At 44.3% G+C, this 57,832-nt stretch overlaps 2 protein-coding genes across 3 annotated transcripts; both read left to right on the top strand.

Moving 5' to 3' along the window:
* Positions 1–5,377: 5,377 nt before the first annotated feature.
* GALNTL5 (polypeptide N-acetylgalactosaminyltransferase like 5) lies at positions 5,378–16,622 on the top strand. The gene is made up of 8 exons (XM_016196993.2): positions 5,378–5,648; positions 6,701–6,821; positions 8,120–8,286; positions 9,317–9,439; positions 10,746–10,995; positions 12,858–12,975; positions 15,481–15,630; positions 16,446–16,622. Exons 1-8 carry the CDS (start codon positions 5,387–5,389, stop codon positions 16,620–16,622), a joined length of 1,368 nt encoding a protein of 455 aa, XP_016052479.2. The 5' UTR covers positions 5,378–5,386.
* Positions 16,623–20,163: 3,541 nt separating this feature from the next.
* GALNT11 (polypeptide N-acetylgalactosaminyltransferase 11) lies at positions 20,164–57,477 on the top strand. Of its 2 annotated transcripts, XM_087820910.1 has the most exons (13): positions 20,167–20,251; positions 31,545–31,771; positions 40,271–40,603; positions 42,920–43,043; positions 44,313–44,479; positions 44,769–44,894; positions 47,009–47,258; positions 49,930–50,047; positions 51,108–51,260; positions 53,623–53,841; positions 55,127–55,231; positions 56,535–56,672; positions 56,856–57,477. In XM_087820910.1, the coding sequence occupies exons 3-13, from the start codon at positions 40,309–40,311 to the stop codon at positions 56,985–56,987; spliced, it is 1,827 nt and encodes a 608-aa protein (XP_087677036.1). In that variant the 5' UTR covers positions 20,167–20,251; positions 31,545–31,771; positions 40,271–40,308; the 3' UTR covers positions 56,988–57,477. The 2 variants fall into 2 exon arrangements, with proteins under 2 accessions (XP_087677037.1, XP_087677036.1); XM_087820911.1 differs by lacking the exon at positions 44,769–44,894 and having other exon boundaries at positions 20,164–20,251.
* Positions 57,478–57,832: the final 355 nt, after the last annotated feature.

The following is a 57,832-nucleotide window of genomic DNA, read 5'->3' as shown; positions in this document are numbered from 1 at the left end:
AGAGGGAAACGTCGATGATCGAACCTGCAACCGACGTACATGCCCCTGGTCAGAATCGAACCCAGGACCCTTCAGACCGAGGGCTGATGCTCCAGCCACTGAGCCAAACCGGCCGGTGCACTTCGTGAACTCTCAGCTCCTTTGTCCCCTCTTCCTTCCTTTTGTTCCCTTTTCCCCTTAAAACATATTCACGTTTGCCACCGACTTCTTTGTCTTCAGTGTTATCATCATTTGGGAATTTGTTTAGGGTCTGCTGGCCCCCGCATGTCAGGCACAGCATCACGGAGCACAGAGACGGACAAGGCCGGGGCCCTGCCCTCCAAGAGCTGACAGCCCCCCAAAGTGCTTGGGAGGGTTTGCAATAATTGGCAGATTTACCCCCACATGCTTTCGCCTGCCTTCTTTGCACCCCCATTTCCCATTTCCGCTTCTCAGCCCCTGGTCTGAGCATCACTTTTTCCCCTCGGGAGATGCAGGACGGGAAAGAAGATGATTTTCCTGGCTCTGGATTTGAAGTGTCTCCTGTCTTAACAGAAGGTAATTTTGTATCTTTGGTGCCTGTGTCTTTCTTTTCCTTCCTGACCTGAGAATAAAGCTCAGGGCCACTTTGTTTCTCTGTGTAACCGTTTAATTAGAATTGGCTAAAATGAAACACGCCCACTCATTGGAGAGAAAACTTGCACTGCGTCAGCCTCCTAATGCCCTTTTCGCCACAGGGAAAGTCCCAGAAGCTTCCCGGGAATTGGCCTGCGTTGCTGCGGGCGCACCTTGCCCTCTCCCCCACCTGGCCGCCCTCCCTGAGTCCCGTCTTCCTCCCCCTGCCCGCTAACTGCCTCCTGTTGTGACTTTGTTCTATCTCTTTTATTTTGTTACAAAACCCTTTCTGGGTTGATTCTGACAGCGACACCCCCCCCCCTCCTGGCCTGGGCCGTAGCCACTCAATATGTGTTTTATCGGCGGCCTCCTGCACTGCCCCCTACTGGGGATCGAGCCCGAAGCCTGGGCATGTGCCCTAACCGGGCATTGAACTGGCAACCTTTTGGTGCACCAGTCGATGCCCAAACAACTGAGCCACAGTGGCCTGGGCCGCCCTGGTAACTCCTAAGCAACTCCTGGGTTGCACCTACATCTTCTGTGTCCTTTTATCCAAAAATTGTGCCTACTCACTTTTTTCTCCTTACTTTTCTGAGGACATGGCGTACGTACCACAAAATGCACACACTCTCCATGAACAGCCCAGTGAAAGTTTGTATATGACTTTCATGAAGCTGTCGCCCAGATCAGGAAAATGCAGACCATTTTGAAAGGCTCACCCTTTTTTTTTTTTTTTATGTTTTTATTGATTTCAGAGAGAGGAAGGGAGAGGGAGAGAGAGAGAGAAACATCAGTGATGAGAGAGTCATTGATCGGCTGCCTCCTGCACGCCCCTGACTGGGGATCAAGCCCACAACCTGGGCATGTGCCCTGAGCAGGAATCAAACTGTGACCCCCTGGTTCATAGGTTGATGCTCAACCACTGAGCCACACCGGCCCAGCTGAAAGGCTCACTCTTGCCGTGTCTCAAGAACAAGCACCCACTCCACCCCCACTCCAGATCTATTTTGCCTCTTCTTGAGCTTCAAAGAAGCAGAACTATAAACTCCTGTGTCTGGCGCCCGTGGCTCAGTATGATGTCCGCAGGATCCTTCCGTGTCGTTGCACGTGGCCGCGGTGCAGGTGTGTGTCCCTGTTTTGCGTTTCATTGTAGGAATGACCACAATTTACCCATGTTGCTACTGATGACATTTGGGTTGTTTCCAGCTGAGGGCTCTTATGAATAAAAGGTTTCTTTTGAATATGAATCTTACTCTAAAGGGAAGGACCTTCCCTTCGAGCTTTTCCAAAGGAGGCCCGGAGTTATGCTTAGAGGTCATTTTTGTCCGTCCCGTGGGGGCACAGAGGCCTCCGAAGGCCCGGCCCTCCCGCCGCCTCTCACAGACTTGGAGGCAGATGCCTGGTCCCAGCAGAGCACCCGGCAGCCTCCCGAACTGGGGGAGGCTCGGATCTGCTCGGACATGTTAAGAAAGAGGGCATTTCACAAGCATTTGTCTGAACGCATCTGCGAACCTCCAAATGTTGAGTAAAAAATGAAAAGGCGGCCAAGGAATCCGTCGATTCACCTTTATGTCGATCGCGGGGAGTGCTGAAAACTTGTTTTTCTTAAGTTGATTTCAAAAGAACTAACGCTGGCCGGGTAGCTCAGCTGGTTGGAGCTTGGTCCAGATGCCCCAAGGTTGGGGGTTTGACCCTCGGTCAGGACACGTACAAGACTCAGCCGAGGAGCACATCCTTAAATGGAACAGCAAATCGATGTTTCGATCTCCCCCCCAACACACCTTTCCTCTCTCTCTCAAATAATTTTAAAAAAATGAAAAAGTGTTAAAAATGTAGAGAAGGCTAGGATTTCCATTTTCCCATTTCCTCAGCGGGTGGGGGGGGGGCGGTGAGGAATCTAAGACTTTCTCCAAGGACCCTTCGCACTCAGCAAGTCCTGGATTCCACCTTCTGGTCCGAGCTCCCAGGCAGGGCCCCAGGGGCTGGGACACCCTGTGTGATGTCACGGGGCCTTTGTGAGACCCGACGGCCCAGCCCAGGCAAGTGCTGGCTCAGAACCCAGGCACCGCAGAGTCAGCCATTCAGAAAATAATTCCACATTTCAGACCATCCAGCGCACGTTCCTGCCTCGTTCCGCCTATGATTCAGCTTAGGAAACACATCGGTTACCAAGCAGCCAGAGAAGCGGCCTCCGAGGTAGGTGAGTGAGCTGGGAGCCGCACCGGGCTATCGGTGGAAACCGCTCATTCAGTCGCTGAATCTCTCCAAGACCCTGGCTCTGGGCTTGAGGGCTTAGGAAGATCTGATTTTTTAAATTTATTTATTTATTTATTTATTTTTAATTTTTAAAAATTTTTTTTTAGATGTGATTTTTTTTTAAAGGCGTCATCGCCACCCTAGAGAGGCGGACCGGGTGTTCACAGCGACCTGAGTTCTTGAAAACCAGGGCCAGTTTTCATGATATACTCACCCCTTTGTGCTGCTTAAGATTTATACTAAATGAAGGTGTTATTTACTTCAAAGAAATTAAATAGGAAAAAAAAAAAAGCTCTTCGTGGTGTCAGAAAGCCAGAGGTCTTGTGTGGAGATCAGTATTAAGATTGTCCGAGGCAAGTGAGGGGTTACAAATGCTGAGGCTTTACAGAAAAATGAGTCGTGACGTCATCTAAAACGTGACCGTGTTGTCCTGACTCTAAAGACTCACATTTTTTGTTTTTTTTTAAATCCTCACTGGAGGATATTTTATTCATTGGTTGCTTCCACCTTGAGCCCTGCGGGGGGGGGGGGGGGGGGGGGGGGGGGGGGGGGGGCCGGGGATGGAGCCTGCAAGGGAGGTAAGTGCCTTCGGCGGGAATCAAACCCAGGACCCGTCAGTCCTCGGGCCTGCGCTCTAACCACGGAGCCGAACCTGCCAGGGCTAGAGGCCCGGATTTTAAAACAAACTCATTGACTGTATCCAGACTTAGCTTAGGGTTTTGGGTGGGTGCGTGTGCAAGCGTGCATGCACGTGCGTGTTAAAACGCTTTTTTTTAAAAAAAAAATGCATTTAAAATTTTGTTTGCTATACATACACTTTATCGCTGAAATATGTTTTACAAATTCTGTATTTTCCCAGCATGTGAAGTCCACATATTTTAGAGAAGAAAATAGTTGAGCATGATTTTCTTCTGAGGAAACCACGTTGAAAAGCTGATCCCAGACCTCCTGGATCTGTCGTTTTGGTAGGAGAGGTTTTCTGTGTGTGTTGGGAGTGGGGGTGGGGTGCGAAGGGGGGGGGGGGCGATGACATATTCCAGACAAATGCAACCTTGGAGTATCAGGACGGCGCTCTGACCGACTGAACGACCTGGACAGGGCTCAGACTTTTTTTTTAAAAAAAAAAGCATTAGGAGAGCTCATTTTCCTTCCCTGTACCCCGCGCCCCCCAATTTGCATGCACAGAGTTTCCCCATCCTTTGCTGTGTATGGTGTTGCCATAAACAATTGCACTGCTTCTCATGTTTTCCAAACGTGTATGGGAAGCAGGACAGGGTACTATCTGTTCACTGGGGCAACATTGTTTGCTGAGGTTTTACAATGTTAACACATGGAGCTGGTTCGTTTCTGGTATTTTTTTTAAAAACATATTTTTATTGACTTCAGAGAGAGGAAGGGAAAGGGAGAGAGAGAGAGAAACATTAATGATGAGAGAGTTATTGATCGGCTACCTCCCGCACGCCCCCCCTGGGGATCGAGCCCGCAACCCGGGACTGTGCCCTGACCGGGAATCGAACTCCGATCGCCTGGATCCTAGGTCAATGCTCAACCGCTGAGCCACGCCAGCCGGGCTCATTTCCAATATTGATGGAACCGCCTCCCTTGATCAGTTGTCGGGCGGGGAGGAACATAAGCTGTGCCCCGTTTCTATTCCAAACGTGATTTCAATAAACGTGCTGGTACACGTCTCATGAGAGCCTCCTCAAGGAATATTCCTCGGGATATATTCCGTGCATATAAATTCAACGTAATTAGACGCTGCCAAAACAGTTGTACCATTTCACAGTCCCGTCAGTGGTGGGCCACGGTTTTCATTGCCCATCCCCCCCCGCCCCCCCCCCCAGCGTGCAATATTGTATGTTTATGTTTTTAACAGTCCGATTGGTGGTAAATCAGATTTTAAAAATAGTATGCCCCAAGATGGATTATAGATGGGTATATATAATCCCATATATACACTAAGAGGGTATATAAGGGATGAGTAACCCTTCTCTCACATTATTTCTATTAGCTACATGCTCAGGAGTATGGACCAGTGACTTTAAATGATATTATACGGCCTGGCTGGAGTGGCTCTGTGGCTGAGCATTGTCCTGTGCACCAGGAGGTTGTGGGTTCGATTCCCAGGCAGGGCACAGGCCTGGGTTTCAGGCTCGATCCCTAGCAGGGGGCGTGCAGGAGGCGGCCGATCGATGTTTCTAACTCTCTCTCTTCCTCTCTCTCTCTAAAAACCAATAAAAACATATTATTAAAAATTTAAATGATACTGTATGTTTTATAAGCATGCTATACATTTGGTTGTTACTGAATCTTATGAATATCAGTTTCAAGTGTTGTTGGTAACAGAAAAAGGATACTATTGTATCCAACTGCATGATCAGCACTGAGAGCAAGATGAGTGCTTTAAGACACTGAAAATAGCATTTCCGCCAAGGAGGTGGCCACTGCACACCACCGGGCTGTCTAATGTAGCTTCTCTCAAATCCTTCTTATTTAGGAAATTAAAACATGGACCTTCAAAAATGCTAGGCTTACGATGGGAAATGTCACAATCCAGCGTTTGCTCTACGGGACCTTGACATTCGGGGTCTTGTTGGCTCTGTTATATGTACCTTTATACCACTACCAAGTGAGCAGCGTGGGGAAGGAAACCCAGAAGCCTGCATCCATTTGGTACCTTGAAACAAGGCTGCAACGGCAGATTATCCACGGCTCAGGGAACGTACCAGGAGAACGCGTAATATTTGAAAGACCTGACAGATATGGAACTGAAAAGCTGAATCTACATTTAAAATTAGGTAAGTATTTTCATTTTTCTCTGTTAGCCATTTTCAGGGGAAAATATGCCATGTAGAGGGTGTCCCCAAAAAAGTACACACACTTTTTTTTTGTTTTTTAAGCCTCACGGAAAATATTTTTTCCATTGATTTTCAGAGAGGATGAAAGGGAAAGAGAGAGAGGGAGAAACGTCGATGTGAGAGAAACACATGGATTGGGTGCCTCCCCCGCCCACCCTGAATGAGGCCAGGGGTGGGGCCTGTGACCGACATACGTGCCCTGGGCAGGAATCGAACCTGGGACCCTCCAGGTCGCTGGGCAAAGCTCCAACTGAGCAACTGGCCAGGGCTGTATTGGCTCTTTTACAGCTGATAACCCACTTAATTTTCACTCCTTTCCGGATTTAAATGATTTGAAATAATGGGTGAAGCCAGACTAAGCGTTGAACAAAAAAAAACTTATCCTAAAGTGCCACTAGATTTTTTTTTTTTTTTAAATGGGGATACTTAAAAGATAAAGTTTATGGTACAAAACCCGGCAACAGTCGACAAATTGAGGGTCCACAAATACCGCACAAAATGATCCTTGATGTTTGCGGTTCCATCGCTTCGCGTTCTCAGCAGTGCCTGGACCAGACTGGTCATTGGTTTGAAAACAGACGTTGACCAAAAAAGAAAAAAAAATTCATTTCTGCAGATTCTTTTAAATTTTGAAAATGAGCTGTATGTCAATAAACGCTGACTTTATAACCATTCAAAGTGCGTATACATTTTGGGGGGACACCCTGTATTTACTATTTGGAAGAGCGAGAGAGTGTCCTTTTCAGGGCAACTCACTTTTTAAAGTATGAAATGTTTTTATATACTCTATACGGAAAATAATAAAACAGGTGTGGTATGTATTTAGCACTTGAATTTTACAATTTAAAAATATAGTTTGTTATACTTGTTTCAGACAGCTTTCTGTTTTTCACAAAAATAAATTGTAATAGGTACAGTTAAAAACATCACCCCTGTATCAAAGTGATGGTAGTAAGCCAGTACTTAGTGAGCCTAATTACCTTTTCTTGCAGGTAAAAACTTTAACTATACAGACCCAGAACTTCTTTTAGGATTTCTCACGTATGGATTTAATACCGTTCTCAGTAAAAGGTTGGGCATCAAGAGAGATGTGCCAGATTCCAGGAATAAAATGTACGTTTCTCTCTTTTTCTTGTTTTGTTTGGATTGAGATATAATTGACATATAACATTATATTAGTTTCAGGTGTACAACATAATGAATTGATATTAGCATGTATTGTAAAATAATCACAATAAATCTAGTTAACACTGGTCACCATACATAGTTACAAAACATCTTTTTTTTCTTGTGATGAGAACATTTAAGATCTTCTCTCCTGGCAGCTCTTAAACATGCAACATACAGTGTTATTAACTATAGTCACCAAGCTGTGCATTACATCCCAGGACTTAGTTATTTTATAACTGAAAGTTTGTATGTTTCGAGCCCCCCCCCCCCATTTCATCTCCCCTCTGCCTCTGGCAACCACCAATCTGTTTTCTGTATCTAGGAGCTCTGGGGTTTTTTTGGGGGGGGGCAGGGGTATGGAAATTGCTACTGTTGCCCGGCCGGGCTTGGCTCAGCGGTTGAGCGTCGACCTGGGATCCAGGTGATCAGGGTTCGATTCCCGGTCAGGGCACATGCCCGGGTTGCGGGCTGCAGCCGATCAATGACTCTCTTGTCGTTGATGTTTCTCTCTCTCTCCCTCTCTTTTCCTCTCTCTGAAATCAATAAAGATATAAAAATAAATTAATTAATTAAATTAAATTTAAAAAAAGGAAATTGCTACTGTTTTTGTTTTTGTTCTTTTAGATTCCACAAGTCAGTGAGATCATACAGATTTGTCAAAGACAAATAAGTCATAGATACAACATGTCTTATTGTACTGAGCATAATGCCCTCAAGGTCCCTCCACACTGCAAATGGCAAGATTTCCTTCTTTGTATGTTTCCATTTTTTTTATTTATTTTTTATTAATCCTCACCTGAGGATATTTTTTTTCCCATTGATTTTTTTAGAGATAGTGGAGCGGAGGGAGGAGGGGGAGAGAGACACGTCAATTGGTTGCCTCTAGCACAGGCCATGACCAGAGCCAGGGATTGAACCTGAACCTGACACCCAGGTTGCTGCCCTTGACCGGGAATCGAACTCGTGACCCTTCGGTCCTCGGGCCAACACTCTAACCACTGAGCCAAACCAGCCAGGCTGATTCCATTTTTTTAATGGAACTTTATATATATATATATTAATTGACCACATATTTACTGGCTTATTTCTGGCCTCTCTCTTCTGTTCCATTGATCTACACGTCTGTTTTTATGCCAGTACCATGCCGTTTTGGTTACCGTAGCTTTGTAACATAGTTTGAAACCAGGGATCTGAGATCCCAAAACATGAATCATTTCTCCCCCTCTTATTTGTGCCTGCAGGTGTCTTAAGAAACAATACCCAACCAAACTGCCCACTGCCAGCGTCGTCATTTGTTTCCACAACGAAGAATTTAATGCCTTGCTTCGGACTGTGTCCAGTGTCATCAGCCTCACACCACACAAAATCCTCGAAGAAATTATTTTGGTAGATGACATGAGCGACTTTGGTAAGACGGGACACTGATAACCTGCCCAACCTCCTTGGGAGGCCGAGCTATCTCTGGTCGCGTGTGAGTTGTTTTACACAGAGACCAGCTTTGGGTGGCGTGGACGCAGGCACCGAGCTGGGTGCCATTGCCACGCTGATGGGGGTGCAGGCGCTGGTCCCTGTCCTCCCGGTTTTGGGCAGACGGGGTGGCTAGTGCTTCCACGGGGGAAACGTGGGGGCGCCACCTGGCCCTTAGAGATCACTGGCGACGTTCAGCAAGAAGGGACATCCTTACACCGAGGTCTGAAGGGCGGGTTGGAGTTGTCTAGACGGAGAGGAAGATTCCAGAGGAAATAAGCATCGAAGAGGCCCAGGGGCGAGAGAAAACATGGGGAGCTTGGGCCACTTCTGTGGTTTCTGTAGTTTACCTGTGAGCACAGAGTCGCGGGGAAGAGCGGACGTAAAAGCAGATCTAAGAAGGCAACCGCTCGTGCAGGGCATCGCCTGGGTTTTATCTGTAGAAAATGGGGAGCTCTCACAGGCATAAAGCAGGGGAGAGACACGATGCCGATTATTCCATGAAAGAAAACTAATTGCGCAGGGGTTTAAAGGATTGTGATACGCCCGGCCGGCCTGGCTCAGCGGCTGAGCAGCGGCCTAGGATCCAGGAGGTCAAGGTTCGATGCCCGGTCGGGGCACAGGCCCAGGTTGGGGGCTCGATCCCCAGCAGGGGGCATGCAGGAGGCGGCCGATCAATGACTCTCATCATTGATGTTTCTCTCTCTCTCCCCGCTCTCTTCCTCTCTTGGAAATCAATAAAAACATTTAAAATAGAGGTATTTCACTAGAAACAGAGGAATATTTCCGGTTGGTTTCTGTGCTGAGACAGTCTCCCTCACATAGACGAATTTTTCCCTTCACCTGAGAACCTCCCCGGATTATTAGCATGGTTTTTAGGAATCCAGCAAAACTGCGCTCAACTGTTCTAATGTCCGCAGCATATCGTTTATACATTGTCGAGCTTTGGATTTTTTTTCTCCCCCCCTCAGATGATCTGAAAGACAAACTAGACCATCACCTGGAAATCTTCCGGGGGAAGATAAAAGTCATAAGAAACAAAAAGAGACAGGGGCTGATTCGAGCCAGGCTGATCGGGGCGGCGCGAGCTTCAGGTAGGAGCGTTTCCCGGGGACGCCCCCCAGCGTCGTCACAGACGCCTCCTGCCTCCCAGGTGCCGCCTCCCAGGGGCCCTCCAGGCCTCCACGGGCCTGAACAGACACAACTGGACCTGTGTCTGAGCTGGACAAGAATTTAATTTTCTTTTGATTCTAAAACGTCACTGCTTCAGAATGTCGGTTTGTTGTTTCGAATGGAAGATCATATTTTGTTGTTGTTACTCTTTACCCGAGGATATATTTTCCATTGATTTTTAGAGAGAGTGGGAGAGCGAGAGAGAGAGAAACATCAATGTGAGAGAGACACATCCATTGGTTGCCTACGATCACCAAAAAAATTAATAAATAAAGGTCGCACCGACGGTTCTCGTATGTATATCTTCCTGCACAGGTGTGCTTGTGCTAATGGGATAAATTGCTAAAAGTAGAAATCCTGGCCAAAAGGGAATTCTTATTTTAAATGGTGATGGGTGCTGCCAAATTGTCCTCAAAAAGGCTGCACCAATGAAGGAGATCAATCCAGGGTGCAAGCGGGCCCTTCCCCTAGGGACTCGCCTGCCCTGGGTATTTCCAAGCACGTGCTCTCTCCTTCGGGGGTGCCGGTTGTTCCCCATGTTCTCTAAGCAGACTAGATCCCCGTTAAAGCTTGAACTCAAAAGCAAAACTAACGATGCCTCTTTGCATCCCGAAGTAAACTCCAGAGAAGGTATCCTCACAGTAAACGCTTGCTCAATTGAGTTGATCGGTCAAAAGCAAGCTAAAAACAAATTCTTTTTAATTTAAAATATGTTTTTATTGATTTCAGAGAGGAAGGGAGAGGGAGAGAAAGGTAGAAACATCCATGATGAGAGTCATTGATCGGCTGCCTCTTGCACGGCCCCCGGCTGGGGATCGAGCCCACAACCCGGGCCTGGGCCCTGACCGGGAGTCGAACCCTGACCACGAGTCGAACCCTGACCACCTGGTTCATAGGCCGATGCTCAACCGCTGAGCCCCACCAGCCGGGCTAAAGTATTTTTTAATTGCCGGCTAGCTCAGTTTTACCTGCTTCTTTAGGGTCTTTGCCAAACCTACTCTCTAACCTGCAATTCACTGGCTCCTTCTGTGTCTCCATAGCGCACGGTGTCCCACATTTTTAAGCTCAAAATAATGTATGTGTCTCTCCGCCCCCCCCCCCCGGGGGACTGAAGGCACCTTGAGAGCCAGACGCATGGCAAATGCTCCACAAATCGACTGCGTTGGGCTTTGACTTGGGCCGTCAGGTGTGTCGTCCACACGGACGAGCCCGTGCTTGCCTCCCCAGGGGACGTCTTGGTGTTCCTGGACAGCCACTGCGAGGTGAACAAAAAGTGGCTGCAGCCCCTGCTGTCTGCCATCGCCAAGGACCGCAGAACGGTGGCGTGTCCCATGCTGGACACCATCGACCGCGTGACGCTGAAATACCAACCCTCCCCCATGGTGAGAGGCATTTTCAACTGGAATCTACAATTTAAATGGGACAACGTTTTCTCTTACGAGATGGAAGGCCCAGAAGGCCCCACGGCGCCCATCCGGTGAGATGTCTTACTGTGGGGAAATCACCTGGGCGCCTTGGTACTTGGGGGAAGAAGTCTTCAGAGATTATTTCTTCCACTTGGGGGGCTTAATGCTATATTGTTATTTATCTTGTTTCTGAAAGTTACTCATTTTGTTTCTAAAAGTCTATGTAATGGCCCATCCGGAGTGGCTCAGGGGTTAAATGTCAACCTGTGAACCAGGAGGTGAAGGTTCGATTCCCGGTCAGGGCACAGGCCCGGGTTCCGGGTTCGATCCCCAGTCGGGGGCGAGCAGGAGGCAGCCGATCAATGACTCTCATCATGGATGTTTCTACCTCTCTCTCCCTCTCCCTTCCTCTCTCTGAAATAAAAAAAATAAAATAAAAATAAAGAAAAAGAAAAGTCTACATAATAGTAGATTTGGGTAGGTTTTGAGTTCCTCCCACCAAACATTCTTCAGCTTGTGGACTTGGTTCTCGGGAGGCAGTTGTACAGGCTGATCAATGGGCGAGATGCCAGCGCTGTGGATAGAAAAAGTAGGCGTCTGCCGCATTCGTTTCTAAAATATTTATCCAGGGGCTTCCATCTGTAACTTTATAGGTTGAGGTGAGCATGATTGTTCTGGGTTATTGGTCTGGGAAACTGTATGCGTGTGATTTCAATTTGAATATTGTGACTTTTAAGGGCAGGTGAGGTTGTTTCCGAAGAGACGTCTTCCAGGTCCCTTTCCCCATTTACTGATAACTTTTGACACCAAGCTCACTTTTCTTCTTTTTTTAATTTTTTTTTTTTAATTGATTTGAGAGAGAGGAAAAGAGAGGGAGAGATAGACACATTAATGATGAGAGTCATTGATCGGCTGCCTCCTGCACGCTCCCTGCTGGGGATTGAGCCCACAACCAGGGCACGTGCCCCGACCGGGAATCGAACCCTGACCTCCTGGTTCACAGGTCAACGCTCAACCACTGAGCCACGCCGGCCAGGCTGTTGACTCACTCATTTATCCCTAACACCTTATAGATGCTTAATAGATAGTTGATTGTACCAACGAATGAATGAACAAACAGGTAATTACTGTCAAACAATTTACTTTGGGCTCTGCTATTGAGGGACACGCACAAAAAATGCTTTGCCACGTGATGGTTTTTCCTCTAAGTAAATATGACTGTTCACTTAATGCCCTTAATAAGGGGGAATCTCTGAATTCTAGGACCCAATTCAGTCATCATCCCTGCAGGAAACGCACTCTAAAGATAATTTTCCCTCTGACCAAGACAACACTTAGAATACAGGGCGGGGCAATAGTAGGCTTACAGCTGTGAGTATATTCTTGTATTATTATTTATTAATTACTGTATTATTATTTATTATTTTAATCTGCACCCGAGGAGATTTTTTTCCATTGCTTTTCAGAAATAGTGGAAGGGGGAGAGAGAGAGAGAAACATCGATGTGAGAGACACATCGATTGGTTGCCTCCTGCAGGTGCCCGGAGCCTGCCACCCAGGTGCCCTTGGCTGGAACTGAACCTGGGACCCTTCAGTCCGAGGGCCGAGGCTCTAACCGCTGAGCCAGGCCAGCCAGGGCAATTATTATATTATTTTCTATACGAACAACTGTAAACCTACTTTTACCCCGCCCTGCGTATTGCTCGCATAATTTGGGAAGAGCTAAGCAAGCGTTATTGCCTACTTTTTGGTAGTTACGGTTTTAACTTAGTATATTTCACGTACTTAAATATTAAGATAATTTTGACTTAGTTAATATGGTTGTTTTCTAGTTTTTAACTGTGTCATCATTACTATTGGATATAATTTTGGCAAAAAAGCCCATCATTATGGAGTCTGTAGAATCAACCTACTATTTCTGTGTCCTTTCCAGGTCCCCTGCGATGTCCGGAGGGATTTTTGCTATCCATCGGCATTATTTTTACGAGATTGGACAGTACGACAAGGAAATGAACTACTGGGGGGGAGAAAACGTGGAGCTTTCACTAAGGGTAATTCACATTTTGTGGGTTTTTTGTGGGTTTTTTAAAAACAGTTCCCTTTGTACACACAAAGCGAAATCGACCTTTAAGTCATGTCACCTGCTGTGGCAATTACGCTATTTTTCTCCGTGAGTGTCTGGTACCATTCCGGTGTCCCACGAAAAACAACGATTTATGGGACTCCTTGCAAAAAAAAATGGAAGACATTTCATAAAATATCAGGTTTTCCCACCGTGTTATCTCCGATGTGCAGCCTATCACATTAGCAGGCCGTTTTCTCTATTGGGGAACCTCTATTTAATTCTGCTGACCGTCTCGGTAGTTGTAGTGTGTTGGAAATCGCACCGGATTAGGCGGGTAGGGGGACCTGGATGCCACTAAATATGTAAGAGCTTCCTTGGGTCTTAGCTTCTCCATCTGCAAAACGGGAGGACTCAGGAGAGGATGCTGGAGTTGTCTCCTCGCCCGTAAATCCCGGGATACTTGCTGCGACGCGGATGAAACGTGGGAACGTTGCGGGAAGTGGACGGAGCCAGGCACAGGGCCGCTCAAAGCGTCTATGAGCCCGTCCGCATGAAACACCCAGAACAAGCGGATCCATGAAAGCAGAAAGTAGATTCATGGTGGCCAGGGGCTGGAGGGGCAAAAGCGACCGCCAGCGGGTGCCCGGTGTCCTCATGGGGGGGTGCAAATGTGCTGGAATTAATGGCGGTGGTGGCACAGTCTTGAGGAAAGACTGAAAATCCCTAAATTCTATGCTTTAAAAGAGTGATTTCTTGAGGTATGTGAATTCTATCTAAGTTACTAAAAACAGATTTTTTTAAAAAAAAAAAAATGTTTTTATTGAATTTTTAGAGAGAGAGGCGGGGAGAGGGAGAGAGAGAGAGAAACACCATGAGAGAGAAACATCATCAATTGGCTGCCTCCTGCTGGGGACTGGGGCACGTGCCCAGACTGGGAATCAAAACTGGTGACCCCTTGGTTCAGGGGTGGACACTCACCCAGTGAGCAACACCAGCCAGGCAAAAATAGATTCAGCTTTTAAGAAATCCTGTGAGAGCCCGGCCGGGCGTGGCTCAGCGGTGGAGCGTCGACCTGGGATCCAGGTGATCGGGGTTCGATTCCCGGTCAGGGCACATGCCCGGGGTTACGGGCTCGATCAATGACTCTCTCATCATTGATGTTTCTGTCTCTCTCTTCCCCTCTCCTTTCCTCTCCCTGAAATCAATAAAGATATATTAAAATAAATAAAAATAGAATTAAAAAAAAAAGAAATCCTGCGATAGTGAATCTTAGAATGAGTGCCAGCGGCACCTCTGTAAGATCCCTGGCAAGTCATTAACTTTTCTAGTCTCAGTTTCCTCACCTGTTAAGTAGGAATAAATACAAATGCCACTCTCAGGATTTTGTGAGACTGAAAGAAATAATTGGGGTAAGAATGAAGTACAAGGTAGATATTCCCCGAGAGTCCAACGAAAATATAAGGTCCTATTCGAATGTTTATCATGTTTATCATAGGTATTTGCTTTTTACTAAACTAGTAGATTTTCATAATAGATTTTTGTAATAGATTTTTGCACACAAATCTAGGCTGTCAGCTCACTACTGTCCCTCTTAACACTCTCTTTCCTCACTTTTGTCTGTCTCACTTGTCTCTTTGCCCAACCAAGAAAGTTAGTGTCGAGAAAACGGCTCAGTTGGTGAATTTATGGGAGCCGATTAATAAGTGACAGCCGTTACTGTCCGAGTGTAAATTTTACCATCTGTTCCGTGTACTCTAAGAAGTCATGACTCCGCAGAGCTCACACTTGGAGTCTCGTGTTATCTTAGCGTGTGTTAAATTGTTTACTATATTTCTTTTCTGTTTTCCTTTTTCTGACTTTTTTTTTTTAAATCCTCCCCTGAGGATATTTTTTCCATTGCTTTTCAGAGAAAGAGAGAGAGAAACATCGACGTGAGAGAGACGCACGGATTGGCTGTGTCTCCCATACGAGCCCCGGCTGGGGCTGGGGCTGGGGCTGGGGCCTGCAACCCGGGTGCTCACCCTTGACGGGGACTCGAACCCGTGACCCTTTGGGTTCGAGGGCCGATGCTCTAACCACTGAGCCATGCTGGCCAGGGCTTATATGTGACTATTTTAAGACAAATTTTTCATGCCACTTCTCACGCACAATCAGCCTCAGAACTGGTCACGCAGGAGAGAGGAGAGATCACCTAGCATGCGGGCACCGGCGGGGGGCCAGGGTCCCCGAGCCGGGGTCCTGTGCTCCCCACGCACCGGCCCTGTGTCACTGGGCACGCGGCTTAGCCAGTCCAGGCGTTCATTCCTCCATCTGTAAAATGGGGACGCTCGCGGTATCCACACCGTAGGGCTGCTCTGAGGGTTGAATGAAACACGAAACTAATCACCGCGAGCTAGTGCTACGTTTGTATAAAAAAAAAAATTAAAAACCCAGCGGTCGCCTGCTACAGGCCAACGCACGCGAACATGTCGTCTGTCTTCCCTGTGCCTAGATCTGGATGTGCGGGGGCCAGCTCTTCATGATGCCCTGCTCTCGGGTCGGACACATCAACAAACGGAGCACCAGGAACACAACTGAAAGCGTCCGAGCCCTGGTGCACAACAGCCTCAGGGTCGTGCACGTCTGGCTGGACGAATACAAGGTAGGGCGCGTGTCTGGCCTGCGGGGGGGCGCACAGCGGGCCTTGCTCCCCGAGGCCGCTGCCACCCTTGCGGACAGCGAGGGGTGCTCTTCCCTGTTTTCCTCGAGACTTTTTCATTTCTAGGGAAACTCACGTTGCTCGGAAGCGAATCGACCAACACACGTTTCTTGTTTTGTTTTGTTTTGTTTTTGCTTAGGTCTGTTGCCCCCCACCCTAAGGACTGTCCCTCCGAAGCCAACACCTCTCCCTGCTCCCATCCCCACAGGCAACCTTTATTTTTATTTTTTTATTTTTTTAAAAATATATCTTTATTGATTTCAGAGAGAGGAAAGGAGAGGGAGAGACAGAGATAGAAACATCAATGATGAAAGTCATTGATCGGCTAGCCAGCAACCCAGGCATGTGCCCTGACCGGGAATCGAACCCCGATCGCCTGGATCCTAGGGCGATGCTCAACCGCTGAGCCACGCCCGGCCGGGCTATTTTTTATTTATTTATTTATATTAAAATATATATCTTTTATTGATTTCAGAGAGAGGAAGGGAGAGGGAGAGAGAGAGAGAAACATCGATGATGAGAGTCATTGATCGGCTGCCTCCTGCACGCCCCTGAATGGGGATGGAGCCTGCAACCTGGGCATGTGTCCCGACCGGGAATCGAATCTTGACCTCCTGGTTCATGGGTCAACGCTCAACCACTGAGCCACGCCAGCCGGGCAGGAGATCTTCTTTTGTTTTGTTTTTAAGTTCATATGATGTCATGATTTGATGACCGGAGACTGGTTTGGTTTAACGACACTCTCTGTTTCCATTCAGGAGCAGTATTTTTTAGGAAGACCTGGTCTGAAATCCATTCCCTATGGAAACATAAGCGAGCGCGTTGAGTTAAGGAAGCGACTGGGTTGCAAGTCATTCCAGTGGTATCTGGATACAGTCTTCCCGGAACTGGAGATGTCCAATAACAGGAAACCAAGGCCAAATCATTTTCACTAAGAAGAAGTTAAAAAGTCCCCCAAATCCTTCAACACAGTGACGAACCCGAGCGTGGCCCACATGGCATCGTGTGAAATGCAATGGGAAATACAACCAGAATGGTCTAGGACAGGACTGCCTTTCCTTTCCTCTTTCAGTGACGGCCTTTAATACTTTGCTCCTCATCTGCTACTAAATTTCTGGGGAGGCCGAGACCTTGAACATTAGAAGTGTATGCTGGTCACACAGCTAAGACTCTATCATATAATTATCTCCAATTGTTAGTGAAGCTCACCTAGTCCCAGTAGACCACAGGGGCTGCCCCACTCTTGGAGCCTTTGCTAACTCTATTCCTACCCCAGACAGGTGACCCGGCTCAGTCGTCTTTTCAGAAGACGTTCACAGAGAGCCTTGGTTGGTAATACCCACTGTGGTGCGACCTAGTGGAACTCCTAATTGAGAGGAAGGGAGAGATGAGAGAGAGAAACATCAACGGCGAGAGTCGCTGATCGGCTGCCTCCAGCACCCGCAGCCTGGGCACGGGCCCTGACAGGGAATCGACCTGCGATCTCCTGGTGCAGAGGCCAAAGCTCAGCTGCTGAGCCACGCCAGCCGGGCTCGAACTCCTTTCTCGCTGCCAACGTCGATTCCGGCATTGACGTCTTGCTTAGTTGGGTTCCTGGGTTTCTGATGTCTGCTCCACTTGCCTGGGTGTCCCGGTCCAGCTCCTGTTTGTTCCCATCTGCCTTTCTGTCGCTTGGAGACGCTCCCTCTCCCCCGCTTCTGATTTTGCCTTTTTCACGCCTGCCCCTCCTAAGGCTCTGGCCTACGGCTCTCCCAAGGCTCCTTAGGTTGGGAGCCCCGCTGACAACCTCTGTTCCGACGGACTCGGGAACTGTTCAGCTGGGATCGGGGAGGAGGCGGCTGTGTTCCAAACCCATCCTGGGTGAACACACGCCCCCATGTCTAAAGTACTTCATTCGGGTTCAAGGGATGTCTTGAACCCCGGTGCAGATGGCTAGAAAAAGTGAAATATATAGGGTGACTCCCAAAAATGTATACACAATCTGAATGATCTGAAAAGAAAGCAACATCAGTTGAACTGTCAGAAAAAAAGTGTGTATACATTTTTTGGGGGGGATGCCCTGCATTTAATTCACAAAGACAAAGAGAATGAAAAAAATAAGTGAAGGAATACATTGAAAGGAGTACGTAAGAGTGGGGGGAAGACTTAGGACAGGATTGCTAAACAGAGCCTAGGCTGGAGAAGACATGAGCTGGTTTTTACAACAAGAAACAACGGGACTCATCTATTATGCTCATTCAATCAACCAATGAGGGGTCATCCCAGGCCAGGTGTCATCCTAGGTGCTAGGGTGCCAACACCCCTGTTCACGGAGCTTGTGTTCTTTGAGATAATACGTATGCAATGTAAAGAAAAAAGAATCAGTTTACAATCTCTTTATACCTTTGTGTTGAGTTAAATATAAAATCTTTTGCAAGACAGACATGGGGAAAAAAACCTGTGCTCATATATTATAGGTGGCCAGGGTAACTTGATAGAGCCTTTTATTTTATTTTATTTTATTTTATATTTTAAATTCTCACCTGAGAATATTTTTCCCCATTAGCTTTTCAGACAGAGTAAAAGGGGGAGAGAGAGAGAGAGAAACATCGATGTGAGAGAGACACGTCAATTGGTTGCCGGGGATCGAGCCTGCAAGGGAGGTAAGTGCCCTTGGCCAGAATCGAACCTGGGCCCCTTCAGTCAGCACGCCGACGCTCTAACCACTGAGCCAAACCGGCCGGGGCACTTGACTGAACCTTTAAAAGGTCAATGTAGCAGCACAAAATAAGCGTGTTATCATTATATTCTTGGCCCATATTTAGACCTTAACCTGCTTCTAGAAAGTAATAAAAGATTGATTATAATGAACCCATGAATCTTATTAAAATTAGAGTAAAACACAAAATAGAAATTCTGTAGCAGAAGGAAAAAAGAATTATAGTAGAAATACAGAGCATCTTCTTGAAGTAACACCTTTTCTCTAGTTTTAAAATTTGAGGATTTTTTTTTTAAGTAAACCTAAAGAAGGGTGTTGTAAATATCAGCTTTGCGGGGGGGAAAAAGAGACAGGATTGCTCTTTTTCTTAGAGCCCTGGGCCTAATATTAAGTCAGCTTTGGAATAATTTAATTCAGTCTAGATAGCATGGGTAAGTCTTAGAAAGGATAAAGCATGTTGCTTACACAACCACCCCTTGAATACTGTTTCAGTCGACTCTCGAATTGAAAACAAATCAGAATCAACATCCCACTATCTGGTGTGACTGGAAGAAAATCTGCACTTGCCTGTAGGTGGCAATTTCTGGTTTTCTTGTGGAAATTTAAAAATCTTCTGCAGCTAGTAGAGTACCTGCTAGCCTGCTCAAGGCTTTTCGCAAAGCACCGTTTTCGGTACGATCAAATGTTCAGACAAACCTTAAATTACGCTGGGGAGCTCTACATAACTCACGCATACTTCTAGGAACTTATCCTAAGATGCACTGGCCTGGAATAATTAAGAGCTAACATTGATCGCGCTCATCACCTGGTAAGGACTCTCTGCATGGATTCTCTCCTTCCATCCCCACAACTTTAGGAGCGAGGTCCTGTTCTGATTACCCCCATTTCGTTGGTGAGAAAACAGGTTTAGAATTTGCCCCAGGTTAGGGTTGCAAGATTTAGCAAATTAAAAAAATAAAGTAAAAAAATACAGGATGCACAGTGATAGTTGAATTTTGGACAACCAGTAATACTTTAGTATAAGTATAGCCCATGGACCGTGCACTACAGAATCACTCTTCATCTGGAGTTCATCTCAGGCCTGTGTTTCATCCGACAGCTGTGTCTCGGGCCCCAGCAGCCCGGCCCACGCGCTAGCTCATCAGCCCAACCGCGAACAGCCGCGGTTTAACCGCAAGGCGCCCCAGCCAAGGGCGCTTCAGTGTCGTCGCAGGTCTCCGCAGGCTGCAGAATTTGGTTACTCAACAGGCTGGGCGGAGCCTACTGAGTAACCTGAGACTCAGCGCGTGCTCCACGCGGGAGTCGCCTCCGCACGCATCCCGGGCACGCGGGAGCCTCCGCGCAGCTCCCGGGCCTGCCGACCTTCATCACTCAGGCGTCGCCGAAACCTGGGCACTGCCCCCTGCGTTTCCTCCATCGGGGACGTCGGCCACCTTTTCACACGTGTGAGGCCGTGTGTGTGACGAGGCTTTTTATCAGAGGGGAGAAAACCCCAAAAAACAAAAAAACGACCGCCGGGGACCGAGCGCGAGCCCCCGCCCGCGGCCCCGCCCCTCGCCCCCGGCCCCGGCCACGTGCGAGGCCTCGAGAACGTCCCGGCGCGCACCTGCCGCGGTGACGTCACCCGCGGCGCGCTGGGGGCGTGGCCTCCGTCACGTGGCTTCGGCCGGCGCGCGCGCGGGAGTCCAGGCAGCGGAGCGGCCCCCGGGCGAGCGCCCCCAGGGCCTGGGCGAGCCCGCGGCCGCCGCCCCGCCCCGCCCCCCCTCCCCGCGGCGGCTCGTGCGGCTGCGACCCGGGCTGTGGCGGGCGGGACGATGCCACAGCGCGCGCCTCTGAAGGCCGGGACCCTGCTTTGCCGGCGCCGGGGTGAGTACCGCCCGGCGCGGCGGCGGCGTCTGTCCCCGCGCAGCCACCGTCCCCCTCAGCGCCGCGGGCGAGCGTTTCCGGCGCGCGGCCCCGCGCGAGGGGCCCGTGGGTGCAGCCGCCCCGCGCCCGCTGCAGGGCCTGAGCCGCGGGCCTGGCGTCCGGCGCGCGTGTGGCGGGTCAAACCCGGACGCGGTTCTCCCTCCCGGCGGGGCCTTGGCTGAGGAGACCCGGGACCGCGGCGCCCGCCCCGAGTGACTTCCGGTGGGGCCCGTGCTCGCGGAGGGGGGTGCGGGCCGCGCGGGGGCCGGGGCCGCCGGCCGAGCCCGAGCGGTGCGGTGCGGAGCGGGGGGACCGCGGGAACCTCTAGCAAAACCTGGGAGAGCCCAGCAACGCGCCCCGTGGGAACCCCACCCCGGGCGGTGTCCGCATTTCCCTCAGCCTCACGGAAGGAAAATGCGTGTGTGTGTGTGCGCGCGTGTGCCTAACGTTTACAGCTGGGGGTGTGCGTGTGCCTAACATTTACAGCTGGGGGTGTGCGTGTGCCTAACATTTACAGCTGGGGGTGTGCGTGTGCCTAACATTTACAGCTGGGGGTGTGCGTGTGCCTAACATTTACAGCTGGGGGTGTGCGTGTGCCTAACATTTACAGCTGGGGGTGTGCGTGTGCCTAACATTTACAGCTGGGGGTGTGCGTGTACATAACACAGCTGGGTGTGTGTGTGTGTGCATAACGTTTACAGCTGGGTGTGTGTGTATAACATTTACAGCTGGGTGTGTGCATAACGTTTACAGCTGGGTGTGTGCATAACGTTTACAGCTGGGTGTGTGCGTGTGCATAACATTTACAGCTGGGTGTGTGTTTATAACATTTACAGCTGGGTGTGTGTGTATAACATTTACAGCTGGGTGTGTGCATAACTTTTACAGCTGGTGTGTGTGCATAACATTTACAGCTGGGTGCGTGTTTATAACATTTACAGCTGGGTGTGTGTGTATAACATTTACAGCTGGGTGTGTGCATAACTTTTACAGCTGGTGTGTGTGCATAACATTTACAGTTGGGTGTGTGCGTGTGCATAACGTTTACAGCTGGGTGTGTGCGTGTGCATAACATTTACAGCTGGGTGTGTGCGTGTGCATAACATTTACAGCTGGGTGTGTGTTTATAACATTTACAACTGGGTGTGTGCATAACATTTACAGCTGGGTGCGTGTTTATAACATTTACAGCTGGGTGTGTGCATAACATTTACAGCTGGGTGTGTGCATAACATTTACAGCTGGGTGTGTGCAGCTGGGTGTGTGCGTGTGCATAACATTTACAGCTGGTGTGTGTGCGTGTGTACATAAAATTTACAGCTGAGTGTGTCTGTACATAAAATTTATAGCTCTGTGTGTACATAAAATTTACTGCTGGTTGTGTGTGGGGATACATAAAATTTACAGCTAGTTGTGCCAATTAGGATTTTAACCCAGTACACCCATGGCATTTGGTTGATGAGCCTCTTAAGTTTTCCTTTTCATTTTGCTATGTACAGGGTGTCCCCTGAAAATGGCTACACACTTTAAACAGCTCAATCTTGAAAACGGAGTGTATTTTAACAAACACTGCCTTTATAATTATTTAAAAATGTATGCAAAAAACGTGTACATTTTGGAGGGACTTCCTGTATTTGTTGAAGACATTGGGTGGTTTGTGGTGTACAATTTCCCGAATTCTTAAAATTGGTGTTGTTTGGATGAAGATAAAAATTTCAAATCCTGTGTCGTCTTCCCCTGCCCCCCCATCACGATAGACTTCACCCTTTGAGGAATGTTAACACGCTCATGCCGGGCTGGCTTTGTCTGTTCTTGTCATGGAAGAAGATTTGGCCCCATGTCGTCTTTTTTTTACCTCTATTGTGAAAACAGCTGTTTGGTTTTCCAAATATAATATAAAACGAAATCGTAACTGAGTGGGTGTTCATACCCTGCGCACCCACCAGATGCTGCTGTACTGCTCTCCTCCCCCAGGCCACAGTTTTAGACCAGGCTTTTTTCCCCTTCCCAATGCTTCCCTTTTATCTAGAGATGCCCTGTTGTGAGATCTGCTCTGCCCCTTTCAGAAAAGTAGAAAACTGACAACCTGCCCTCATACCTATAAATTGAGCTTTTCGAGGGAGCCATCATGAAAGAGTGGTCCGCGCAGTTCACATTGTCTCTAGACAGTTTCTGTGCTGTTCCTTGCAATTTGCCTTCTGCGTGTGTTTTTGTTAATTCTCACCCGAGGGTACTTTTCCATTGCTTTTCAGAGAGTGGAAGGGAGGCAGGGAGGGGGAGAGAGAGAGAAACATCGATGAGAGAGAGACACATGGATTGGTTGCTTCCCCCTCGAGCCCTGACCAGGGGATGGGGAGCAACCCTGCAGCCCAGGTACCTGCCCTTGACAGGGAATCGAACCCACAACCCTTCTGTGCATGGCTAAATGCTCTAACCAGTGGGCCACACCGGCCAGGGAAATGTGTATTTTCTTTTTAACTTCAAAAAAATTTTGTTAAAATATATGTAACATGAAGTTTATAATTTTAACCACTGTAAGTGTACAATTCAGATGTATTAAGCACGTGTACAATACTCTGTCACTATCACCACGGTGTATTTCCTATTTCATCACCCCAGACAAACTAGTCATTAAGCAGTAACTCCCCCTTTCCCTCTCCCCGTTCTGTCAAATTTGCCTGTTCTGGACACTTCTGGAGCCCAGAAGTGGAATCCGCAGTATTTGCCCTTTTGTGTCTGGCTGGTTAATGTTCAAGGTCCACCTGTGTTACTGCGCAGGTGAGGTTTCATTCCTTGTGGCTGAATAATACTCTCCTGCAAAGCTGCATCACGGTTTGTGTCTCAGTCTACCTGTCGATGGGCGTGGGGGTTCCCACCTGTGGGCTGCTGTGAATGTGTTTACAGGTATGTTAGAGTCGCTCTTCTCTGGGGTGGGAATTGCTGGGTCATAGGATAAATTTATGGTTAACTCTTTTTTTAATCCTCCCCCGAGGATATGTTTAGAGAAAGGAAGGGAAAGAGAAACATGGGTTGGTTGCCTCCTGCACGTGCCTTGACCGGAAATGGAGCCTGCAGCCTGGGTAGTGGCCTGACTGGGAATCGGACCTGCAGCACAGGGTGGCTCACGTGACAGGATGACGGTCCAGCCGGCCGACCCCCCCCCCCAGGCTGTCTACCTACCACATTCTTCACATTTTAAAAATGCTTTCTGCCCTGGCCAGTTTGGCTCAGTGGTTAGAGCACTGGCCCTTGCACTGAAGGGTCCCAGGTTCAACTCTCGCCAAGGGCACGTACCTCAGTTGCAGGCTCGATTCCCGGCCCCGGTCAGGGAGCTGTGGGAGGCAGCCAGTCTCTCTCACGTCTATGTTTCTCTCTCTCCCCCTCTCCCTTCCACTCTCTCTGAAAAGCAATGGAAAAAATATCCTTGGGTGATTTAAAAAAAAAAAAAAAAAAGCTTTCTTATAAACCCACCCGCCTCACTGATTGCTAAATCTGATGACTCCCTTCCCCCCAATCTCACCTCTCTTGGCTCGCCCTCGCTCAAGTCTTTGTGACACTTGGTGTTGCTGGTCAGACCACCCTCTGGAGGTGATGGGCTTCGTGATTCCTCCCAGGTCCTTCATAGGCTCTTCCTTCTGCACAGGACAGGGTCAGGGCTTGCTCCCTAATCCATTTTGTGCTCTTCATTGCTTAAACACTCCTCTGTTCATGGCACTTAAACCATAATTTTGATGTTTATTATTAACTTCTCCCTGAGGCTTAGATTTGAACACCTGGCTGTGGGCAATATCAACGTTCTTTTGAATGCAGCATTTCCAAAACGGAATTCACCTGTTAACCCTCCCAGACCTGCTCTCCCCATGCGCCCTGTCATTAAGGCCTGACAGCTGGTGGTGGTTTTACTCCCCCTTTCTCCCTTAGGGTCCCATGTCCGGTCAAACTGACAGGTGCAGACAGTTCTGCCTCTGGCCCTCCTCTCCACTGACTTCCACAGCTCTGGGTCAAGCCGTGATTGCCTCTTACTGGAAGTTTTGTTATTGGGCTCCCTGATTTTAGATTTTTTTTCTCTGTTCCAAACGTTTTACACACTGCTTCTAGAATTTTCTTCCTAAGATATATTTGCTTACAGCTGCTCCTTTTGCAAGCAGAACAGGCTAATTCTCCTCAGGGTCAGAGCCCCTGCCTGTCCGCATAGAGTTAGTCAGCGTCATCCAGCTAACGTGTGTTCGTCAGGCCAGCCATTCTATTTGCTGTTCAGTTTGGAAAACTAAAAACAAACACATGGTGCAATTTCCCAGGACTTGAGAGCTTTCTGCTTGAGATAGCATTTCAGTATTTGGCCACTGAAGTTTTAATCTTTAAAGTCAAACTTAAGTCTCAATTTCTATAAGAAATTTTCTAAGTTTTCATACAGAATTAATTTCTCTCCCATACTTGTTTCTGTAAAGTTTGTTTCTGTCTTTATTGTAGTACTTTTTAGAGTTTGCTTTAGGATATGCCTGAGCTTTTCACCTGATTTATTATTTTGGGGGAATTTTTGTTCTTAGAGAAAGTGAGATGACTGACCAGGGGTACAAAGGTTTTTAAGGCTCGTGGGCCATTGTCAAATAAATGATTTTTAAAATAGCCCTGCAGTTGCCCTGGCTGGGTGGTTCGGTTGGTTGGAGCATCGTCCTGTACACCAAAAAGGTTGTGGGTTGGATTCCCGGTCAGGGCACATACCTAGGTTGCGGGTTTGATTCCCCTTTGGGGCTTGTATGGGAGGCAACCCATTGATGTTTCTCTCTCACATCAATGTTTCTCCCTCCCTCCCTCCCTCCCAAATCAATAAAAACATATCCTTGGGTGAGGGTTAAAAAAATAAAAATAAAAAGGCTCTGCAATTTATAATTTCATCACTGATAAATGCATCATTTAGCTACTTGTACTTCAATGAGTATTAAAAATGTTAATTCAAGAGTTAGAAAATATTTTTATTTGCATGTTTTTACTAATTATTGACACTGAAGATTTTTCCATATGTACTTCTAAGCTTTATCTAAGTTTTTTCATTTATCGATAGTTTAAAAAATGCCATGTGTAGATTTCCAGCCTCAGCATAACAGAGTAGAACAGGGTCTCTCAGTTTGGCACTGTTGATATTTTGGGCCAGACAATTCTCTGTTGCTGGGGATGGTCCTGTGCATTGTAGCATTGCTGGCCTCTAGCTGTGAAATGCTAGTAGAATCCCCCAAGTTGTGACAACCAAAAACATTTCTAGACATTGCCAAAAGACCTTGAGGGTTGCCAGGTTTCCCCAGACATTGCCAAATATCTCAGCCCCTGGCTGAGAACCACTGGAGTAGAATGGGGAGTGTGGACTTGGCACCAGGGGACTGACTTCACTGGCATAGTCCACCCTTCTGACTTCTCTGCATTTACACACCCTTTACCATGCATTTCCACGTGAACATTCTGTGATCTAAAGACTAAGTCGAAAAGTTAGTCTCCAGTAAAACTTGTATTACTTAACAAGGAGGAAGCAGAAGTGAGGAGAAAAGAGTTTATATATAGAAAAACAAAACCCACAGAATCTGAGTCCATGCACAAAAATTAGCTGAGGCCGGGTGTGGCTCAGCGGTTGAGCGTCGACCTAGGATGCAGGCGATCAGGGTTTGATTCCCGGTCAGGGCACGTGCCCGGGTTGCGGGCTCAATCAATGACTCATCATTGATGTTTTTATCTCTCTCTCTCCCCCTCCTTTCCTCTCTCTGAAATCAATAAAGATATGTTTAAAAATAATAATTTTTTAAAAAAGTGCCCACAAAAATTAGCTGAGGACTCAATCGTGTAAGCACGTTACAGCCCCTAGAAACCAACATACAGGGTGTGGCAAAGGTAGGTTTACAGTTGTGAGTGTGAAAGTTTATTGTGGTATTATTACTTACTGCATCAGCTTCCATACGAACAACCGTGAACCTGCTTGTGCCCTACCCTGTACCTACACAACCCAGCACCCTAATAGAAGGGCCATGGTCAGAGGAGCGTTTGTCGGGCGATATACATATATACAAAGTTTTATTATAGAAAATTTAGCCTGGAAATATTAATGTATTTTTAAAAAAATCTATTAGTGGTCAATCTTTTTTCATCTATACCCCTCCTATCTTACCACCTATTGGCTAATTTGAAGCAAATCTCAGATACAGGATTAGATGATTTTAGCAATACGAAACAAGTTCCTTCTGACCTCCAATTTTTTAAAATAAACTTTTTATTTTAGAATAGCTTTAGATTTACAGAAAATTGCAAAGATAGATGCTGAGAGTTTCTATATATCCCATACCAAGTTTCCCTTGTTAGTAACAGCTTATGTTAGCATGGTACAGTTATCAAAATTAATGACCCAGCAGTGATGTATTATTAACCAGCATCCATACTTTATTCACATTTCCTTAGTTTTCACCTGCTGTCCTTTTTCTGTTCGAAGGACATTAGACTAAAACGAAGGGCCCCCATCTAGGATACTGCATTGCGTTTAGCATCATGGTTTCGTAGGCTCTTGCCTGTTTCTCAGACTTCCCTTGTTTTTGATGACCCTGACAGTTTTGAGGAATAGTGGCCAGGTATTTTATAGCATGTCTGTCAGTTGGGATTTGTCTGATATTTTTCTCAGTATTATATTGGGAATGTGGATTTTGGGGAAGAAAACCGCAGAAGTAAAATGTCATTCCCATCACACCCTGCATCCTCTCACCGTGATGTTAACTGATCAGTGTTGCGGCGGTTTGTCAGGTTTCTCCACTGTAAAGTTACTCTGTTTTCCTCTTTTCCTACTCTGCTGTCTGAGAGGAAGTCCCTGCGCACTGCCCACGTTTCACAGGTGGGAGTTACGCTTCACGTTCTCTAGGGCAAAGGAGCTACATAAATTATTTGGAATTCCGCCAGGAGATCTATTCTACCTTATTATTTATATATTTAATCATTTATATTGGTATGAACTCGGGTATTTACTTCTACTTTGGGTTATACCACTTTATTTCATTGCCTAAATTGTTTTTGCTATTGCCATTGTGAGCTCTTTCAGTTGGTTCCATCTGTTCCTTTGACATACCCCCATCATTATGGAGTTTCGTTGTTGCTTTTGAGGGTGGTTGTGTTTTGGGGTTTTTTTTTTGGAGGCACGTCCTTTCTAACACTACAAAGTGTTCCAGGCTCATCTTGATATTTTCTGTCCTAGTCCTAGAATCGGTCATTTCCTCAAGGAGCCTTGGTTCCTTTTGTATTCATCCTTTTATGCTATTAGAAACCAAGATTTGGACACTAGGTGTGCTTTGTTACTGCGGTCGTGTTCTAGAAGAGAGCAAGGCCCTCTGAGCTGACAAGCAAGAAAATATATGTGTACATACTTGCCCTTGTTCATACTTACATGTAAATACTTATATGTGTAACCATCTCTGTCTAAAACTAACATGTTAAGCTGAACACCTTTATACGGATATCTCGTACTCTAATCCATTACCACATGGGTCATTCTAGCCTTGCTTCTCTGTAACCTTCTCCAGCAGTTAGAAACTTGGCTTCCACCGTCCATTTACTTCATTGCTTCATTCTAGTATACAGTCATGCACTGCATAACAACTTTTCTGTCAGCACCGACTGCATATATGACAACGCTCCCCCATAAGTGGTCCCGTAAGGTTGTAATGGAGCCGACAATACTCGGTAACGTCATAGCACAACTCATTCCTCACGTGTTTGTGGTGATTCTGGTGTAAACGAACCTGCCATGCTGCCAGCCCTATAGCAGGACAGCGCATACATTTACACAGTACGTGATACTTGGTGATAAAGGGCTGTTTGGTTGATGCATTTACTGCACTCTGCTCTTTGCCCTTATTTTAGAGTGCACTGTATCTACTTATTAAAAGAGAAGTTTGCTGAAAAGCACTGTGCCATGTTATCCCAGCAGCAGCCTCATGCATCTCATATTTGCCGTGTCTTTTTAGAAAAATTGAAATTATTAGGGTGACATCGGTTAACAAGATGATGTAAGTTTCAGGTGTACAGTTCTATAGCACATCGTCTGTATAGTGCATTGTGTGCTCACCACCCAAGGTCTAGTCTCCTGCATCCATCTATTTGATTCCCTTTACCCTCTTCAGCCTCACCCACCTCCCTTCTCCCTGCGAACCACCTTACAGTTGCCTGGACCTGAGTTTGTTCGTTTGTTGCTTTCTGTTTTACATCCCACATACAAGTGAAATCATGTGGCTCTTGTCCTTCCATCTGACTTATTTCACTTAGCGTGATACACTCGTCGCAAATGGCACTGTTTCATCCTTTCTACTGTGAATAATGCTGCGGTGAACATAGGGGTACATATATTGTTACGAATAAACGTTTCCAAAGTTTTCAAGTAGGTATCCAGAACAGGGATTCTGGGTCATATGGTAGCTCTGTTAAGTTTTTGAGGCCCCGTACACTGTTTTCCATAGTGGCTGCACCAATTTACACTCCCACCAGCAGTGTACAAGGGCTCCCTTTCCCCACATCCTCTCCAACCCTTGTTATTTCTTGTCTTATTGATAATAGCCATTCTAACAGGTGTGAAGATGGTATTTCACTGTGGTTTTGATTTGCATTTCCATTATAGTCAGGTAAGTGGAGCATCTTCTCATATCTGTTGGCCATTTGTATGTCTTCCTGGGAAAATGTCTTTTGAGGTCCTCTGCCCGTTTTTTAAATTGGATTTTTTGTTGTTGAGTTGTATAAGCTTTCTTTTATATTTTTGATACTAGCCCTTTATCAGAGGTATTGTTTGCAAATACATTCTCCCATTTGCTTGGTTGCCTCTTGCTTTTGTTGACAGGTTTCTTTTGCTGTACAGAAGCCTTTTAGCTTGATATGTAGGCCTATTCATGCATTTTTGCTTTCACTTCTCTTGTCTTTGGGGTCAAGTTCACAAAAACCTCTCTGAGACCAAGGTCCCTAAGTTTTGTACCTATGTTTTCTTCTATGTATTTTATTGTTTCAGGTCTTACATATGTCTTTACTCCATTTTGAGTTATTTTTAATGTGTGGTGTAAGATAGCAGTATAGTTTCATTATTTTGCATATGGCTTTCCAATTTTCCAAAACTTTATTATTATTGACGAGGCTTTCCTTTCTCCATGGTATATTTTTGGCTTCTTTGTTGAAAATTAGTTGCCCATATATGTGTGGGTTTATTTCTGGGCGCTCAATTCTGTTCCATTGGTCTGTGTGTCTGTTTTTTGGCCAATACATGCTGTTTTGATTATTGTAGCTTTGTAATATAATTTGAAGTCAAGGAGTGTGATACCTCTGGCTTTGCTCTTTTCTCCCAGGATTGCTTTGGCTCTTCAGGATATTTTGTGGATCCATACAAATTTGATGATTTTTTTTTTCTATCTCTTTGAAAAATGCTGTTGGGACTTTGGTGGGGTTTGTATTAAATCTGTATATTGCTTTAGGTAGTGTGGGCCATTTTAACTACGAAATTGCCTAGCAATGCATTTCTCAGCATGTATCCCAGTGGTTAAGTGGCCACATGACTGTACAGACAGTGTTTTCAGAACTGTTTACCTATATCTCCTTGGGAAACAACTTTATTAGCTAGAATACAGTGCATATGCCCAGTTCCATTTGCCGTTAGTCTAATAGACCCCAACTATTTCTAGCATTAAGTCAGCACCTTTTCTCCCTATTCTCTTCAGTGAGATTGTTTCATACATTTATAATAGTTAGTTTTTTTTTTCTCTCATTTTGCATTTCATTCTAGGGTCCCTTGAGCTCTTAAATGATTTTTTAAATTTGCATGCATTAAGGTTCACTGTTAGGTAAAGGCTTATGGGTTTTGACAAAAGCAGTGTTGTGTATTTATCTCTTTAATACCATACAGAATAGTTTTACTACCCTAATAAAATCTGTGCTTCACCTATTCATCCTCACCCTCCCCACCATTTGAGCCCCTAACAATCACTGATCTATTTATCATCTCTGTAATTTCATGTTTTCCAGGATATGGAATGTCATATAATTGGAAGCTGATTTACTAGTAAAATGCACTTAAAGATATCTTGTGTGGCCCCTCCCTCCCTCTCTCCCTCTCTCCCTCTCCCCTTTCTCATTTTATCTTTTTGCAAAATAATATTTGATGGTTGTACCACAGTTTGTTCATCCATTCACCTTTTGAGTAGCATCCTGATTGCTTCCAAGTCTTGGCAATTATGAGTAAAGTTGCTATAAACATTTGTGTGCAGGTTTTTGTGTGTGAGTTTTAGTAGTTTCAAGGAATTGGTCCATTTCATCTTAAGTTATATTTGTAGGCGTAGAGCCGTTTGTAGTAATTTATCATACTTTTAATCCATGTTAACAGTCGTGATGTTCTGTCCTTCATTTCTGATACTGGTAATTTGTGTCTCCCCCTTTTGTAGGAGGTGATGAGTGGGTAGCCTGCCTAGAGGTTTATCAATTTTATTGATCTTTTTAAAGGACCAACTTTTGGTTTCATTGATTTTTTGCTTTTTTCTTCTGTTTTCAGTTTTATAGGTTTCTGTTCTAATTTTTATTATTTATTTTCTTCTGGTAGCCTTAGGCTTAAATTGCTCTTCTTTCTCTGGTTTCCTAAGGTGGAAGCTTAGGTTATGGATTTCAGATCTTTCTTCTTTTCTAATATATACATTTAATGCTGTAAATTTTCCTCTAAGTTCTGCTTTTGCTGCATCCCACAAATTTTGATGTTATATTTTCAGTTCAAAATATTTTAAAATTTCTTTTGAGACTTTAATTTCCAGATACCTGAGGGATTTTTGTTACTGATTTCTAGTTTAATTTCCTTGTGTCTAAGAATATACTTTGTGTGATTTTTAATCTTTTATCTGTTCAAGTATGTTTTATAGCCCAGAATGTGTCTCCATTGGTGAATGTGGGCTAGAGAAGAATGTGTTCTGGTGGTAAAGAGAGGAAGGATAGGAGTTCTGTAACCTCCAACCCACTAAGTCCCAGCCTTTGTCCTTCACAAGGGTCTCCCGGGGTGTGGCTCCTTCCCCCTTGCAGCCTCCTCCCTTTCCTAGCTGCAGAGTTCCCAGTCTTCCTCTACACCTTCACCTTTGTTGATTATCTTTTACCCCTTAGATTTTATCATAGGTAGGCTAGACAGGGCTGGAGTGGGAGGAGTATCCTTTCCCAACCATTTTTATGGAGAAGGTGCTGGGCTTATTTCACAGTGTTTATTCTTTCCCTCCCCTGCCAGATTCACCAGAGGATCTTTCTGGGATTTTTACCTTCACCTTGAGGACCTGGTGGGGTTCCTGGAGGTAAAGCCCATAAAAGTGTGCCTGCCCCCCAAGACTGCATCCCCGGAGTTTCTAACTCTCGTGTGCCTGCCCCCCAAGACTGCATCCCCGGAGTTTCTAACTCTCGTGCCGGTTCACATCTAGCCTCCAGCACCAGTTTATGGCTCCAGCGGCTTTGCTCCAGGTAAGCAGCTCTCCGCTGTGTCTCTCCAGGTTTTGGGTAGCAGTTTGCCCTATAACTTCATTTCTTTGATGGGGCTAAAAGTGTTATTAATTTTCAGTTTGTCCAGCTTTTCTTGTTCTAAGGATGGGAGTGGACGTCTAAGCAGAAGTTACCCCCCTTCTTTTTTAATTTTAATTTTTAAAATTTATTTTTAAATTATAGTTGACATACTTTATTATATTTGTTTTAGGTATACAATATAGTGATTAGAAATTCACATACTTTATTTGTGGACAAATTAAGGGGTTCTGTGGAAAGTAACCTCACAGGGTGATCTGGTCATAAATTCCTAATCAGACAGGTGGTGGTGGGTAGTCATGCCCCAGGAATGTAACATCTTTAGTAAAGGGTTTGAAATGCCTCTTTTCAGATCCATTCTTCTAATGCATGAACCACCCTTTCAGACTTAACCATCCTCAAGAGAGCAAACAATCTTAACTATCCTGTAGGCCAATCCCTGCATGCCTTGCTTTCTCCCACTTTCCTGTAATGTTCCTTGTTCCCTCCTTAATTTCAGGTGCATAAAAGAAGCTGCAAAACTGTTATTCTTGGGAGCATTTGAGATCCTGCTCCCGAGCATATGTTGTCAGTTTGGCTCAAATAAACTCCAAAAAATTCTCTGCAGATTTGAATGTCTCTTACGTCCACAGAAGTGATGCCCCGATAAGTCTAGTACCCATCTGACACCAAACATAGTTATTACTGTATTATTAACTATACTGCCTAAGTTATAGCATAGTAAGCACCTAGGAAAATTCCAGGACAAGCAGAACAGGGAAACAAATAGTTAAACAGCAGTTTGTGGCCACCTAGTAAATCCTATCTTCCTTAAACCAAGGACACTTAAGAGTAAATGGATTGTATTTCTCCTCCCCAGCCAGAGGCAAAATAGTTTAAATCACACTGCTCAGGGAGACAGATAATAGAAATCCTATAGTGCCATTTGCCAACCACTCCCAAGGACAGATAAATTAAGAATGCACCTCATCTTGGTGCATCAGCGGAAAGCTGACGAATATTCTATTGATCCTCTCCTAAGGCCTTCCCTAAAGGCCCAGCCTTTAAAACCCCAGAAAATGAAGGTCCCAGCTCGTGTTCCCCTCCCTTCTCCCAGGGGAGCATGCCAGCTCCATCTCTCTTCTTCCATCTAAGAGACCCAATGAGACTTGCGACCCGGGGAGCAATGGGCAGCAGCAGCTCAGTCCCAGGGTGCTCTCCCTGCAGGGAGCACACCCGTGCCATTCCCTTCTCCCACAGGCATGTGTCCCTTAACTCTTAAGGGACTTATGAGACTTGCAACCTGGGGAGCAGTGGTCATCAATAGTTCCTACTGGGCTAACCCCTGAACCTGTCTCCAAGGCCCCCTTCGCCCTCTTTTCTCTCACTTCCCAGGGAGCCAAAGAAGCCCAGCCGAGCTCTCCTGTTGCTTCTTCTATGCCTGTCCTTGTTTCATTGTCCTAAGTATATTTTTGCTGCTGTCAGTAAATTCTTTCCTATACTTAATCTCTTGATTGAAATCTTCCCCTAAAGAAGACAAGAACCAAGGTCTTGCCTCCCCATAACACCTATGCTGTACTTTATATCTGCGTGACTGTTGTTACAACTAGCAATTTGTACATCTTAGTCTCTTTTACGTTTTTCACCAAGATCTCCCCAACCCACCTCCTATCTGGAGACCATCAATTCTCTGTATCTGTTTCTGTTTTGCTTGTTTATTGTTTTTTAGATTCCACATGTAAGTGAAATCCTATGGTATTTGTCCTTCTCTGTCTGACTCACTTCACTTAGCATAATGCCTTCTAGGTCCATCCATGTTGTTGCACATGGCAAGATTTCATTCTTTTTTATGGCTCAGTCGTATTCCATTGTATATATGTGCCACTTATTTATCCATTTGTCTGTCGATGGACACTTAGGTTGCTTCCATATCTTGGCTATTATAAATAATGCTGCAGTGAACATAGCGGTGTGTATATCTTTTCAAATTAGTGTTTTGGATTTCTTAGGATAAATACCCAGAAGTGGAATTGCTAAGTTGTAGATTATGTAGTTCTACTTTTAATTTTGTTGACATAAGAACGCCCAAACCTTTAGAGAATTTCTGTAATAATTTGAGCCATACAGGATACTCCTGGAAGCAAGATCTCAATGGAGCAAAATGCTTTAAAGAAATGAGTTTGCAGCTTTTATGCATTTGGAATTAAGGAGGGGACATAAGGAAGATTACGTGAAGGTAGGAGAATGCAGGGCAGCGGGGGTTGGATTATAGGACAGTTAAGGTCACTTCCTCAAAGGTGATCACCCGTTAGGTGCACTTTGAGTTGAGTCCCTGTGTGGGCCGGAGGAGAATGAGAGAGAATAGCTCTCCTCATTCTTGGTTCCCACGCGGTTATGTGCTATTCATTTTAGGCGCCTCTGTCAGGAGCTGCAGTCCGCAGGTGGCTGATCAGCAGAGCTTTTGCCGTTTTGGAATTTAAATTTCTTTAGGTGGGGGACATGCCCATGCCCTACCACTCTTATGCTTCCTGTCTCTTTCCTCATTTATCCGCTTGGCTTCTGACTTTATTTGATTTTATAAAGACAGATTGCAGTCAGGGCATTTCCTTGAGTGGCACATGGGGTCAGAAATGAGTTATTAAAATATGACATCCCAATAAAGCAGATTAAATATTTATAGTAGATCAAAGACCGCATGTCAGGACAGTAAGTCTCTACAAGTTCAAAAAGATTGAAATCATGTCAAGCATCTTCTCAGCTGTAAAAAAGAAGCATCTCTTACCCTTGGAGACAGCATGGTGGGACCTGGAGAGAATTATGCTAAGTGAAATAAGCCAGTCAGAGAAAGACAAGTATCACAGGATCTCACTTATATGTGGAATCTAATGAACAAAATAAACCGATGAACAAAATAGATCCAGAGACATAGAAGCATGGAACAGACTGAGGGATCTCAGGGGGAAGGCACGGGTGAGTGGGTGGGTGGGGAGAGATTAACCTAAGAATTTATATGCATAAATGCATAACCCATGGACACAGACAATAGTGTGGTGAAGGCCTGGAGGGGATCAATGGGGGGGTTAAAAGGGGACATCTATAATACTTTCAACAAGAAAGATAAATCATAATAAATATATACATACAAAAATGTACATATATATAAATGTTTATAGTAGGATATGTGGTTAGAAAGATCTGCAATGTAATGACTCCATGAGGCGAATGTCTATGGTGCAGGCCCTTAGGTGGCCAGGGTCACTTTCTCCTGATGGTCTTCCGCTGGTCCTGACCAGGAGAGCTTCGCCTTTCCACTTGGGCATTTGATCAGGCAGGGCCTCTGCCAGCCCATGTTCACCGGCCAAGCGGGTGTCCCAGGTTTGCTTGTTTTAGGTGCTCTGTTTTGTTGTCTTCCCTTTTGTTATTATTATTTTTTTAGCATTTAATTAATTTTGTTCCTCCCATCATCACCATGCGTCTTTCTCTGCATTTGAGCTATAAAATAGACATTACACGTGTTTATGTTCTCCTTAGACGTTTTTAGAGGAGCGTCATAAGTATGAGGGGGCTGTCAGAGGGTTATTCCAGGGAGCATGTGATGTCTGGAGCTGGCTCTGAACCTGTCCTCGTTTGATAGCCTCTCGCTCGTGATTGTGAAGTACACTGGCGGCAGTGTTTTCTTCCCGTCCTGCAGGCGGGCGAGGAATGAGAGAGTGGTGAGTGCCTTCCTGCTGTCAGCGCCTGGTGATTTTGCAGGGTTGGGAATGGCGCGGCTGTAAGTTCATATTTGTGCTCACAGGGCTGTTCAGCCGAGTTTAGATCCAAATGTGTCTCTTTTATGGGAAAAGCTCACAAATATTTGGCAGTTTGGAATAGAGAGTACGCTGACGAGAAAACAGCTGGAACTATTGAAAGGTAAATACTTATTTAAAGATAGATATTTTAAACTCCATTAATTATCATGAAAATAATTTTGTACTAAAGGGAAATGAAAGCTCTCTTGTTTCGTTAAATAGAATTGTCTCAGTCTTTAGTAAAAACTGTGAACAGTAGAAGGCACACAAATTTCAAACTAGATAGTGGTTCATAGAAGAAAAAGTTTTTCAAATCGTGTTTTTACATTGTTTGTTCATTGTTCAAATTTTATTCTTAAATTTCAGACAAATTCATGGAATTAAAATATTCCTTTTTGCATGCTAAAATCCGCATTTGCTTCTGAGATTCAACGCCTTAACATACTTAATCCTCTCCAAATTTGTTCTTATATTTTTAAGTTAGGAAGTTTTTTCCTAAGAAATTTTTTACCTTTATTATTAAAGAATACATATGTTTTTTGTAGAAAATGTTTTAAATAAAAGTAGCCAGAAAATTATCCATAATGCCACTAACCTGAGTCTATTAAATTTATTTTTCGGTAAGCGCTGATAGTAGTATAATGTTTTATAGCTAGTATAGAGAAATTAAAAATAAGTAGTAGAAGTTACAGCAAAACATTAATAGTGGTGGGATTTCAGGTGGTTTTTAATTTTTAACTTTTTGCTCATCTGTATTTTCTGATTTTTTAGCATGATAGCAGAGCTTAAAATACAAATCCCCACCTCCTTGCATGGTGTCTGGCATATAAAGCCCCTACTGTGTTCTAGATATTAGCCTTTCCTTTAGGGTTATTTCATGATTTTCAGAAAAATGCTGGATTGTTCAGTACATTTAATAGGGTGTGACTGGAAAATTAATGGAATGATTTAAAATATCATGTATAAAGTGACATCACATAACAGGAATTGTCTCAGTGAACTTGACCTAATTTAACTACTTTATGGAGCATAATTTAGAAGCTGGTGTGGGTTGCAATCTTTGTTAATAGAAGCCAACTGTGAAAAGCATCTCAACATGAGTCTTCCTAGCTCACTCCTGTGCTATAGAGAAATACCCCGCACTCTGGTCTGATAATGATGCTGGGATTTAAACTGATTGGCGCTCATGAGATATTAGACTTCTGTAACCTAGTGTGCCACAGTGCATTTTTGACATAACAGGAGATGCTAACAGAGGCAACACTAAGTTTGGTTTGAGGTATGCCTGTACTATAGGCAAATTGTCTATTAGGAAGTCTCCAGTTTGTGTATCTGGGAAGGATTCTTCTAACACTAGTTGTATCTCTCCATAGTCTGATTTTCCAGCCACAACACTCAGTCTTTCCAGGTCACTCTCTCAGGTAACATAACTTCAGCAGTTTTCAGCCATCAGGACCTCTCACCCATCGGCCCATCGTATTTTTCATCCTGCCCCATTCTCCCACATCCGTACATTTCTCCTTGCCTGGCTTAGACTTGTGGCCTGTCTTCTAATCAGCATTGCATATATCTCTCCGCACTCTTCTGTACTTCCCTGGCAAAACTCGACTCTCCGTGTACAGGGCACCTGTCCCTGAGCAGCTACCAGACCATGACTAAAGAAAAACAAAACCATACTGCCTTGTTTCCCTGAAAGTCTGTGTGCACAGCTGGTTAGCCTTTTACTCATTTACCTTTTGAAAAATATATTACAATGATATCCAACTGCTGAAGTTTTGGCTTAATTAACTATTCAAGTTTATGATTGAAAGAATTTGTTCACTGGTTGTTTGGTGTTAACCAACCTTTAAACGTTCGCTTTGACCCTCCCTCTTGAAGGCTTGGGCATTGAAGTCATAGGCGATTGCCTGTAGACAGAACAGTGGAAGTATGAAGCCAAAAGACCATTGTGTAGATGCTGGATTATTTGTTAGCACAGATTAGATTAAATGTTCAGCTTTTGATTTTTGTTTGGCAGTTTTAATTTCTTAGGCACTTAAATTTGGTGTTTGCTTTATCTCGTAAGTTTTGAAAAGTAGTATTTTCACTATTTGGTTCTAAATAATGTCTAATTTCCATTTAGACGTTTCCCATTTTTCTAGTTCTCTGTCATTGATTGATTTTAACCTGTGTGGTTGTCTGACAGAGCATATGGTCTATACAGTGTAAACTGTTTGACCCCACTAGGGGCACTTCTTTTTGAGGGTCTTTGCCTTTGCTCCCTCTCATGGACAGCTCTTTCCCAGATACTTGTAGTGCTCACTGTTTGTTCAGGCCTTGATTCAAGTGTCACCGTCTCAGGGAGGCCTTCCCTGGCCACCTACCTAAAATTTCACACACCCTCTTCTGCTTCGTGTTGCCCTTCCCTTGGGCCCTCCCATTCTCTAATATTATCCAGCATGTTCCAGATGCATAGGGAACGAAGGAAAGCCATTAAGGGACATGTACCTGGAGACAGAAACAAAGAAAGCTGTACGAGAAGGGAAAGGTTGGACTTTGTCGGCAGTGAGATTGAAGAGTAGTATAGTGTGGGTAAGAATGACACTGCTGGGGAGTCAGGGTTGTGGTTGGAGTGTGGTTTTCTTTTAAGACTTAGGAGGTTGCCCGACCACGCGTGGCTCAGCGGTTGAGCATCGACCTAGGATCCAGGAGATCACAGTTCGATTCCCAGTCAGGGCACATGCTGGGGTTGTGGGCTCTATCCCCGGTTGGGGGTGTGCGGGAGGCAGCCGATCAATGACGACTTTCCCATCATTGATGTTTCTATCTCTCTCTCCCTTCCTCTCTCTGAAATTAATAAAGACATATTTAAAAAAAAAAAAGACTTAGGAGGTTATTAGATGAGTTCTGAATAGGGTAGGGACAGGGTTTCTTAAATAGAATATGGGTGAAGGTTCTCGGAGGAACATGAATGAAGAAATTTTAAAGCTAGGGTTTTGAAGAGCTCTGGACATCACCCAACATGCTGGTGGGATTTGGGGTAAAGAAAAATACCTGAATTGAATGTCAGAGGGTCTCTCTATTGTCCAGAGCTGCTTGATGGAATTGCCCTTGCTTACTGGCCTCTGGCTTCTTCCTGTGATTAAATACGAGATTGACTGGTTTTCCCCTCTCTGTCCCTTTTGCATGGTTCCAGTCTGTGTTCAGGATTAAGGAGGCCACAGTGGAAGTGGGAAGGCCTGGGAAGGTTTGAGGAAAACAATAGAATCTCATTAAATAGTTGAGGAAGGGATTGGCTCCTTAGATGGAAAGTTCCTTATTGCGATCGGAGCAGCCCGTGTGGTTAGTCTTGAACTTCAGGATTCCATGGCCTTATGAGAAATAGTGCTTTTGTTTATTATGTCGTTTGCTTTTTTTTTTTCCTACCCTCAAGTGAATATTAGAAAGTTATATCTGTTTCAGTTAAAATCTAATATTTCAGCTAAATGTCTTTACTCTACATTTTTGTTGCAAAGTGGCAAGTTTGTAACTTTTTGTCTTATTTGCCTTGATGGCTCCGCTCACGTTGCTTAGAGAACATTTTCTTCCACTTCTAAAGGAAGCAGTTTTTATGTGCATGTCTTTCATTTGAGAGGCTAACAGCCGACATGACAGCACTTTCAGTGGAGCCTCTTTCCTTCTCCACAGTCATTTCCGCTGCTCCTTTGGTGTTATTGTAGTGGGTGGTGTTTGTTTTTAAGGTTTTGAATGGACATGTAGTAAAATAACTACTTGGTTGTCAGATAGTCGAGAAATTGAGCTGTATACCCACCCTCTTCTAGGCTTATGGCATAATGTACAAAACAGCTTAATTTTTGAAGTGGGACTTAAATTTTAAAAATTTTTGCATACTGTAGAAATAAGGAGTAATGTATTAGTAGTGCTTTGTAGATTTCTTCTGCGTGCATTACTTATGTAAGGTTTCTCTGCGCTGATGTTCTATGAGGCTATTTTGTATGCATGTTGGTCTCTTTACAGAGAATTCCTCAGATGGTTGTGTGAGGCCTTCATGAAGACCAGATATTATCAGAAAGCTTGGAGAAAAACTGATGTCGTGTTGTTTATAGGACAACATAAGGAGAGGGAAATAGGGTTACTTGAATTCTTTTGGTTATAAATTTAAAATCTAACTGTTTAATCTAGAGTAGGCATTGGGGTAGATTTAATGTTTTATTAGAAAGTAGAACTATTTTTTTAAAGCTGCTTAATTTTAATAACAGATTTTAAGATCCTTGGGTTAAAGAGTCCTGTGATTTTACAGTTGGAAGGGATCTTAGATGTACTGTCCTGACACATGACAGACTGGTATTTTCCTCATTAAAAGAATCTGAAAAAAATCACCAAACGAAGCAATCTCGAACAGAGGTGGAGTGGTATCCATGAACATGGCAGGCACATAAGTCAGCTGTTTTGCTGCCATTGGTTTTCTGAGCACTAACACATTGGCCTGTGGTTTTAATTGTTGCATTTACTTTTTAATTCGGCTCTATCCACATACCTTCTTCCTTTTGAATCTTTGTTGATAGTACGAGTACAGATTCTGAGTTAATAGTTCAGAAGTGCACCCTGGTGGTTTGGGAAACAGTGACTATGAGCTTGGTGGATGATTCACAGGTGTCCTGACATGCTTGACGTATCTGTGCTTCTCTTTTAGGAAACTGAAAATGGCCCTTCAGCTATGCTAGGTCTATAATGGGAAGCGTCACAGTTCGGTATTTCTGTTATGGATGCCTTTTTACATCTGCGACCTGGACAGTTTTGCTTTTTGTTTATTTCAACTTCAGTGAAGTGACTCAGCCACTTAAGAATGTGCCCATCAAGGGGTCTGGGCCCCAAGGACCATTCCCCAAAAAATTTTATCCCCGTTTCACTCGAGGCCCAAGTCGAGTATTAGATTTACAGTTCAAAGCAAACAAGGTTGACGATGTGGTGGATCCTCATATTGAAGATGCAGGAAAAGGCAACGTGAGATTCTCTTCTGAATTGGGTAAGTGTATTTCACTTTTGCTAGCAGCTTGTCAAAGTATTTAATCGTTGGAAATTTTAAGTTTTAATTATTCTTTAAATAATAATTATTCTTTAAATCCTTGTGTTATTGCTCAGGGGATTAGAAACGTGCCATTTTTTTCCACCAATTTATTTCGTTCATGAACTAGCTGAGGTCTTTATGATCTTTGCTGACTTAGAGGGGAGTTATATTCAGTATGTCCAACTCTGACTTCAGTATTTTATGAGGACTTGGGAGAAACTAAGAAGGTCCAGAATAGAAAATGAAAAATTAAGTGGCTGGAAAGACAGTGGAACCTATGGGGGAAGATTTTAATTGCTCTCATTATTTAATAAGGGAAAGAAATAGTTGAAACATGCTTGACTCTATTTAACATATTTTGAAAGGCACAGAGTTAATTATAATTAAAACATCATAAATACTGGGTTTAGAAATAAGCTGAGATTACTTATATCTAATTTGCTTATAAGAATTAAGTTGCTAGGATATATTTATTAAATAAATATAGGATTTTATAAAATCTGAGTATAAAATAGAAACTTTTTAAAAAATTCTGTTCAATTTGGTAGCAAGGATCTACTGTATATATTTCTGAATATTAAAATTCCAAAGTACAGGTTTTAGCAAACTTGATTTTAAGGGATAAGAGACATTTTGGTTTTCTTTAAAACTTAAAAAAAATTTGATCTTGTCATGGAAACATCAACTAATAAGTAAAATAATCAAATAATATAGTAAAAGATTTTGAGAGATTGAAAGGTCCACAGAATATAAAGGAAATGTTAAAACATTTTTAAATTGATCATAGTTTCAAGAAAATAAAATCGGTTTCTAGGACTTAACGATTTTCTAATACATGAAGTCAAAAGTATTTAAATTATATGAGGAAACAGAAGCTAATACTCAGTTTTCATAAAATACATCTTATAATCTTTCAGACAGCCATTAGGCACTTTAAGAGCAGTAAGGGGAGAAGTTCTAGGAGTGTGTTTTTTACTCATGGTTATTTTGGTAAGACCTGTGTAAGAAGTAACATTCGGTTTACCATTTCGAATGGACATTGTATTCACCTGTGAAAGAAGCAGTGAGAGAACGGTAGCTGTTTGAAGTGACAGACTCACGCTGCCTAACTGAACAGCCAAATCCTCAAAAACACCCTAAAGAGTACACAAAAAAACTGTTGCAGCTAATAAATAAATTCACATTCGCAGGGTACAGGATCAGCCTGCAAAAACCAGCTGTATTTTTGTACATTAGTAATGAACAGTCTGAAAGTAAAGAGAACAATTCCATTTACAATACTATCCAAAGGAATAAAATACTTAGGAATAAATTTAACCAAGGAGGTGCAAGATTTGTAGGCTGAAAACTACAAATCAGTGCTGAAAAAATAAAGTAGATCTAAATACATGGACAGACATCATGGACTGGAATGCTAAGTACTGTCAAGGTGTCAGCCTACCCAAAAGCCAATCCACAGATTGCATGCAAACTTCACTGAAATCCCCACAGCCTTTGTTGAAAATATGGAGAAGCTGATTCTAAAATTAATATGGAATTTGTCAATGTAAGAAATGTCCAGATCTATAGAGAATTTTTATAAGAATTTGAGCCAAAAAGAGGAAAGACCTGGGAGCAAGATCTCAACTGACTGACATAAATGCTTTGAGGATAACAGTTTGTGGTTTCTTTTATGCACTTGAAATTGAGGAGGGAATGTAAGAAAGATTGGAACTCAGGGATGGGATTCCAGGGCAGTTAAGATCATGTGCTTTCTTGAGGGCTTTCTTGACTGATGCTGATTAAGCCTGGAACCAATGACTTTTTATAGGAAAGTTTATTGAGTCTTTTTTAGGGGAGGGGTTCATATAAAAACTTGCCTGTAAGTGGCACCTGTTGAGGTCTATATGGGTTCTACAATTACTGCTTTTATGGAAAAAAAATCATTTCCATTTTCTTGGTCAGAGGTAAGTTTTTCCCTTGAAAACAGATTATGGCTAGTGAGGCTTTGGCCGAGTAGCTCAGTTGGTTAGAGTGGTTCTAAAATCAATCAATAAAACATTTTTCTAAAAAAAGATTATGGCCAGTGAGAAGGTGTCATTTATGGTTCAGGTACACTTTTTCAGCCAAACTAATAAAAATGTGGCTTCAACCTCAATTTACTTTTTTGAAAATGGATTGAGAAGCACAGCTATTTTCTGGTTATAAGAGTAAAGTCAGTATTAAGATCGTAACATAACAGTAATTGTAATAATCCTTTGCAGATTTCATACACTGACTGAAACTTTTTTGCAGGTATGATTTTTAATGAACATGACCAGGAGCTGAGGGACCTGGGGTATCAGAAGCATGCCTTCAATATGCTGATTAGCAACCGCTTGGGCTACCACAGAGATGTGCCAGATACAAGGAACGCGGAGTACGTCATTACCGGGTTCTGCTCACCATTCTAGCACCAGGGTGCTTTCGGTGCCAGTGTAGTAAGGCTTAGGGTGGCATTAATGCTTTGCAGTCAGGCTTTGTTTTTCTAGAGACTAGGAAACGTGACAGATTTCCCCCGACATGCCTGAATCCACAGGATTTGAGACTGTAGGACAAAGTTCTAGGGCCTGCTGTCTCTCTTTTAAAAGTTAAAATCTTGGGGAAAAGGAGAGAGGTGCTGACTGCATGCAATTATATAACCTGAGATAAGATTTTTAAAAACGTTAATTGTATTCCTTTTTGCCATGAATCCAATAAATCAGTGAAGAATTTTACTTATCTCACATTCCCTTTTTCATTATTTTGTTTCGTCAAAGGCTTTTCATTCATATGGTTGGTCAGTCATTCCACGTACGGACCAGACACTGTATTAGGCCTCAAAATAAACAGAATAAGACATTTCTGGGTAAACAGGCCTTCAGATCTAGCAGGGGAGGTGTATAAGGAAACAAGTAATTATAGGAGCATGAGCGTGAGGACTGTGACGGGAACTGGTGGAATGGGGCCCCCAAACCCGAGGTCAGGGAAGACGCCACAGCAGTGATGCTGGGCAGTGATGCCGGGGAGTAGGGAACAGACTTGGCATAAAACTGTGTAGTTTGTCAAAGGGACTGAAGTGGTTCACTTTGGCTGTAGTGGACGAGTGGCAAGAGGGTGGGGTCAGCTGGGCACAGACAACGGCAGGCTCTGAATGCCATGCGGAAGCACAGAGGATTCCAGCTTTGATTTCTTGTCACCGTATAAAGCCACCTAACGTTTAGTTGCGTATATGGAAGCTCTCCCATTATCTTGATATATATCATAGTTTACTGACATCTTTTTCTGTTATTGGGCAAAAAAATAAAATTTTCAAATACGAGTTTTATATTTGTTATTTCCTTTGGAGACCTCATTGAGGAGAAGCTGCACATCAGCTTCCAAGTGCTACATTAAAAACTTGCAGTGATTTTATGTAACCTATGTACCAAAAAAGAAAACACATCAAGTTTTTAAAATGTTGACCTAAAAATAAGCAGAGTAGCCCATATCTGAGGGAGAAGTTATTAAATTAAAACTCTTGAGTAAGAAACCACAGTTTTCTTAAATGTTTTTTGAAAAATTGTTATAATGTAAGGAAGAGGCTGAGTAAGGTCACAGTTAGTATTTGGTGAATAATAAAACATATGAGCCTTTGAAATGTTGGAATTTCTCTCATTTGTCTTTGCAGATGTAAAGACAAGACATACCCGACGGATCTGCCAGTCGCTAGTGTTGTTATTTGTTTCTACAATGAAGCCTTGTCTGCTTTGCTGAGGACTGTGCACAGCGTCCTGGACCGCACGCCTGCCCAGCTTCTCCATGAAATCATCCTCGTAGATGATGACAGTGACTTGGGTAAGGAATGTGGGACTCAGGCTGTAGTCCCTACGGTACTGGTATCAGCAGAGCTGGCCCTTCCATACGCAGAGGACGGGAGGACCCTGTGCATATAGTTGCAGTGGCGCCAACCCCAATAAATGCCTGTCCACTGACTATGGGATAATTTTGAAGAAACTGCATTACCTTTGTAATCTGCTACCCAGACTGGACCCTTGAAATTTTTCCCTTGGCTTACCTTTTTTAAAAAGCTAACGTCATACTCAGTGAGGAAAAGCTAAAAGCATTGTGGACTCTCTATTTTCAGATAATTTGAAAGGAGAACTAGATGAATTTGCCCAAAAACACCTCCCTGGAAAAATTAAAGTAATAAGAAATACAAAGCGTGAGGGATTAATTCGAGGAAGAATGATTGGAGCAGCCCACGCAACAGGTATAGCTTCCCATTGGGCGCTGTGGTGGGTGCTGAGTGGTGAGTGCTGTCCCTGGTTCTGCAGAGGTCTGAAGTGCATCCTGTGTGGGCACTGCCACGGGAAAGAGGAGGCTCGTTCAGTTTGGGAAAGGCCTTTTCAGAACTCCAGCCCTGCTGTCCCAGAGCACATGCTCCAGGGAGGCGAACTCCAGAGTCCTCACAGGCCTATTTTCTTAAAAGCCCTTACTGTTAATTACTGCCCCACAAATATAAGCAGAAGGGGTCAAACCAAACTGCAACGGAAGTTTTGTAATTTTTTAAAAACAAAATTTAAAATATATGTGCCCAAACTGTGATTAAAATTGACTTACAGCCCTGGCCAGCTGCTCAGTGGTTAGAGTGTCAGCCTGAGGGCTGAAGGGTCCCGGGTTCAATTCTCGCCCTGGTCGGGGCTTGTTGGGGAGGCAGCCAGCCGATGTGTCTCTCACATCGATGTCTCCCCCACTCTCTCTGAAAAGCAATGGGAAAATATCCTTGGGTGAGAAAAAACAAAAAAAAAAAATCACTACAGTTATAAAGGCATTTTCTTTAAAATCTCCTCTTAATCCTCCTGCGTCAGTCAAGGAGAAGCCCCCGTTGGTGCCGCTGCAATTTTAAAGACTTTGCAGCTCACACTTATCTTGACCCTTTTAAGAGAAATAACAGGCTTCAAGTTCAGAATCTTCTGTTGAAAATGTATCTGGTTCGTCTTCAGTTACTTTATATCGAGCCCATTGCGTCCCTTCCTAGGGGGCCTCTGTAAGGTTGGTGATCTGGTTGTCATTTATGGTGTTGGAAAAATTCCTTTTAAAATTAATTTAAGTTAAATACATTTGTTTAAAAATATGAGGTATATATTACTGCATGTAGTGCATGGATATGGCCCCCCAAAATCATGAAGGTAATTAATTTTTTTAGGTACGGCTGCCAGTTCAGTTGGATGATGTACTTACATGGCCTGAAATGTAACTGCTACCCTCCCAGCCCAAAGAATTAAACCATTAGTTTATCCCAAGTCAGAAACAGGGAGCTCTTTCATCCAGGAATTCTGCCTGGAGGGTGCAGTTTAGGACTGAGGGGCACATACAAATCATGTGCACAGTTTGTGAGAAAATTGAGACAGTTTCTCTCCTCTTGATAAACAGGTAGGAAGGAAGGTTTCTTTGATAATTTCATTGATAACTTCATGGTTATTCTGAGCAGTTAAGAAACAATAATCTGATCGTCAGATAGGATTATTGTTCTAACGATTGGTCCATGAAATGTAGATTTCACACGAATTACTTAAAGCACCAGTATCATCCCATTTCAGTTGAAAGAAATACCACAGGTAAGAACATTCTCCATGACAACAGTGAGCTGGTTGTGTCATTTGGTGTCTGAACAACCTTGAGGATGCAGGGAGCATGCATACAGCTCGCCAGGTGCCACTGGACAGAAGGGCAGAGTGTTCACCTGCCCACCAGTCAGTGCAGGTGAAGTCAGTTAAATCAGGCTCCTTTGAGAAAATGAATTCATAGTTTCTCTTAATTCTAAAAATGTTGCTTTTCAGTTTAACTGAATGAAGTAAGATTACACATGGTCACACTGAACCTGACACTGACTTCTCCAAAACTGGCTTATTTCTGACAGATCCTAAAGTATATTTGAACAAGGACCAGCAGGTCATAATGAAAAAAACTAAATGGCTATTGGCATCTGAGAGAGATAAACTCTCAGTCATAATGTGCTGTGGCAGTACAGTGTTTCGAATGCACACTCTCTCCGTTCCCCACAAATACTCTACCATTTTCTTTCTCGTTGCTGTAAGTCAACCCGGCTCAGTCAGTCAGTCTTCTAGTAAAATTAAATAGATGAAAACCATAAGCCTTGAATTCAGTCTGTGCAACTGCAGGCCACATGGAGAGCCGTTATTTCTCCTTTTCTGTTAATGGCTTCAGTTCACTGTAGGTTTAAACGAGAAAGGAGGGAAGGAGAGTCTAAAAATGAGGCCCCAGCGGACAGAGCGGGGGGGTACAGGAGGGTGGGGCAGCGAGCGGTGCCGGCAGCACTGAGGCCTCGATGCGTTTGTGAAGCCCTGTCGTCTGCCTCCTCAGGAGAAGTCCTGGTGTTCCTGGACAGCCACTGCGAAGTGAATGTGATGTGGCTGCAGCCCTTGCTGGCTGCCATCCGCGATGACCGGCGGACAGTCGTGTGCCCGGTGATCGACATCATAAGTGCAGACACGCTGGCCTATAGCTCTTCCCCTGTGGTGCGTGGAGGGTTCAACTGGGGGCTGCACTTCAAATGGGATCTTGTTCCCCTTTCTGAGCTCGGAGGACCAGAGGGAGCTACAGCACCAATAAAGTAAGATTCTCCTGTGTCTCAGAAAACCCCCACCAGTACTTCAAAGGAGAAAGAGCATTTTAAAGATAATTCCTTCTCTGCAAGCAGCAGAAGCGTTGGTCTAATTTGTCCATTAAAACGCCGAGTGCTTACTGAATTTTATGCACTCTGCAAGTCCTGAGGACAGATTCATGAAGACGTTGTCTGTGCTCTCAAGGATGTGTAACTTAGTGAGGAAGGCAGACGGAATCAGCAGTATCCTGCGGTACGCTGCGTGGGATACCTTAGGGGGTGCCCTGTGCTGCGCTGTTTTACTACCTTCAGTTCTTCGCTAGTGTGAATGGTGCTGTGAAGGTCATTTGATACGTAAGTTCATCTACAACCAGGATTTTCAGGATGGATTCCTAGGGTATGAACTGTTTTCATGTCTCATCCATATTATCCAATATAAATCTGCTATTAAATGTTACTTCTCATGTCAGTTTCAACAGTTGCCTGTATTTCTACTTTTTAAAGTCCTTGGACCTTCTCTTCTTAAACATTGTAAAAAATAGCAGATGTGAAAAGCACACATATGTGCACAAATTTAATGGTTATAATGTGGACACCTGTGCAACTACTACTCAGGTCCACACACAGCACCAGATGCCCATCTCCCCTTCTGGCGACAGCCCTGCCCTCTCCCTGGAGTGTCAGTGCCCTGACCTGGTGATTAGTTCCTTGTTTTCCCGTGGCGTCCACTACCGTGTATGCATCTCTAGCAATATAGTTTAGTTCTGCCTGATGATGGGCTTCATGAAAATGAATCCATGGGACTCAGAATTTTGTTGTCTTTTACTCGGCAGTGCCTTAAAGATGCACCTGCTGTGTAGTGTGTAGCTACAGTTGACTTGTCATCATTGCTGTATAATACTCTGTTTCATTAAAATATAACTTATCCAGTTTGCTTTTGGTGGGGCAGTTGGTTTTGGGGTTTTTTTATGTTGGAAACAGTGCTGGTACCAACATTCTTATTGGCTTCTGGTTTATGGGCGTGAAACTGCCGGTGGTAGGGTGAGCCCCTCACCTTCCCAGCACCTCAGGCCACTGGGGTGCTGTTGGCTCCTCCGCTGGCCTTCGTACTTGATATCCCCGCAGGCGACACTGCTGACGCGTGCATCCGTGTGCGTGTGTGTGTAAATACACATCTTACCCTGCAAGACATGCAGCCGCGACTGACGGGTTTACCCCACTTCTTTTATGTTTCTATTTCAGCATCTGCACATTTTCATTCAGGGTTATTTTCATTCTGTCTGAAGAACACCTTTAAGTATTTCTTTTGGTTGGACCTTCTGGTGGTTATTACTCCTTTTTCCAAAAATGTCTTTGTTTCGCCATTATTTTGCGGAGTAATTTTACTTGATATCTAGTTCTAGTTTGGCAGATACATTCTTTCAGCACTTTGAAAGTTTCATTCTAGAACCTTCTGGCTTCCAGTTTCTGGTGAGAAGTCAGCAGCAGTCTTGGTAATCTCTCTCATTTCCTTTCTGTCTGTCAGAAGTGTTTTTCAGATATGCATAAATTCGGTTTCTTTTTAGATAGTGTCGAATCTGCTAAACTCTAGTTTTATCCTTTATGCTTGAATATTACTGGACAGTTTTCAAATCTCTGCCTGATAACTATTAGTTGACACCACTGCACATCTGGCTTATTTCTTTTGTTTAGTCCCAGACACTGTATATGAAATACTGTAAAACTACATTCATACCTGGGGTGATGTTTTCTTCTTGCATAGAGAAGTTTGCTTCCCTGGGGCAGGCAGCTTGAGACGTTAGCATCCGTGATCACCTAATCCAGTTCTGGAAGTGAGGCCTGGAAGCTGGGCTCGGCTCCCTGGGAGGGCCAGTCCACGCCTCTCTCACTAACCCAGGGTTTCTCAGTCTTGGCAGGATTGACATTTTTAGCCTGATAAATTCTTTATTTAGCTGCATTCAACCCATCAGACGCCAGTAGCACCCGCCCTCCCCCTAGTTGTGACAGCTAAAAAGGTCTCCAGAATTTAAATGTTTTCTTGGGGACAAAATCAGCCTACTTGAGAGCCACTGGTCCAACACGTTTGAGTCCAATTCAGAGTGGCAGGTTTGTCTGGTCTCACCTTGGCAGGTCCTGGAGTCCAGTTTTTATCCCAGAGGCTTTGAGACTGCCAAAAAAATTTGTTTCAGGTGGATTTCTGTCAACAATGGTTATAATAAAATAAAAATTTTTGGTGCTTAGAAAGATAGCCTTCATTTACCAGTTGTCTAGTTTATCACTAATGATCTAGAAAATTCATTTACGTGGCCCAGCTCATTCCCTATATTAGATATAAAATATTTCATAATAGTTAATCTAATTTGTATTAGTAATGTTCCAAAGCTACACTGAATTTTTTAAAATATATTTTTATTGATTTCAGAGAGGAAAGGAGAGGAGGAGAGAGAGAAACATCCATGATGAGGGTCATTGATCGGCTGCCTCCTGCGCGCCCCCCGCTGGGGATGGAGCCCGCAGCCCGGGCCTGCGCCCCGACCGGGAATCAAGCTGTGACCTCCTGGTCCTCGGCCGGTGCTCAGCCACGAAGGCACGCTGGCTGGGCCGCACTGACGTTTTTAAAACAGAAAGAGTAGCTAATCGACTGTGTAGAGTCCGTACAATAACTGTCTTCCTTTCCTAGGTCCCCTACGATGGCCGGGGGGCTGTTTGCCATGGACAGAAACTACTTCCGCGAGCTGGGGCAGTACGACAGCGGCATGGACATCTGGGGCGGGGAGAACTTGGAGATATCATTCCGGGTGACTTGGCTTCGCGTGCTTGGTGGTCTGTGTGTAATGGAGTGTAGTCCTCGCCCGTGAGCCTGTGTTTCCTGTAAATTATCTTAAGAAAGTATCCTTAATGATTGCTGCTTTGCCGTAATCTGTGTTGGGGAATGGCCAATTAAAATGTGGAAAGCATGTAAGAAGGCTTATGTTTCTAAGAATTCAGAGTGAAATGGGTATAAAACCAGAGGACTTAATGAGCATTTGATGTGGTTTGTTCTTGCTGTATGTAGCTGGGGTCAGAGTTCCCCGGCTGTCCAAGACCATCCAGTCTGCAGTTTCCCTAGAGAAATTATTACTAGCTCCCCATTTCACTTTTAGAAGTAGCCCAGTTTACATAACACATTATTCATCACCCCACGTGTAGCTTACTGAATCCTTCATACATCTAGTACCTCCAGCCTGAGGAAGGGGAGGGGGAGGGAAGGACTCAGCGGTCCCCCCCTCCCGGTCTGGGCAGCAGATCTGCATCCAGGCAGCACAATGCCTTGTGCATGTCACTTTGTTATTTCTGCAGATGTGCTGACCACAGTGTTTTTAAAAGGTACTTTTTCTTACATAATCTTTAGAATTTTAAACTTGAAAGGAATAATAGTGTTAGTTCAGTCTTATTTTGTAAATAAGGTAATTGAGTTCCACAGAACTTAAAATGACCGTATAAAGTAACTCATAGTCAAAATTTAAACCCAGAACTAAGAGCTTTTGAGTCTTAACCTAGAGTTATTCTGTGTGTTTTATAAAACACTTTTTTTAAAAAAAGATAAATGCATTTTATAAGAAAACACCTGTGAAACTGAAATTCCAGGGCTGATGGTAAGCTTTTCTTCCCCTAAGTCCCAAAGGTCAAGTGCCCTGATCTGTTGAAACAGTGCCCGGGAGTAAACAAACACTATGTTGTTTAGGAGTTTACTTGCTTTTAGTCATAAAGACATGATTATACCGCAGACAGCTGTTTAATAAAGGTGAGTGTCATGACAAGGGACGTGTGACTTCATGGCCGTGGGCAGCTACTGACACGCGCTTTACCTCTGGGCAGATCTGGATGTGCGGGGGCAAGCTGTTCATCATCCCTTGCTCCAGAGTCGGGCACATTTTCCGGAAAAGGCGCCCGTATGGCTCCCCTGAAGGCCAGGACACCATGACACACAACTCCTTGAGGCTGGCACACGTTTGGCTGGATGAGTATAAGGTGAGCTCAGGTTTCTCATGGGAAGGCCATCGCTCCTTCGGGGGACCGTCTCCTTCTAGGTTTCTTTTCTCTTTCTTCGCTTCACTCAGGATTTCACTCGTTTTGAGTCTCAGTTTTCCAGCTGACCACTCACTAAGAGAAAGGAGAAATTCTGTTTCTCTTTTTTCAGTCCTGGTTCCTCCTAGGGCTCCCGCAGAACCCGGCTCCTCCCGTTTGCTCGCTGGGCTTCGCTGTGACCCACGCCAGCTTCCCGTTAGGCTCTGCTCAGGTAGCGTTCCTTCCTGTCTCCTCTGTTAGACGCAGCCGGCACTGGTACTTTCTTTGCAACAGCTTTATTGAGGTATAATTCACAAGTCATTTTGTAGAATATTTTACCACCCTAAAAAGAAATGCTGTACCCGTCAGCCATCACCTCCTCCCACCCTCAGACAACCAGTAATCTGCCTCCTCAATTTATGGATTTCCCTATTCTGGACATTTTATACAAATGTAGTCTCACAACATATGGCCTTTTGTGACCATCTTTTTTTCATTTAGCATGATGTCAGTTTTATCCATATTATACCATGTATCAGGTTTTTTTATTGCCAAATAATATCCCATTGTGGACATACCACATTGCTTATCCTTTCATGAGCTGGTGGACATTTGGGTTTTTATGAAAAATGCTGCTGTGAACAATTGTGTACAATTTTTTTAAAAACAAGCATTCATTGAGCACCTACTGTGTACCAGCCCGTGTTAGGTTTAGGGGATACAAAGACGACTAAGGGAGAACACAGTAATTTTAACACTGAGGCAAATGCAAGTGGAGAGGTAGGTAGGTGTCCCATGGAAGGACAGGGTCGAAGGACTCGCTGTGCGTGGGGGTGGAAGTAGGGACGCATCGCTCTGCAGCCTCGCCTCCCTCCTGCCTGCACTGGACTCGGCTCCTGAGGTCCAGCTCCGTGCGGATCATCTTGGAATCACCACTGTTGGTAACGCAGCAGCTCTCAAATGTAGGCCACAGGCCCAGGGCGGTCCTGGCCACCCTTTCAGGTTGTCGGCCAGGGCAAAGCCGTTTTCACAGTCAGGCTCGTAGAGAATGTGCCAAACATTTCACCATGTTGACGCCACATTGCTGATGCCCTGGCACAGACCAAGGCACTGGAGCAAACTGCATCCTTCACTGCCAACCCAGCCAGAAGCTAGAAGGGAGAAGGCCAGTCTTTCCTAAGGACGTCATTGGTGACGTCGTCTGAGTAATTCCCTCTAGCAGCTCTCACCCATCCCCGTCAGTGTTCACGGCAAGTCCACAGCGAGCACTTGTGCTGTAGGTTGGAGACAGTGGTTGTCACCAGGAAAAATAGGAGTTCTGAGTTGTAACTGAACTAGCCCCTTTTCTCCACGGACACTTTTTATGTCAGAAAAGGACTCACAACCATGGCTGCGAGATAAACCGGTAGATTTAATGCAGCAATACCAAAAGCTCAATGGTGATTTTTATAATCGTTTGCAGCTAACCTTTAAAAGTTAGAGCTTTAATGTAGGATCAGAAAGACTAGCCGGCCCGGCCGAGCGTGGCTTAGTGGTTGAGTGTCAACCTAGGATCCAGGCGATCGGGGTTCGATTCCCGGTCAGGGCACATGCCCGGGTTGCGGGCTCAATCCCCAGGCGGGGGCATGCGGGAGGCAGCCGATCAATGAGACTCTCTCTCCCAATCTCTCTCTCTCATTAATATGTTTAAAAAAAAAAAAAGGCCAGTTATTAAAATATTTTTATTAACTTGCATTTTTAAAAATATATTTAACCTAACAACGTAGAGTAACAGGTTGATGTGCTGACAGGAGTCCAGCTTAGTTCATTTCAGCTACTGAATAGATTTGCAGGAATTAAAGCAGTGTGACTGTCCTCATCCATTTCTTTTTCCAACCATATTAATAGGTAATGTTTATTTTTAATGATGTAAACGTTTTTAAATTTGTGAATTTTAACTTCTCGTATGGTAAATATCGATAGAACTCACAGAAACAGAACTTCCTTGGAGTCTTCAGTAATTTTTAAAATAGAGAGTCCTGGCATCAAACCGTTTGAGAACTGCTAGTCTTATCTGTAGCCTGTTTCATTGATTCCAAGATGCCATTTTTACATGTTTTGCCATTTCTGAAATTGGGGTGTATCTTAAATTAAGTTACTATCAATTATGGACCCAATTGCGTAAATTTTCTACTGACATTTTCTGTCAACATCAAGAAAACACTGGCATGAAAAGTATTTTTTGCTGAGAATCCATTTTTTCAATTCTTTAGACCTCAGATATGATTGATGATATTCATTTTAACAAAAATCCTTTCTGTTTTTTAATTTTCTTTTTCAACTTCAGGAGCAGTATTTTTCCTTGAGACCTGACCTGAGGACCAGAAGCTATGGCAATATCAGTGAGCGTGTTGAATTGAGGAGGAAGCTGGGCTGTAAGTCGTTTAAATGGTATTTGGATACCATTTACCCGGAGATGCAGGTGTCCGGGCCCAATGCCAAACCCCAGCAGCCCATTTTTATCAACAGAGGGCCAAAACGCCCCAAAATCCTTCAGCGTGGAAGGGTAAGGAAGCATCTTATCAGAGTATTTCATTAAATGTGGTCTGATATAAGTGACATAGAGACTTAGCAGATGTTTCATGTTGGACTGTAGTTTGCCTTCCATTATATTCTTATGAGAATTTCTCTACTCAGGTGTAAGACCTTAGAAATTTCAATGTCTTCACTGTCAATGTTCAGATCCTTTACCTGCCAGTGTTGAGAGCCTGACTTCTGTAAGTTATGTGCTAGCTTCCAAGAGGATAGATATAAATAGGAATATGCAGATAAAGACAGTGCGAGTGTAAAGTTCATTCGGCAGAGACTGTTAAATAAGGAACCAGAAGGAGAACTTGGGCAGCTGTATGTTGTTTGGCCTCAGCTCTGGGACCTGACTGCAGACAGAAGTAAAAGGTGGGTTCGGGTCTAAGTGTTGGCACAAGGTGATTTCACACCTGACTTTCTCAGCAGTCACCTGAGCTGAGCAGAATTGATCAACCACATTTGGTTGGCTGTTCCCTTCTGTTTAAGAAAATTTCTTCAGTTTTATAATCACACTTAAGTTTTAGGTTAAGAATTTCTGGCTAGACCCCTTTTTCCTGAATCGTTTCTTAGAATTTGCTCTCTGAAAGTTGTGTAGTTGTCATTACTGCCCCGTTTCCTTCTGCTACAAAGGCAGCCCCCAGAAGGTTCCATCACAGTGCCAGCTGTTGGGTGGCCAGAGTAAGCTTAGAGCTTTCCCCCTGCTTGTTCTACTAAGGTTAAAAAAAGTCATCAAGATGATATTAGGTGTTTTCTATTAAAGTAAAATAGGTACCAGGGTGTGTCCGTGGCGCTGAATCCCTCACCATGACTACTCTCGCCTTGTACACCTGCCTCCCTTGGTATTAAAGCTGCCCTTGTACCGAGGCCCTCTGCTTCCCCTCTGCTGCTCACGCACCCCAGCTTTGGAATGCATGGCATTTGTGATCCGTATTTATCCCCGTTTGGCATGTATGTTACGTTAATCTCCCCAGTATTACTTTAATGCCCAGACTGTAGTTTTCCTTCCTTCCCTGCAGATTAGTAACCTGCAACTTCAGGTAGAGATTCTGTGACACCGTCTGCATAGGTTAAAAGTTCCTATAACCTTGAAGCCTATTGCAAGGATCTGACGTACTGAGGCTAGAATTTAGGAATAAAAAATGCTTGTATGAACTCCAGTGGTTCATATGTCTGGAATAATATTTTCATATTTCATCCCAAACCCCCTTTGCTAGCATTGGTCTTTCTCCGATGCTGGGTTTCACAAGCAGTCTCTTCCTTTACAGCTCTATCACCTCCAGACTGGCAAGTGCCTGGTGGCCCAGGGCCGCCCAAGTCAGAAGGGAGGCCTCGTAGTGCTCAAGGCATGTGACTACAGTGACCCAGATCAGGTGAGCGATGCCTCTGTGCTCAATGCCAGTCCCTAGAAGGTGTCCTTCAGTGAAGGGGACCTGCCACCCGTCATTCCTGGAGGAGGGCAGACATTAGATTTCAGTGTGACCTCTGATAAGTGTCAGAGGAATTGTTTGTTTAGAGCATTATTTGAACTGTCCAGTTATACAGAATGAATTGAAAGTTATGTGACTCTGTGAGGAATGGCCAAGGACGTGCACCTTTTCCTAGCTCCCCCCTGCCCCTTTGGCAACCATCAGCTTGTTCTCTTTCAGAGGATCTGTTTCTTTAACATGTGAGGTCATAAGGTATTTGAGTTCTCTGACTTACTCACTAGGTCCATCCATGCCAAGGTTTCATTCTTCTTCTGTTGCTGAGTAATACTCGGTTGTATATGTGGCGATGTCTTTGTTCACCTGTGATGGACATCTAGGTTCCTCCATGTCTTGGTTACTGGAATCTTTTCAAGTTACTGTTTTTTTTTCCCCTTTGGTAAATACCCAGAAGTGGAGTTGCTGTGTCATAGGGCAGGTCCATTTTTAATTTTTTGAGGAACCTCCATATAGTTTTCATAGTGGCTGCACCAATTTACAATCCCACCAGCAATGCACAGGGCTCCCTTTTCTCCACATCCTCACCAACACTTGCTCTTTAGTGACAACAGCCATTGTAACAGGTGGGAGGTGATATCTCATTGTGGTTTTAATTGCATTTCTCGAGTAATGACTCCAGCATTTTTTCACATGCCTGTGGCCATCTGTATGTTCTCTGGAGAAATGTCTATTCAGGTCCCTTGCCCATTTTGAAATTGGATTGTTTTGCTTTTTGGTGTTAAGTTGTACGAGTTCTTTACAATTTTTGGATATTAACCTTTATTGGATGTGCCAGTTGCATATATCTTTTCCCATTCATAAACTGCTTCTTGTTTTATCAGTGGTTTCCTTTTAAGAACTTTATTAGTTTGATGTCGTTCCATTTTATTTTTTCTTGTGTTTCACTTAAGGAGATATATCAAATGTCTCACAGTTTTCAGAGCACAGGTCTTTTGCATCTTTGATTAAACTTACCCTAGGTATTTTATTCTTTTCAGTGCTATTGTGATGGGGTTATTCACTTATGAGCGTTCATTATTGATATGTAAAAACAATAGGTTTCTGTACAGATTCTGTATCCTGCAACTTCACTGAATTCATTTATTCTAACGGTTTTTACCTCTTCTTTCCAATTTGGATGCTCTTTATTTGTCTTGTGTGGCTGCTCTGAGTAGGACTTGGGGTTTTGATCTTTCCTATTCCTCCTTAGATCTGGATTTATAATGAAGAGCATGAACTGGTTTTAAGTAATCTCCTTTGCCTGGATATGTCAGAAACTCGATCATCAGACCCGCCACGCCTCATGAAGTGCCACGGGTCGGGAGGATCCCAGCAATGGACCTTTGGGGTGAGGAGCTGGCTTAGTGAGGATGGGAGGGGGCAGGTGGGCTGATAGTCTACCTTGTGGAGGGTGTTCTGAGCTTGTAGCATCCCACATGTCATCTTAAATGCTCTGCATCGCTTTCGGATGACTGTATCTTTACCTTATTCAGACAGCAAGTGCTTTAAGTTACCTTTTTTTATTTTTCAGAAGAATAATCGGCTGTACCAGGTGTCAGTGGGACAGTGCCTGAAGGCAGTTGATCCACTGAGTCACAAAGGCTATGTTGCTATGGCGATCTGTGATGGCTCCCCCTTGCAGCAGTGGCATTTGGAAGGTTAAGGTGGACGCCATGCCTGGGATGCATGTCCTCCTGTGGGGATGCCTGGGAATTAGCAGAGGTGAGACAGTCAACATACTGTTGGGATTGGAGCACTGAGCAGCCATCAGGAGGTGGAGAAGTGTGTCACCAAGACACTGAAGCCATTTCTAGGTTGCTGTTAAGGAATTTCTTGCTTATGGTAGGAAACCAGATAGTTTAAAGGATCAGGTTTATACAGGAGAAAACCAGGAAATTGCTAAGCCTATTCAAATTAGTTTATGCTTCTTTTTAATCCCCTTTAGTGATGGAATGGTGTTCATCTGATCAGGAACATGTCACAATTTCCTTTCATAGCAGACGGTTAACTTCAAACTGACTGAATCCATATTACTTTTAACTTCAGAAGGAATCATTTATAGGGTCATATTTAAGAGGTGGTTAATAACTACTATAAATTATTTTGATGATTATGGTACTATCTACATTTAAAATAAAGGATCCTTTTAATTATTTACCTGTTTTTGTAGTGAAGCCTCAGGTCTGAGGTGTCCTGTGTGTGTGATGCATGGTAAGAAACACGGTTGGATTCAGCGATGAACCAGTGCGCTAGGTAGTGGCTCTAACCAGAGGAAGTTTTCAGTTTCTAGGCTTGAATTATGAGTTTGAAGCTGAAGGTATGTGAATTTGGATACTTGACATTAAAGTTCCCTGTGGAACACCCAGGTAGAGTTGAATAGTTGGATCTCTCTCTCTGAGCATTTAATACATACACATGATTCCTAAATATAAAGTGAATTTTTTTATGTTGAACCACAAAGCAGTTTTCTTGAAAAACTTACAGCACTAAGCCCTGTATTAGGAAAGG

Source organism: Miniopterus natalensis, chromosome 10, assembly GCF_054644295.1.
Source record: "Miniopterus natalensis isolate mMinNat1 chromosome 10, mMinNat1.hap1, whole genome shotgun sequence".
Taxonomy (NCBI): Eukaryota; Metazoa; Chordata; class Mammalia; order Chiroptera; family Miniopteridae; genus Miniopterus; species Miniopterus natalensis.
The sequence above is the reverse complement of the archived record's forward strand: the minus strand, read 5'-3'. Positions and strand labels throughout refer to the sequence as shown.

Excerpts from the sequence above, each read along its gene's own strand:
- GALNTL5 (XM_016196993.2), top strand. The coding sequence starts at position 5,387 with ATGGGAAATGTCACAATCCAGCGTTTGCTCTACGGGACCTTGACATTC. Across the intron at positions 8,287-9,316 it reads AGATGACATGAGCGACTTTG|ATGATCTGAAAGACAAACTA; the intron begins GTAAGACGGGAC and ends TCCCCCCCTCAG. Across the intron at positions 10,996-12,857 it reads GGCCCCACGGCGCCCATCCG|GTCCCCTGCGATGTCCGGAG; the intron begins GTGAGATGTCTT and ends TGTCCTTTCCAG.
- GALNT11 (XM_087820910.1), top strand. The coding sequence starts at position 40,309 with ATGGGAAGCGTCACAGTTCGGTATTTCTGTTATGGATGCCTTTTTACA. Across the intron at positions 40,604-42,919 it reads GAGATTCTCTTCTGAATTGG|GTATGATTTTTAATGAACAT; the intron begins GTAAGTGTATTT and ends ACTTTTTTGCAG. Across the intron at positions 43,044-44,312 it reads CCAGATACAAGGAACGCGGA|ATGTAAAGACAAGACATACC; the intron begins GTACGTCATTAC and ends TTGTCTTTGCAG.